The sequence below is a fragment of the Gobio gobio genome (assembly GCF_949357685.1).
Source record: "Gobio gobio genome assembly, chromosome: 4".
Lineage (NCBI taxonomy): Eukaryota > Metazoa > Chordata > Actinopteri > Cypriniformes > Gobionidae > Gobio > Gobio gobio.
Window position 1 is genome coordinate 15,033,586 of NC_137100.1, and position 69,883 is coordinate 15,103,468.

The 69,883-nt window shown below is 37.7% G+C and overlaps 5 protein-coding genes across 7 annotated transcripts; 2 read left to right on the top strand and 3 right to left on the bottom strand.

The window, feature by feature from the left end:
• Nucleotides 1-5,322: 5,322 nt before the first annotated feature.
• On the top strand, nucleotides 5,323-11,280 carry rnf224 (ring finger protein 224). The gene is made up of 3 exons (XM_079814646.1): nucleotides 5,323-5,746; nucleotides 6,542-6,752; nucleotides 10,095-11,280. The coding sequence occupies exons 1-3, from the start codon at nucleotides 5,667-5,669 to the stop codon at nucleotides 10,374-10,376; spliced, it is 573 nt and encodes a 190-aa protein (XP_079670772.1). The 5' UTR covers nucleotides 5,323-5,666; the 3' UTR covers nucleotides 10,377-11,280.
• On the bottom strand, nucleotides 10,451-21,165 carry prpf4 (pre-mRNA splicing tri-snRNP complex factor PRPF4). 2 transcript variants are annotated; one of them, XM_079814644.1, is made up of 14 exons: nucleotides 21,008-21,165; nucleotides 20,399-20,594; nucleotides 18,702-18,888; nucleotides 17,007-17,094; nucleotides 16,838-16,917; nucleotides 16,631-16,724; nucleotides 16,431-16,525; nucleotides 14,951-15,009; nucleotides 14,718-14,841; nucleotides 14,543-14,632; nucleotides 14,274-14,396; nucleotides 11,493-11,600; nucleotides 11,290-11,408; nucleotides 10,451-11,050 (listed from the first exon to the last, which is right to left on the bottom strand). In XM_079814644.1, the coding sequence occupies exons 2-14, from the start codon at nucleotides 20,553-20,555 to the stop codon at nucleotides 10,857-10,859; spliced, it is 1,518 nt and encodes a 505-aa protein (XP_079670770.1). In that variant the 5' UTR covers nucleotides 20,556-20,594; nucleotides 21,008-21,165; the 3' UTR covers nucleotides 10,451-10,856. The 2 variants fall into 2 exon arrangements, with proteins under 2 accessions (XP_079670770.1, XP_079670771.1); XM_079814645.1 differs by having other exon boundaries at nucleotides 20,399-20,571; nucleotides 21,008-21,140.
• Nucleotides 21,166-21,583: 418 nt separating this feature from the next.
• On the top strand, nucleotides 21,584-26,703 carry cdc26 (cell division cycle 26 homolog). Its single transcript, XM_079814573.1, has 3 exons — nucleotides 21,584-21,623; nucleotides 22,038-22,143; nucleotides 26,335-26,703. Exons 2-3 carry the CDS (start codon nucleotides 22,063-22,065, stop codon nucleotides 26,518-26,520), a joined length of 267 nt encoding a protein of 88 aa, XP_079670699.1. The 5' UTR covers nucleotides 21,584-21,623; nucleotides 22,038-22,062; the 3' UTR covers nucleotides 26,521-26,703.
• Nucleotides 26,704-26,753: 50 nt separating this feature from the next.
• On the bottom strand, nucleotides 26,754-58,397 carry slc31a1 (solute carrier family 31 member 1). Of its 2 annotated transcripts, none has more exons than XM_079814562.1 (5): nucleotides 58,219-58,397; nucleotides 39,529-39,668; nucleotides 39,231-39,303; nucleotides 32,412-32,580; nucleotides 26,754-28,974 (listed from the first exon to the last, which is right to left on the bottom strand). In XM_079814562.1, exons 2-5 carry the CDS (start codon nucleotides 39,643-39,645, stop codon nucleotides 28,773-28,775), a joined length of 561 nt encoding a protein of 186 aa, XP_079670688.1. In that variant the 5' UTR covers nucleotides 39,646-39,668; nucleotides 58,219-58,397; the 3' UTR covers nucleotides 26,754-28,772. The 2 variants fall into 2 exon arrangements, with proteins under 2 accessions (XP_079670688.1, XP_079670687.1); XM_079814561.1 differs by lacking the exon at nucleotides 58,219-58,397 and adding an exon at nucleotides 42,123-42,326.
• A 1,247-nt stretch (nucleotides 58,398-59,644) lies between these two features.
• atp6v1g1 (ATPase H+ transporting V1 subunit G1) lies at nucleotides 59,645-63,027 on the bottom strand. The gene is made up of 3 exons (XM_079815026.1): nucleotides 62,815-63,027; nucleotides 62,009-62,109; nucleotides 59,645-60,389 (listed from the first exon to the last, which is right to left on the bottom strand). The coding sequence occupies exons 1-3, from the start codon at nucleotides 62,894-62,896 to the stop codon at nucleotides 60,216-60,218; spliced, it is 357 nt and encodes a 118-aa protein (XP_079671152.1). The 5' UTR covers nucleotides 62,897-63,027; the 3' UTR covers nucleotides 59,645-60,215.
• Nucleotides 63,028-69,883: the final 6,856 nt, after the last annotated feature.

Consider the following 69,883-nt stretch of genomic DNA (forward strand, 5'->3'; position numbering starts at 1 on the left):
GTCTTTTTTCTTGACCCCCTGCTTGCTGGACTCCTGAAAATACTGGAAATGGAATTAATTAACTGGTCACTCAGCGCAATTGACAAGATTTTCTCACTAAGGAAGGGTGCACCGGGAGAACCAACCTGCCCGGACGGGACCTTCGCTGCGGGCTACATGCGGGATGCCTGGAACAGCTGTCAAGCCCTGTCCGTGGAGGATGTGGAAGACTTATTCATATTTGGCATTTTGATAGCGGGGTTCCTATTTCTCGGCCCTGGGGATTGCCCTGACTTATCCGAACATTTGTAAGACAGCATGTCAGCAAATTCACCCAGCCGCTGTCTGTGGAAATTAAAGAGTGCTTCGGGGATGTGTGTGACCGACTGAAGGTATTAGATCAGAGAGTGACACTGATCGAGGAACTGTACCGTAACATCTCAGCCCGGACTGTGGAGACGCAGGGAAGAGTGGGCAACATCGGGGGTCAGACTAGTGAACTGTTACGCAGCATGACTGGTCTGGCCATGAAGCTGGATGAAATGTCACTCCATGAACCGGACGTGCGCCACTGACGCTGAGGATCAGAACGGATTGATTGATTATGATCCGGACAAATTACCGAAGATCAACTAAATGGATTAAGATATTGACCCCCTCCTTCCCCCACCTCACCGTCCCTATCTCTCTCGGTTGGGAGGTCAGCTTGACAGCTGGGCCTTGCTATCATTCCCTGTGCACTGCCATATCTCCCTTCAAGGACAAGCCACAGAACTGAACTCGAAAACATCTTAAGTTATGGCTAACATTCTCAAACAACAGGAGCTCAGACTCTTACTCGCATCATACAGACCTCACCCCCATCCCAGCCCCCGTCCATCTGTCTGCCCCTCCCTTTCCTCCTTTCCTATCTCCCTTACTCGGCCCAAACAAAAAATTCCATCACGTGACCGCGTGTACTGTGTTATGTTATGTTGTGTTTTTGCATGTATGTATGCTTTGCAAAACTGCATTTTTTTCTGGAGAGCGCGTGGTGGCGCTTTAAATAGCTGCGGCTCGGAGGCTTGCTCCAAATAAATCTCGTTGCATTGTACTTGTGCATGTATAAGGACAATTTCAGGGTTTTTTAAGTATTGCTCCCATCCTACCTGTTGTTTGTTGTGTATATTAGTACAGCTGGAATGCCGAATTGGCCAATCCAATGGTTTAGAATAGATAGTTATCTTAACACCTGCTGGTATGCCATAACTATACCATTCTGCTGCCAAAAATATTTTTTCTTTACTAGTAAACATTCAAAAGTAGCCATGTATTGCTGACGACCTAGTATTTTTGCAAGCAACATACTCTAAACTTCAAAAATGTGGGCTCTGTAAGATTTTTTTATATTTTTGAAAGAAGTCTCTTATGCACTTATTACTTATTACTCTTCAGTGTCAGATGATCCTTCAGAAATTATTCTTATATGCTGATTTGGTGCGCAAGAAACGTTTCTCATAATTATCAATGTTGAAAATGGTTGTGCTGCTTAATATTTTTGTAGAAAACGTGATGCATGTTTTCAGGGTTCTTTGATGAATAAAAAGTTTAAAAGAACAGTATTTATTTGAAAATATTTTGTATAACAATGTGAAAATCTTTAGTTACTGATTCATTTGATTAATTAGTTAAATGATTTGATTAATTTAATGCATCCTTGCTGAACAAGAGTTTTAATTTCTTTCATAAAAAAATCTTACTGACCCCAAAGATTTTGCTAATATTATTGCTAATATTTTATTATAACACAGAGGTTTTTTGTTGTTGTTGCCAGTAACCAATTTTGTTGTTAAATTTACTGTCATATTTTTCCCCTGTCTGATGCCTTTCGGACTGTGTGTGTTCTTATGGTGCCATCAGCTAATTAGCTATGTTACCGTACCAAAGTTAAAGGCTAAAGGATGAAGGAGGCGGGAACCGGCAAACAATCAACGAAACTTCAATAATAAAATAAAGAACAAAATACCTCATAATAAGCGCAATAAAACAACAACATAAAGTCCCAGGCCTGGTCCGCTCTCATCCTTCACTGTGGTCACTCCTCCTGGAGCTCCTCTGTGGGACTCGAGACCGGTGTGATTAACACTCACGCCACCAGCCTCACTTTCTGCCCCACCCTGCTTGCCACATACCCCCATCGCCTTTGCAGGCCGGGGGGCACCCTCAAGACTGCACTCTACTACCTCCACCGGGAGGTGGAGTCCCCAACCAGCTGAGAGGCCCTCACTAGTTGTGCCATGTGATTGTACTGGCTGCTCCTCTGTGGACAGCTTTCTATTCCTCCGCCCCCTGGTGGACGACAACGGCTCCTCCAGCTACTGGCACCCAGCAGCGAGCTCCCCGTTCCCTCGCACTGCCTGTTCCTCCCCATCATGGCGGACGGCAGCAGGTCTGGTCTGCGGTGAACGGTGGCGACGACTCCGTCCCCTCACGGACAGCAGCACTCCTTCGTGCTGCCCAATCTCCTCAGCACCATGATCCCCTCTCAGCAGCGAGGGCTCTTCAACAGCATTCCCCTCCTTCCTTCGTTTCAGCACCAATGTAACAATCTTTAAAGGATTAGTTCACTTCCAAATGAATATTTCATGATATTTTACTCACCCCCATCTCATCCAAGATGTTCATGTCTTTCTTTCTTCAGTCGAAAAGAAATTTAAGTTTTCTTGAGGAAAACATTCCAGGATTTTTCTCCCCATCATAGACTTCCATGGCAACCAAAATGTTGAAGGTCCAAATCAATATAGTTTCAAAGGGCTTCAGAAGCTCTGCGCGATCCCAGACGAGAAATAGGGTCTTATCTAGCGGAACGATCGGTCATTTAAAAAAAATTAAATAAAATGTACATACTTTTTAACTTAAATTGCTCGTCTTGCGCTGCTCTGCGGCTCGCCACGGATTGCGTAATCACGTCGAAAAGGTCACGCTAGACGTAGGCGGAAGTACCGCCCTTAGAGAACTTGCGGGGACTAATACAAACGCCCTTTACTAAAACACACTCCATCTTCAACTTCAAAATCGTCCGACATCGTTGTTTTACCTTTTTTTTTTTTGCTAAAGGAACTTTGTTAAAGGAACTTTCCGATGTGATTACGCAATCCTTGGCACGTCGCAGTGCAGCGCAAGATGAGCAATTTAGTATATTAATTTTTTATTTTTTTGGGAAAAGACAGATGGTTTCGCTAGATAAGGGTCTATTCCTCGTTGCCATGGAAGTCTATGATGTGGAGAAAAATCCTGGAATGTTTTTCTTGAAAAACGTATTTTCTTTATGAATGAAGAAAGAAAGCCAGGAACATAATGCTGCGTTCACACCAAACGCGAATAGAGCGTCAAAATCGCGTCTACCTCGTCTAGTTTCACGCGCGAACCTTTTGAATGCATTCGCGCGTCCACGGCGAATTGGACGCGCGTAGAAATCGAGCGCTGGAAGCGAAATTGACGCGCCTTCAAGGCACTCCAGGAGAAATATGTCATAAAACACCTCTGCCTCTTTTAATTTTCATAAAAAATATATATTAAGCATTAATTGCCACACAAATGTGGTCCAGGCAACTCCTACATTATTTTCACTGCATGAATATTTAAATATCCTTAAAATATAAAGTTATGAAACTTCTCTTTGCCCTCAGTCAAAACGATTTGGCAGACAACAAATTATAGATTCATGAGAGCAAGCTCGACACAAAGATCCACACAAGACGAACTACTACAGGACATCAGAGCCAGCGGCAGACGGCAGAAGGACTAGCCGAGGAAAGGCTGCCCTCGCTGGGGTTATGAGCGGTGATTGCCCGGTGATCGCCTGGATCTCACAACTCCAAAAACACAAGATTATTTTTTTAAATAGGCGCTCTCTTTATAAATAAACCACAGATTTGAGCTTTAAACAACTACATTCTCACCTGAAAAAGTCTTAAAACTACATTTTGTGACACAATATTTTTAAATTATGCAGGGTTTCTCATGACGTCACTTTACCACGTGACCGCAGCGAGCAGGCTCCTGATTGATTAACGCGGCGCGAATTGACGCCAAAGTTCACATTTTTCAACTCGGCGTCAGACGCGAATTCGCTTCAAACGCGTGAATGCACAAAAGCACCATTCGCGTGTAACGCGCGTATAGCGCAAGACGCTCAATTCGCGTGAACTGGACGCGCGAATGAGGCGGATTTGCGTCCTTCGCGGCGCGCGTAACGCGCCTTCTGTGCCGCGGGACCTCCAGACGCGCGTCAACTCGCCTTTCCATTGACTTAACATTGAAATCACTCGCGCCAGACGCTCTATTCGCGTTTGGTGTGAACGCAGCATAAGGCTCAGGAACGGCGAACATTAAACTTAATTTTTAGTCACAAAATAAACATAAAGAACAAAACTAAAGTAAAGGGGCAGCCCCTCATGGACGACTGCCGCATATAAACATTAAACATTAAAACATAAATGTCTCAGGCCTGGTCCTCTCTCGTCTTACACTCGTCGTCACTCCTTCTTTTATCCTTCCGGAGCTACTCCGTGGGACTCGAGACTAGTGTGACACGCAGGTGAGGCTCATTAACACTCGCGCCACCGGCCTCGCTCCGTTCCCACAGCTCTCGGCAACGCCCTGCTCGCCACAGTTATTGTATTATTTTCCTGGGGCTCCAGATTGATTCATCACTCATGTTCTGCTCAAACCCCCCTAAAGACCCTCAACATCTCAGGGAGCTCAGGTCATCAGATCTCAATTACTCATTAAATCTAATGCGTCGCTTAACTCTATTTTAGCTGCACCCCCTTCTACCTCACTTTCTCCTGGTCAATAATAATAGTTATCTGCCAAAAGGAAAATACCGTACCTGCGGTGTGGGGGTGATGAAGGTCTCAGAACTAATTTGGCAGGCACACACTGATGACAGACTGTCTGTGGGTGACTAGGCTCGAATTTCAGGCCTGTTTTGTGACTGTAAAGCAATACTCCCTCCTCCCATTCTACTTTCTTGCACCCTAAACGTGTCTGATGTATTTAATTTCATGTTTTTCCACAGAACTAAACCCAAATCTTTTCATAGGCCACTGTATGTACGGCATGTTCCTGTGCTCTTAGATCATTGATTAACTTGTTCCTTATCATATTCAAGACAGAATGGAAACATTAAATGTAATGTTTCCATAATTTAATGGAAACATTAAATTAGTAAGAGAGAAAAACATTATAATACCTAGAAGAGAATGTACATAATGCAACTCCAGACTAATTAATAAAATACCTGCCTAACAACATGCAACCCTCCTCCCACAATCACTGAGGGTTTTTCTTTTTTTCATAAGGGTGAACGTGCAATTGTGTGTGCGTGTGTGTGTAAAGGCACAGGTTCACAGCGTCAGGCGGTACTTAAATATTAAAGGCTCTAGGGAAGCACACCATTGTTTGCCCTCCATTTCAGAGAGGCAGTTGTTGTTGGTTGGTTGGTTGGTTGAGAGAGAGAGAGCGAGAGAGAGAGCAAACGGCAACAGTGCAAGTGCTGCTGGGAACTGTGAGGACAACATCAGGGAAAGCAACAGAAGGTGCACTCAAGTGTTAAACCATCTGACAAAGGATGTGAAGCATGAAGAAACCAAGAGAGTCGGATGTAAAATGTTAACAGAAGTTGGACTTTTGGTACATTAAACATGGATGGAACTGCGAGCGGAACGACAGAACCTCAAGAGACCAACGGCGTACAGAATAAACCTGAGAAAGAAGAGGAAAGGTAGACCTGCATGGACATTTTTCACAGGAAATTGCTTTGAATTAAAATAAGACATATTTGAATTTCTGCTTAGTTAAAATAAAATGAGAAATGGGGAGGGTCATTTATTTACTTGTTTTGTTGTTGTCATTTCTTTTCCAGATTATGCATGTTTCTTATATTAAAGTTGAATATATTTTAATCATATTATACATACAATGAGGGTTTCCATGAAATAAACATACCTTATGGGTCATGCTCTGAGTCTAAACAATGAAATCACTTTGACAAGTCATGCATATAAACATTTTTTTCCAATAAGTATTTCTCATAAGGTGATTGAGCATGTTGTATAATCGTGGTTATGTTTTGTATTTGTTGGGACAGCTGGTTGGGAATAAAAAGAACATTTGTACGAGGACAAAAACCTACGATATACAGAGATTTTACCATAACCTCATATGTATACAAATTTCATTGCTACCGGCCACTAATAGTAAACAGATACATGCAGCTCAGCTTACACACTCTTTACCAGCTGACATTGTGTATCTGAAAGAGTAAAATATTGTGCGGGAAAAATGTAGTGGCGTCAAAAGGAATCTTTGTGGCATTTATACATTTATTTGAATCATCTGGAGGCATTTTAGTACATGTATGAAGTTGCTTTTACATTTTAGGGAACATTTTAACTGAAATATTGTCCAATACATTTTGGGGACTGTACCTAAAATACAATACAACCATTACAAAGTCAGCACTAAACATCTCAGGCAAACAGAGAGATGTTTGTATCATATTGAGCTCATTCTGTAGGATCTCGGATAAGGATGGGCCTGTGTCCGAGGCTCCTGTCGAGGGTGATGTGGAGACTGGGGCGCAGAACTCCAGGGACAGCCGCAAACTGGACTGCATCATCTGCTACAGTGCGTATAACCTGGGAGAGAGACTCCCCCGGAAACTCTACTGCGGTCACACGTTCTGCCAGGCCTGTCTGAAGCGGCTGGACACCCTCATCAATGAGCAGGTAGGACTACCTGAAAGCTTCATTTCATTAATATTTGCTTGGCATATTTCAAAGTGCAAATATGGTGATTCTTATATCGGATAACATGAGGGATGTTGTGTTATCTGGGTAATTCATGTGGATACTGGTCTGGTAAAAATGTTTTATTTTTCTTTCACCCATTTTTAGCAATATATGGTATTCATCCAAGTATATGCTTGTAAAGAACCTGTAAAATTAATGAAACCGTTTAAATTAAAGTAGTTTTGTAAGAAAAATACCCACGTTTAAAACTTTATAACGTGAAATACAGACAGACCGCCTTCCGTAATCAACTTACACACCTCTTGCAGTTCAAAACGCTTACGCTATACGGCCGACATCGGAAGGCCTTTATTAACATGTGGTTTCCACACGTAGGCCTACCAGATCTGGGCTGACACCATGTTTTTGTCTGTGGCATTACAAGTAACGCAAGTTAAGTAATCTGATTACTTTTCAAGTTACTAGTAAAGTAACACATTACTTTTAAATTTACAACAAAATATCTGAGTTACTTTTTCAAACAACGCAAGTTACGGTCTTCCCATTTATCGACTGACATCTCTGCTTTCCCCATGTTGAGAGAAATCGACATAGTGCGCTGTGTAAACATGATGGTTATTGTAATTCTAGCATGCATTTACGTCCCACTTGCACAAAAATAGATTCAGTATTACTCAAAATGAAAGCAATTAAATGTTAAATAACAAATATACTTTATGCGCTTAATCTCACTTTATTAACTAATGTCTTTGCTTGTAATTACCGTAGTCTCGAGATGAGAGCTATTCAGAGCTGTTCACATCTTCGGACTGGGAATTATGCATTTCTATGACAACACTATCGACGCCTAAATGAATCTGCAGCAGTCAGGAGGTGCAGCGGTCACGTAGCCTAGAAATCTAGACGCACCCTAGCGGCAGAAAATGTATTTTGCAGCGAGTGTAGTCTAGCAACTCTCGGTAGACCGGAGAGCTGGAAAAACCAAACTCTGGTCAGGCCAATCACAGCGTGTGTAGAGTTGGTGGGCTGGCTTAACAATGACAGCACGTCATGGCAGAGTTGCGGAGGTTCCGTGTGCTACTCGTAAACAAAGCTGACGAACAGCGGTCTTTTGAATTGGCTTTGGCCGCGACTCTGGAAGACTTGGAGTTTAGCTTTTCTTTGAGAAAAGAACGGCACTGAATTCATTCTTAAGAAAAGATGATATTTTCGAAGTTTTGCCTACGGCGAAAGTCTATCAACTAACTTTAGCTCGGCTTCACCACCTTCTTGCTCTGGTTGGTTGTGGCGCTATCCAATTGCATGCAGAGGGAATTTGAAAGACAGCCGTTTATCCCGCCCCTCGGATTGAGCCCTGTCAATGGTGAGTTTCCAGACCCAACATCTAGATGTGGGTCTGGCTTGTCGGGCTAGCGGTCACGTGGTACAGGTTGTAAACGAGCTCTACGAGGACGTGAATACATTTTACAAGTTGAAATCTCGTAATTACGGTAATTGCAACATGGTACCTTTTGTTTCAATGTTGTGTAGGCAAATAGCACTATGATTGACAAGACCAATGAAATCTTTAGAATCAGATGTGGGTCGGGGTTTGCACAAAACCGACTAGAAACTTTTTGTGCCGCCACATGAGCTGAAAATGCCCAAGTGGTGCTCACTGAAGAGCCAAATGACATCATGGGTGGAGTTTGACCTAGTCCAGGTCCACCTCTGGATCTAATGGGTGGATATGGTTATGGACAGGGTGTGGTCGGACCTTCTAGCTCCTCCCATTAGGCTCAGATTATCATCTGGAAATGCCACTTGAGTTTGTAATTAAAGTTTTGTGAATTGTATTAAGGCATGACAATTAGGCATGTGCCGGTATCAAATTTTCATGTTGCGATTAATTGCTGAAGCTTTTATCACGGTATACGGTATTATCACGATATTGAAATAAGTTGCAAAAAAAGTGTTGTCATATTATAACAGGTTAAATCACTTTCTTATAACAAAAGAACCAAACATTTAAATACAATAAAGCAATACACAAAAATGTATAAAGTAAACAAATATTTAAAACAGATTAAAGTGCAAAAGAATTATAAAGAACAATAGGTATGCTGAAATGTACATTTAACTAAGATTAATACATGCTTTAGAAGTATTTTTCATTGTCAGCTTGTTAATGAATGAACTAATGTTAAATAATGGAGCCTTGTAAAGTGTGTGATTGAACAACAGTCAAAACATATTCAAACAATATCTAGGGCATGTAATTTAGTCCAGATTAAAATAAAAAATGCAAGTTTGAAAATGAATAGCCTTAAGTCTTTAAGTATTATGTATTAGGTTATGTGATTACTGGGGAAACGGCTGCATTTCTGCTGTTCCGTCAGCGCCCTCTGCTGTCAAAGAATGAATGTGCACTTCAGCGCATCTCCTCATTCCGCCATGTGCTCGGCTCATGCACGGCCTATTTACATCAGTGCGCCTTCCTCTTTGACATTTTTTCATTTTAAACGGTTGATGGGTAAAGTATTCTTAAAATTAATTCTAAAAATCTGAATAATTCGTAATAAATAATTATTCACTGTATTTTAAAGTGCCCACGATAACAATATTGTGCATGTTCATTATTGCGGTATATCGTATTACCGTTTACCGGCACATGTCTAATGACAATACTAAACCCACTTTTTTATTTTTTTATCAGGAACATAAATGGTTATTCTATTTTAATACACTTTTAAGTGTTCATTACAATACGTATCTAGGCCATTTTTCTCAAAGTGAAACATAAATCTCCACTTCCGTAACAGTTTTCAGTTTTATATTATAAAGGTTTTAACATGTGTTTATTAATATAGCATTGGCATTCTATATTAAAGCTGCAGTCCGTAACTTTGTGCGCTCTAGCGGTTAATAAAGCATTTTTTGCAGAAGAACATTGCAGCCGGAGCTACTTCTCTCTGTTTACATCTATGGCGAGTCACGCAGGGACTGTGCTCCTCCGCAGCGGTTCCTACCACACCGGCCTGAAATAGTCCCAATATAAACAATTATAAGTGTACCACAATGATTAAGGGCAAGACAAAAATACGGTTTGGAAAAAGGATTCATGTTGTACATTCCTATTATATATTTTTTGTAAATCTTGAACACAAAAAAAGTTACGGACAGCAGCTGTAAGATTTTCATTTACATTAAAAAATTGCAATATTGGCAAAACTACTTGTGAATGATTTTCATTCATTCAGTAATTTTGACCTTTCCTAATGTGTTGATGTACTGCTTCACACCTTACTTGTGTGTGTCGCTTGTGTCTCTTCCCCATAGATGTGGATTCCCTGTCCACAGTGCAGGCAGAACACTCCTCTACCTCGGGGGGGCGCCACTGGACTAGATCTAGACCTGGCGGCGTTTCTCGGTGTTAAAGCTGAAGTGGAAAACCAGCGAACCTACAGCCAGAAAGTTCCACTGGAGACCAAAACCTCCTTTATAAAGCAGCCAATCACGGATCAACCCCCTTCAGCCTGGGCCAATGTGGCACTGGCAGAGCATCGTTTCCGCAGAAGCCCTTGCTGCAAGCACTGCCTGCTCTGCTGCTGGTGGTGCTAGATTCACATTCGCACTCCTATGAAGCTCTTTCTGCTGTGGATGGTGCATAGACTGAACTCCTTGACCATGAGATTACAAAACGTCTTTGAGAATTTTATTTTTTACAATGGGTATCCCACTGTCCAAAACTTACAATAACATTTGGGTGCCCAAATGGATCAGTAATATAACAAATTCTGCAACTGGACTTGTGTTCAAAATGGAACAGGATGTATGGACATGAGATGCTTTTAATATAATAAAGATGGAAGAATGGACAGACTGGATTTGAGATCTTAGACAATCCAATAGAATCACAGATGATTGTTACAACACAACTCAAACTATAGGAAACATTTGATTGTATTCATGATTTGATGGAACCAAACAGTCAATCGGCTTCCAGTTTAAAGATATCCTGTGTTGTTTTCCAGCTCTTTAAAAACTACACTTAAAAAATAAAAGCCAGTATAACAAATTAAAATATCAAAAGGAACAATCTCATTCTGCCATCCAGAGTTTGAAGGTTCGGTCATAAGAGCAGGTTGCAATGAGCTGTCCGTCAGGTGAAAGGTCAAGCCCCATGACCTTCCCCTCATGCCCCGCCAGAGTCTTCAGAGGTGACCAGCCGGGATGGGTCCACACTTTTGCTGTGTTGTCATATGCACCAGTCAGCAAATAATGGCCATCGTTAGCTGAAAAGAGAGAGACCCTGTTAATGTTAACTCCAAAAATGTCAAATTCAAATGGAGGTGAATTAAGACTCATTCACTACAGAGAAGGTAGACCTATAGGGGAAGATCAAAGCCTGTAAACCTTGTGAAACCCATTTTGGGTTGCAGACAAGAGGGGTGTGCAAACAAAGACAATTCTTATTTTTGAGTGAATCATCTCTAAATGACTGAAAATAAACTCTTTTGAATTGAACACTTACGTTGGAACTTGACTGAGGACACGAGGTTCTGATGGGCAGGGATTGTGTATATACACCGTCTCTGACGAAGGTCCCACACTTTACAGGTGTTATCGCCACTTCCTGTTGCCACATGGAAGCTACACAAGGACGATTTCAGGGTAAATGATCAAATTAAGACCTAATAACAGTAAACGGCTTTAGTAAATTTTTATTTTTCTCACCCATTTGGTGAGAAATTGAGGCTGTAAATCTCTTTGAGGTGGCCCTCCAGGAACATGATGCAACGACCAGTCCGCAGGTCCCAGACACGGGCAAATGAATCCAAACCACTGTAGCAATAACAAATGAAAAAAATAATACAACAATGAGCTCCACGGCCAAATATAAAACATATCATATTCAACCAATCAAAAGCAGGTTTAATAAACAATATATTTATGAGACGCACTCCAGTTCACGTGCAATGCAAGTGACCGCGCCGGCGCCTCCGTGTCATGATTATATTGTCTGCTATATTTGCTTCTTATTTATTAAATACAAGCAATTGGTTGATGAAAACAATCTACTTTCTACAAAACAAAACTTAATCAAGTGGTTAACATTTCTACAGTACAGAGAAATTTCATGTCAGAGCGGGATTTGAGCGAACGTAGTTTTATCGGTGAGCGTGAACAGTTCATGACTGGAGCGTTTGCTTGGGCTGTGAGCGATTGAGTGGAGAATGCTGGCATAGAGCGGAGCATCAAAGTAGCTGTTAGTGTTGTCACGATACTGGAATTTCTAACTTCGATACGATACCTAAAAAAGTATCGATATTCGATACCAGCGGGAAAAACGCTGCATATACTTTCAAATAGATATTTTTATTTTTTTGTCCGTCTATTGAAAGTCTAGGCAATTCATTTCTTCTGAAGATATCATGTTATATGATGAAGCTTTTAAGCTTTTTCTCATATATAAATGTTGATCAATTACCATTACAATTATCTCAAATATTTCCTAACTAATTGTGTTGCAATAGCTTACATACAGCACAAGGAAGCTAGATTTCAAATTGAATTTAAAAAGACGAGTAAAAAGTAATAAAATAAGAACAAATAAACAAATTCCAAATGATAGCACAAATAAATACAATAGAATAAAAATTAAAAAGACTGATATTTTTTTTTTAGGTAGGTCCAACAGTATTCAGGTAAGAAACTGAATATTTTTAAAAAAACTAAGTAATCAAATTTAAAATAACATTGGATAATCTTCATTGTAAAAAAATTAAATACAAATGAATCCATTAAAGTTACAAAAGTTAATCAGTCAAGAGCAGTAAGGGATCCCAAACACTCCCGCTACTTCCTGAACTGGTTACGACTGTGTTTACGTTAATACTCACCAAGATGGGCATTGAGAAATTTGAGTGTATTTGACCATTAATACGCTGGAAAAAGGAGCTAATTTTTTTGCACTTGTATGTCAGAGGCGGCATTATCATGGTAGGCCTATTTGTGTGCGCTTCAGATGCGAGCGCATAATCTGCGGGTATTGGTAGAATTAACGTTATGTGCAATCCCGCGCGAAATTCAGACTACCACACCAAAACGAACACGCTGTCATGAAGAAAAATCCAGCAGAACACGCGTTCACCGTGTTTAGAGGGTTCACCGGACTGAATGAGAGGAGGCAGGTGCGTGTCAACTAGCCGTCGGTCGGACAGGAGAGTGCAGCTGGTAACGATACTGTAGAGCAGTGGTTCCCAACCTGTGGGCCGCAGTGACCCTCCGGGTATGCCAGGAGATAACTTAAAATTAATTTGAATATATTAATATAATTCATAAATTTTATTATTGATACGTTAAATAATAAAAGATAAATTAAAAATATAAATTACAACAAAGTACCACCTCTCTCGTACGTATTCTGTGATTGTTTTGGATTCGGAGCAGCGCAAGGCGTTCCTAATCACGCTGTGTGAAATACAGACTGAACGGCGGCTCAAAACACTCAACCGCTTCATGAAAACACGATACGCAAACTACACATTTCAGTTGGATAAAGCAAACCAGTTTTGCTAAAAAGTTTTGATGGATGATGGTTGTATTGAAAGTAAAGACGATTGTAGTGACATACATTAGGCACACGCGTGTCCGTTATAATTGATGCGCAAACCGTGTATGTACGCTCTCGGATCACTGAATAAAGTTTTGTTTGGGTGACGATTGTAATGAAGGTAAAGACGATTACAGTGACATGCAGGAGTCATACATTAGTCACGCGCATAAAAATGTGCGCTCTCGGCTCACTGATCGATTTAACATCGTATTTCTGCATGAATGCATTTCAATATATTCACATAGTTGTCAAAATGAATGGACTTTGAGTGTTTTATAACGGATGCTCGCCGAAGAAGTGTGCTTTGGAGAAGTTTGTGAGTATCAGTGGTGTTACACGGGCATCAGCTCCATATTGTTTGTTCTGACAGAGGAACTGTTCACTGATGAAGTTTCCACACATTCAGAATAATTGTATTTTTTATTTGTATTTTAGTGTGTTTATTAATTATGAATGGATCCGTATAGTATTTCTTTGAGGTCATTTGGCATCTCCCTGTGGTCTAGTTTGGTATGGCAGGTTGACTTTTGTTTATTTGTACTTATTTTACTGTATAACTGAGCAGAGGAAGTACTTCTAAGTTGTAAAGAATGTCTGCAAAGTATGTTTGCAAAAAAGAACACTGAATGTTAATATATAGTGAATTTGTATTTTTTTTTTTTTTAAATAACATTGGCGGGGGTCGGTGGGCCTTGCAGTATTTATTTGGCCTTCGAGTAAAAAAGGTAGGGAACCACTGCTGTAGAAAAGGAGTATCGTATCGTTTCATTTATTTCGGTATCGATACATATCGAAATATCAATATTTTTGACAACACTAGTAGCTGTATAGATAGAGGGTTGTGCCTGTTCCTTCACAAAAACAGTGGAGTGCCTCAAGGTTCAGTGTCAGGCCCTTACCCAGTTCCTGCCAGAGAGCCATCTGGGTGGAAGTCCAGGTCATGGACGCCTTTACTGTGACCCTCCTGATGCAGAATTTCTTCTTGGACCTCAAGATCCCAAAGTCGCCATGAGTTATCATAGCTTTAAGAAAAACAAAATATGGAGATTCTGTTAAATATATGACATAAAAGTTGTAGCCAAACACCAATATTCACACCTCTGGTTTGCTTTTACCTAATGAAAAAATGTTTTATATTAAAACTGAAGAAATACATAAATAATCATACCAAGTTGTACCCAAAAACCGTCCAGAGGGATGCCAGGCCACCCGAGCCACCCTCATAGAGTGCCCCTCAATGTCTGCCACTGGCTCGTCACTACAGATATATGTACAGGTGAATGTTAGAAAGTTTTACTTCGGAAACTGAGACAGAAAATGTAAGTAATACTGATAATACATACCTGTCTAAACTCCACAGCTTAACAGATCCATCCACAGCACAGGAGGCCATATTGACATCCGAATCCTCGAGTGTGAGTGTGGCTTGAGGGTGAAAGCTAATCGCTCCCACGTTGGTATTGTGACCTGAGAAAGAAGAGTTCACCATCAATTGTTACAATGAAAGAGGGTAATGAAAAAGTATGACAACGACAGATATTACTTCAACACTACAGCGAATATGTGTTATATTTACCTCTTAATGTGCGTATTAGCGTACAATCTGGGACTTTCCACAATTTACACAAGCCACTCCTGCAACAGACAAAGACAGACTTGATACAAAAATCTTTTAAACAGTATATGCTCCAAGAAAAAAAACATTTAACATTTTGTAAAAGGGATAGTTCACCCAGAAATGAAAATAAAGCCAACTTTTACTCACCCAGCTGTTGTTCCAATGCCCTATGTCCTTCTATCTTTTTCGGACCTCAAAAGCAGAAATTAAAAAAAAGTCCCAAATGTGCTCCTTCATATAATGGCAGTGAATAGAGACCAGGCTAAAACATTACAAAAAATATACAAAAGTATCATGCAATGATACAGTGAGATGCACGCCATATATGAAAAGTGTTCAGGAGGCATACTATAAGGTTTCGTGAGAAAGAAACTATTCAGTCAAAATACAGAGCTCGGCCGTTACTCTGTGTGAGTTCCTGTGATTGCGTGCGTCCGAGCCATCAGCAGCCACTCACGCAATGTTGTCATGACAACTGGTACACAACATTCACTTCAGGAGGTTTACCTTATTATAAGTATTATTTATTATCATATACCTTATAGAAAAGACGAGAGTCGCATTTGTTTCTATTGAGCCTGATTTCTCAAAATGGTGCGTGTGTGTGCTTATCCTATATCCTTATACCACTCACAGGACACAAAGTAACAAGCACAGAGTAACAGCCGAGCTCAGTATTTTGACTGAATAATAAGGTTTCCTTCTCGCAAAACCTTATAGTATGCCTCCTGAACACTTTCCATCCATGGCACGCGTCTCCCTGCATCATTGCGTGATACTTTTGTATAATTTTTGTTATGTTTTAGCCTGGTCACTATTCACTGCCATTATATGGAGGAGCACGTGCAGGAATATTTTTTTAAATTTCTGTTTTGAGGACATAGGGCATTGGAACAACAGCAGGAAGAGTCAAAGATGGCTTTATTTTCATTTCAGGGTGAACTATCCCTTTAACTAATCCTACAACAGATGGTATGTCTCACAACCTGCCTGCATAATAAATTAAACTGTGTGCAAAGTGTTCAAAGAATAATTGTTTTTGTTTTAAAAGGAAAAAAACATTACATCAAATATTTATTTGATTCAGTTAATAGAACTATTCATGGATTTTTTTTGTGGAAAATATCAAAAATACAGGAAGTGCCTAAACTTAGATTAAGTGAGGTAAAGGTAGGTTGTTTAAGCATCAGACGTTGCCACAGTTCTTCTTTGCATTTTGCAGTTTCCATGTGATTTAAGACGGACTCTATGATAGTGATTTGGGTATGGGGGCCATTCCTTCCTGTTGTAGGTTTGATTATTTACAATATACGCAAATTCTAGACGTTTGAAAATGGATGATTCTTACTGGCACACAAAGCATCTATATAACATTTAAAAATGTGAAGAATGCATACAAAAATAAAATAAATAAGTTTTTTTTAAAGAAAATGCATACCATGACGCCGTCACAAGCAGCTTAGAGTTGGGGCTAAACTGGCAGTGAGATATTGGACGGTCATCACCAATTTGGCTGCAGAAGTTATTCACATTCTAAATAAAACAAGACCATTTGAATCATTACACACAGCATTAAAACAGACAGAAAATTACAACGTATCAGAAAGCCTGTGTCTTTTTCTTGTCATGCTGTTTTACCCGGAGGTTCTTGTGAAGCTCTTGCTGTTTAACTGTTCTTGTAGACTCTGGAATCTCTTTATGGGCCCTTGCGGCATCTAACCTTTCCACTGCTCTGGAAAACCGAACAAAATCAATTTAAAACTTTTAAAATACACAATTATTGACAGTTGGGTGCATTTTATATTGTTAGATGTTAGTGTAAGATATCATCTATCCAGAGCTTACTTGGGCAATGAATACTTGGCTAACCAAAGACGTGCCTCCTTCAGAGTGGAAGGTCCTTCATGGTACCATGTCTGCTGATACTGCGCACATGCATAGATAATCACCTTCCATTAGACATTTAAATCTATTATAGTCTGCGATAACTTTTTTGAAAATGGAATGTTCCTACCTCATCTTGAGAGCGTTTTGCTTTTTCATCGTCTTTCTTCGATTTCTTCAGGGCATCAGGACCAACTACTGAAAGAATGTTCCTCAATCTGTGGAAAATAAACAGTGGAAATGAAAAAAGAAAAAGAAAAACATGAACTTATTTTCAGAGATGCCTGTCAGAACGCATGTTTAAGTGAGTTCAAGTAGTCATTTGGGACAGTGTATATGGAATGTCAAAAAAAATGCACAGTAGTAGCGAACTATTGTTCAAAAGTTTAAGGTCAGTACAATTTTTTTTTAAAGAAATTAATACTTTTATCCAGCAAGGATAAATTCAATTGATCAAAAGGTGACAGTAAAGACATTTATAATGTTACAAAAAAAAGTAGCATGGTTTCCACAAAAATATAATAACTGATTAAAAAAAAGTCTCTTAAATACCAAATCAACATATTAGAATTATTTCTGAGGGATCATGTGACACTGAAGAGTAATCATGAAATTACATCTCAAAATATATTAAAATATCATTTATATTAAATTGTAATAATATTTTACAATATTATTGCTTTTACTGTATTTTGATCAAATAAATGAATTTTTTTTAAACAATGCTGCGATCACACCAAACGCGAATAGAGCGTCAAAAGCGTGTCTACCGCGTCTAGTTGGACGCTTGAACATTTTGAATCCATTTGCGCGTCCACAACGAAATGGATGCACGTATAAATCGAGCGTTAAGCTAAATAGATGCACGTTCAAGGTGCTCCAGGTGAAATGTCATAAAACATTGACTTTCCATTGACTTAACATTGAAATCACTCGCTCCTGACGCTCTAATCGATGAGAGACTATGTATCTAATTGTTCAAGATCATTAAAGATTACTTCACCCAAAAATGAATCACATATCGTTTACGATTGCTTTATATGATGAACAGATTTAATGTGGGCTTTTATTCACATTTAAACATTGATCAGTGAACATAAACAGACGCTCAACCAAACCTGCTTGACGTGCGAGAACAAACATGCTGTGTTACACTAGAATGAACGTCAATGGTTCTCGCACTTCAAGCGAACATACTCAAGCTTCCGTTTAGCTCAACTGATGCGAGTTGATGAATATTTATGCGAGTAAAAAGCTAAATTAAATCTGTTCATTGTATAAAGGGATCGAGTCTATTCAGAAAATTTTGACTAAATGGCTCAATTCATATAGATTAGTTTTACGACCTCTTTATGAACTTTTTGAAGCATCAAATGGGTAGTTACATAGCTGTCTCTGGAGGGACAGAAAGCTCTCAGATTTCATCAAAAATATCTTGATTTGTGTTTCGAAGATGTCTTACGGAACAACATGAGGCTGAGTAAATAATGACAGAATTTTCTTTTTTGAGTAAACTATCCCTTTCATTTCTCCAAATAGTGAACATTCCCCATTAAGCTGCATTCATACTAGACTTTAAGCATGCGGAATTTCTTCGGACATATGATATGAAACAACGTTCGTTGCACTTAAAGGGCAGTGTGACCGCCCCTGTATATTGTTGTAGTATCATTAACTTCAAATTTAGCCGCTATTAAACGATATGCAAAATGGCTTATCACCATTTCTTTTGTTTGTCTGTCAGATGATCTAATGTCTGGTCTTCGTGTCTAAGTGGGAAGTTCTTGGCCAGAATAAGCAGCAAAGCTTTATACATGTCACCCACCTCTCTCGTCTGTCCGCAGGCCCCTCCCCGAACAGCGTGATTGGCTCGCCAAGAGCTCTAAGGCAGGCCTTGACCTCCACGTCATCAGTGGAGACTGTGATTTGTCTGGCTCTTTTTCTGCGCTCAAACTCTGCCAGCACTTCAGCCTGTCGCTCACTCACGCGCTCCTCCATCTCCATGGACTCACCTGAGGACAGAAAAAAGAAGAAACAAATCACACTAGTAAAGAGCGAACAAGCTTCACTCCCTGTCCCAAACAGCTGCATAAAACACTGTAAAGCTTGACATAAAATAAAAGTCAGAAGGAAGAGTTTATTGAACCGTCATACAAAACAAAAGAAAACCTAAAAAAAAAAACTGCATTTTAAACATGATACATAAGGCTTTTATGGCTCATATACTAGGATATAATGAGAATATAGAGCTCCACTCGAGAAGGAAAAAACAAATAAAACATTCATTTACAGGGCCAAACTGAGGAAAACTATGCAATTTGGTGCAGTTGTTGATATTAATATAATGGCCAAAAAGCAAGATGAAATTCTGATAGCTTGTATTGTAAATCAAAGAGATCTTTATAGTACAGCAGACTACTTAGATAAATTGCATATAAATATCCGCTGTCACACTTTACCTCACAATCTTGTCTTAGTAAGATGAAATATAAGTGTTTTGTTTTAAGATCAAAACTTGTTTTAATTGTGTTTTAAACATATGCAACGCAATACAATGTTGATTGCGAGATTTATTATTAAACATACCTCAAATCACTCCGTGATTTACTCACGCCATCCTAGGTGTATATGAGATTCTTCTTTCAGACGAATAAAATCAGAGTTATATTACAAAAGTCCTATAATGGCAGTGAATTGTTTAATTTTTGAAGTTCACAAAAGTGCATCTGTCCATCATATAACTGCTCCACACAGCCCCGGGGGTAATAATGGCCGATGCGTTTGTGTAAGAAAAATATCCATATTTAAAACTTTATAAAGTAAAATATCTAGCTTCCGCCAGATCTGAAAAAACGTAACTGGTGTGCAATGTCATCAGATGTAGCATAAGCATTTTGAACTGAGAGGCGCACTACACTTTTTCCGTAAGTTGAATACGGAAGGTGATCTGGTGGAAGCTAGACAATTTACTCTAAAGTTTTAAATATGATATTTTTCTTACACAAACACATCACTACGCTTCAGAAGGCCTTTATTAACTCCCCGGAGCCGTGTGGAGCAGTTATTTGATGGATATATGCACTTTTATGGACTTAAAAAACGAAACAATTCACTGCCATTATAACGCTTGGAAGAGACAGGACATTAACTATAATTTTATTCGTCTGAAAGAAGAATGTCATATACACCTAGGATGACTTGAGGGTGAGTAAATAATGGACTAATTTTCATTTTTGGGTGAACTAACCCTTTAACATCCTAAAAAAGTATGAACTACCAATCAGACAGCATAAGACATCTAGTAGAAGGTGTACAAAGGGTTTTTTTTAAGCAAAGTTGATCATGTTGATTCATTAGAGGCCTTTGAAATGAATGCATCAAATATGATACAGTAGGCTTTACAGGGTTAAACACTTGGACAAACTTATATTTAAAGAATTTAGTGTTTTGAGGGTTGGGTCCGTTGTCCTGACACTAACATTCACTATCAAGACCATAGCTGATTTGAAATATCAATCTTACCACTGGAGATATTAATATGTCCAGACGCAATGCCAGCTCTAACAGCATCTTTGGTAGATGTTCCTTCCCGACTAAGACGTTCCTTCTCCTTTTCTTCAAGGCTTCCATAGAAGATTCTGGCCCTTTTCACAACTGGAGCTTCGTCTTCATCCGACATGGTTTCAACTGTTTGTCTGGCAATCACAGAATATATGATCTGAAATAGAGGCATAATTATTGAGACACCATAATCATGCGTTACAAATCAGATATGGACAGTACTACATCACACCAACCAACCCAACCTTTACTTTGGTTGCTGATATATTCAATATCAAATATTACAATCAAAATAAGTTACTGATGTAATACACAAACTTAACAAAAGATGGGACACATTAGGTATCATTTAAAGGCTGAATAACGTATTCTCCTAAACTAGCAGAAAAAAACACTGTGGTATTACCTTGAATTACCATTTTATATGAACAAGACAGTCATTCAACGTAAACCATATGATGCATCACAGCACCACAGAACTTTTAGCAGGGTGTTCAGAGAGAATTAAACACATTTTACCTAAACCGTGAGAAGTTAATGAAAAATAAACACATCCAGCTCTTCACTCACCTTTTATTATTTCAAAAACGCACAAACAGTGTCCTTTAAAACCCGTTTGTTTATATGAAATATGAAGTGTACAAGTCTACAAACACGACCACACGACGCGGGCTATCCGGGCGCACAATATTTCGTCACATCCGCCTGTTTTACTCTTTACCATGAATAAATAGTGACATCTAGCGACCAATATATGTGTCGGTCCCAGTCCGGAGTGAGTGGAAACCATGGTGGAAACACTAGTTTGACATTACGTTTATGTGTTTTTACTCCAGTGAATATTTCTCATGGTGGGTTTATTATTGAAAGTCAGTTTCATTTCTTTAAAGTCTTGACGAGCAAAAAGCTTTTAAACATTTCCACTGTTACTGTCCATGAGCAAATACGTAACGTTAGTAACGTTACCATGAACAATGGTATACGTTTTCATAGAACCTACCATTAGATAACTTATTATGGACTTTTCAACTACATTTAAACAGTAAAAGAATTATAAAACACTAAATAAATCAAATAAGTAAATCCCCGTTCCACTGATTTCTGTCTTTTCTTTTCTATGCGCTTTAACTACATTTCCCATGATTCCCTTCTGAACATCCTACAAAATCAAGCGAGTGTGATTGTGGTAAGCGGTGTGATGTGAAAAGTCAAAACTTTCAGGTTGAATTGTTTGTCATTAATCTGTCATGTTCAGTACAGTTAACAACAGTCTTCATGTTTCATTATCCTGCTGTTTGAGACTGTTTAAGACCCAGAGTTCAAAGCTATTGTTCTAATTAGCATGTAGCTGCTAAACAAGAACGATATGTGTCTGCTGCGGAATCGATTCACTGAATTGACAGTATGCAATATTTTACTAAGTTAAACGTTAAAAAATTATATTTATTTAAGTATGTGTTATGTATGCACATGTCAGTCTTGCAATCATCGGTTTAGTGATAGTCATTTCCTCAAAACATGCCAACAAGAGTTGAGCATAGCTAAACTAAAACGTTATATATGTATATTACAATAACTGAATATCAACGTATGTTTCCAGGCAACGACAAACCGGTGATGTGAAGATGCTGCGCAGGAAACCCACGCGCCTTGAGCTCAAGCTGGATGACACAGAGGAGTTTGAAAGTGTGAAGAAAGAGCTGGAGGTAAAATCTATCTGACAATCCAGTACTTTTGAGTTAGGACTTGACTGGATCCATATGCTTTCTATTTAATTAGTTTACTGTATACAAAAGTACATTGAAACATCCCAGAGTTAAGAGTTTTACATCAAAGTCAAGCCACATTTATTTATATAGAGCTTTATTCAACACGGACTGTTTCGGAAGTGCTTCACAGTAATAAACAGGAAAATAACAGTATTTATCAAATTCATGAAGCTTTAAAGCAGCTCTACAGAACACAATAGTGTAATCATTCAGCTCAATTTAGTTCAGCGTTGTTTCAATTGTGAAACAAATTCAATTCCAGCTGTAAAGCAGCTTTACAGAAGACAATAGTGTTATTATTCAGCAGAAGTCAGTTCAGTATTGATTAAATTAAGTAAAAAAATGGTGTAGATGTTGCGAAGTTAGCCTCATTATTTGGCTCAATTCAGTACAAATTTTCTTCTCATCCGATGTCAGTAGTACAATCAGAAGTATTAGAGAAATTTGGCCTGGTTTCACAGACGAGGCTTAGATTTATCCAGGATTAGGCCTTAGTTTAATTAGGACATTAATTCACCCTTCGCCGCAAGTTTGATTGACAGCGATCTGACCAATCACATCGCCGAATCTGCCGTTTTGTTCGACAAATCAGTCAGGAGAGTTAGTAGATTAACGTCAGTGTACTTGAACTTGGAAAAACAGTGTGTGCTGACGTCTTTCCACGGTTGAAACAACATTTATTTTAGTGTTCATTCATGTTTATTTCATGCTTATCAATGATAATCGGTTCACGAGCAGCTTTAACTGAGGCGCTACAGCAATCACATCACATTAAAGAGCCAGAAAACGGTATTTATTGTTTAAATTTCTTTAAAAAAAATGACAATTTCAAAGTTGACACTTTGTTTCATATCAAAAGTAACTTGCTCTGTCCTGTCTGTCGGTGTGTTATCAGTGTCCTCTTTGCTCCGTGACGTGTGTGGTGTGAGAGTGCCATGGCTTGTCGGACATAGCAACAGTAACTAAAGGGGGGCGGGTCTTTGCGAACGGTCGATTGGGACTTGTCTGTGAAACCAGGGGATTGTCGTTTAAACTTCAAATGACCAAGCCAAAGGCGGCAGTGGCGGAAAAAAGGAGAAACCAGGCTCAGTCAGGGAGCTAGTTTCCCTCTGGCCTAAGTTAACAAACTAAAGAACTGAATACTATAGCCGCGTTTCCACCGCATGAACTCTCCCCAGGAACTAGGAACTTTGGGGTGGTACTCTGTGTGTTTCGACTACAGGAACCAGGGTCTAAATGAAGTTCCGGGTAAATATTTCCCCCTCCGAACGGCCCTGCTCCCGAGGTAGTACTTTTTCAAAGTTCAGGAACTTTCGGGGGTGGGACTTGGGCGCTGAACATGCTGATTGGTTGAACTCAAGCAGCATTTTTAAAAGTCTTTTGCGAGGTTTGTTCTGCATTCAGTAAATATCAGTCTTGCTCTTTCTGTCCGATGGCGCGCGTTCGTCTCAGCAATCTCACGGTCAGTGTCCATAATAGCTGATAATAACATGCGTTGTCTTATTTTAAATCTAGCTTTACGAGCTTTCAGAATACGCTTTAGTATCAGTGCTCGTCTCTTTTCCGCCGTTTTGTTAATTACCTCTTTAGTAAACCAATACATAACCAGCAAAAGCAGCGCTGCTTGCATCTCCTCCATACTTGTTATTGTTCCAGACAGTGTCGCAAAAATGATTACTGTCCATCGCTGACTGGGAGGAACAGTCGCGCGCAGTCCTACATCACCGGACCAATTTGCCTAGTCTTCCCGGTACTTCAGACCGCAGTGGAAGCGCAGACAGTAGCAGGTCTGGGGGAAAAAAAGTTCCTGGTACAAATTGTTCCGGGTAATTTCGGTGGAAACGGGGCTCAATTTTGACACATTTTTTAAATCATGTACAAGAAAAGGCTGGTTTATTCTACAAAGCATTCAAATGCTGTTTATTACCTTGCAATCACCCAAAAACTACTCAATAACCCTTTTATCAAAACAAAAAAAGCCTTTAGCTCAGATTAAATTTATCATGGGTAACAAAAATGCCTGTCAGTTTCTACAATGGCATCCAGTATCCAAAAAGTTTAAGGGTATGTTTACACAACAGCATTTTCAACCGAAAACTACTCATTTTGAGCGTTTTGGGGGGCCTGAAAATGCAAGGTTTTTGAAAACGATGCTTTTACTGTCTCCATGTAAACAACCAAAACATGAATTTGTGAAAACGGTGACGTCATGCGCACACGTATTATGTTCATGCATGGGACTACTGACCTGGCATGCATAATACAGCCTTTTTAGTCATTTTCGCAGATCCGTGTGAACAGGGATTGTTTTGGCAATGTTGTCGTCTGCTTTTGGTACATTGTTGTTGTGTAAACATATCACAAGACCACGTCATACTGGCCATCATATTAAAAGCTATTAAAGTAAAAAAAGAAAACATTTGTATCAACTCATCAGATTCTTTATCGTATCCCAATCATCCTTGCTGGAATGGTTTCAATGGTTACAAGGGCGCTAAAGACCACAGCTTCTAGTGTCAGTTGCTAGAGCGCCTCTTGAGATCAGGGGAGTGAGGTTTACATGCACAGCTCTTACTGGCCTACGTCCTTTACACTCACCCCCTAAACCTCTCTCCCATCCGGGTCACGGCACCAAATGTAACCGGTCCTACTCGACACGCTCCACGCGGTCTCCAGTACTTAGTCGCTAACGTACCTCTTAAAGGGTTAGTTCACCCAAAAATGAAAATAATGTAATTTATTACTCACCCTCATGCCGTTCCACACCCGTAAGACCTCCATTCATCTTCGGAACACAAATTAAGATATTTTTGTTTAAATTCTATGGCTCAGTGAGGCCTGCATAGCCAGCAATGCCATTTCCTCTCTCAAGATTCATTAATGTACTAAAAACATATTTAAATCAATTCTTGTGAGTACAGTGGTTCAATATTAATACTATAAAGCGACAAGAATATTTTTGGTGCACCAAAAAAACGAAATAACGACTTATATAGTGATGGCCGATTTCAAAACACTGTTTCATGAAGCTTCGGCGTGTTATGGATTAGCGAGTTGAATCATGATTTGGATGGTGTCAAACTGCTGAAATCACGTAACTTTGGCGCTCCGAACCACTGATTCGATACAGTGAGCCATCGGATTTCAACAAAAATATCTTAATTTGTGTTCCGAAGATTAACAAAGGTCTTACGGGTGTGGAATGGCATGAGGGTAAGTGATAAATGACATTTTCATTTTTGGGTGAACTAACCCTTTAAAGCCAGGGGAGTGAGGTTCACAAGCACAGCTTTTACTGGCCTGTAAGATATGTAATAGAAGTAAAGATTAATCTTGTTTTAAAGGTGTCATGAACTGGCTTTTTTATTTTTTTATACTGTTGTCTGAGGTGACGTTTGTGTGGTTTTTACATTCAAAAACATCATCATGAATAAGTAATAGGCTATTTTCTACCCTGGTTTTGAGCCTCTCTGAAAAACACTCGGATTTGATGGGCGTGCCGCACTGAACACTTGGAAGTAAACGCCCACGGCTAGGACTGGATAAGATTTGCATATTTAATGAGCTTCAGCACACACACACACACAAACACACTCACTCACTCGCTCGGACACACACACACTCACTCGCGGAGACACACACACTTGCGCCTGGCCCATAAGGTAACAAGTCCGATCACGAGTGAACCAATTCAATAACACCTTCTCCACCATGTGACAGCGTGCTAAGGTATGTAATAAATAGATTTCAAACGATCTGTAATGTTATGCAAAACTAACGCATATAAAAAAACATGTTTTAGCCTAATCACATAAGTGTGTTTTCAGAAGGAAGCTTATGCTGGGACGATCCTTAGCTCACGAGTCGGTGGGCAGGGCTACAGAAGCATATTTATCTGTAATAGGTCCTATTGCGTAAGAGATCCGCATATTCTGAGAGCTCTCGTTTTCTGGGCCTGGTGTCAATAAAAGCTTCTCTTTGACTAACAAGGAAGTTTTCACCTCTGAAACTTACAGGATATTCTTATATTACCACGACCTTTTAAATATCAAAAGCTCAAGGGAAAGTTGATTCCTCAGTTCATCACCCCTTTAATGATCTCCACATTACTTTCCCATGTCTGTCCAGAGCCGAAAGAAACAGAGGGATGAGGTGGATGTAGTTGGTGTAGCCACATCCAGTGAGATGAGCGGAGCATCAGGTGGCGGCACGGACGGGAAGACCAGGGAGCAGATGATCCACGAGCGAATCGGATACAAACCCCACCCAAAGCCTAACACATTACCATCGCTTTTTGGAAACCTTCAGTTTTGACAATTTGCAAACCTGAAAAATGGACTATATTGTCTTTAGAATCTGCAACACACACATTGTTTTGATTTTGCCTGGCCTGAAATGGACTGAAAGCACATGCATTATGGGTTTGGTTAACTGTGACAACTGATTTCAAAGGACTATTTTTCTACTGAGTAAATAAAGTCTGCTAGTCGAAATCGGTATCTTTCCACATCTTTTCTTATCATAAAAAGACAAGGACAAACACAAGTGAGCTGAACGTAAAAACACGTTGGTTTATAAATGAAGTGGTCACAACAATTATCTTTTGAAATCATATCATATTTATTCATCATTTACTTCATGATTACAGTACTGTTTTTATTTCAAACTCTACAGACGTGACTGAACTGTAAACAGCCAAAGGAATTTTAACACTGCCACAGCACTGGAAATGATGTCAAGTCCTTCTACCCAGCGGCTTGTAGTTTTTCACCATATAAGACGATGCAAACGTATTTTGTTATTAAAATATATATTTGCAATAGCACTACGGCCGGATCGTCAAATCCAAATATACAGAGTGGCACCAGCTGCAAAAACCTAATGTGAATATTTTCTTTGAAATTAAACACATTTTTAACTAAAAAACAAAAACATTATAAAAAAAAAATTAAACAGACTTTCTTCTCAAAACCACATGCTTACTGGTTTAAAATATATGTGGCTTTGTGATTTTGTCAAAAAGAAAGCTTTCAGTTCCAACCTTTTGTTTTCACAAGCAATTCAGACACTCCTTGGGCACTTTTAACTGGGTCCCATATGTAAAGGCACACCCCTTTCAGTCAAGGAGCATAACTTTGACATAAAATTCACATTCTGGGACCCAGTAACTATCAAGAGCGATGACCTTAATATGTTAAACAGCTCATGATTTGCTCAACATCACAAATGCGCCACAATTTTTCATTTAAAAGACGTCCACGTAAAAGGTTCTACATAAAGATTGCTAGAAAACATTGTCAAGTACACTGTCATAGTTGAGTGTTACGAATATAAATTATAAAACGAAATCGGTGACACTGGCATCAGATATAATTTATTTTTCACCAATCTCCCCATATTTACTTAAAAGCACTCCAAAGGGAGCAAAGTTCGACTTCAAACTCTGCAAACTCAGAGTCCCAAAACCTCTCTTTCTTGTGCAAACATCGTTCAGTCCAGTGTTTATGTCTAAACAATGGTCACTGATTATTAACGGTAGTTTCATTGATGTGAAACACTTGGCCATAACAACCTCAGAGAAAAGAGAAAAAAAAAAAACCTCCCACCACTAGTGCTTGTATATTGGGTCCAGATCCAGTTTGGATTTTAGAGTCTACGGTCACCCTCTTGGGTGTGTGTGTTCCCTCGTTTAAGGCAAAGGGGTTAGTAAGGCTCTATCGCACCCAGAAGCACCTTCATAAACAAAAACAAAAATTGTGAGATGTGGATAACAGATGTGATTATAACGAATAAGGTCACCCGTGAATCTCAGTACTATTTGGAGGTAGACTGTTAAGGTGTGGTCACATTTAAGGCACAGTCTCATTAGTAAAATTTCACCGGCAAAAAAGTCTACGTGTCAATAGTGATGCATGACGCACAACTTGCACAGAAGTCTTCCAAACCAATTGGCTTTCTGTTGGTCAACATGGTGAAAATCTTGGAACCCATTGCGAAATCTGTAGGGAAATCTTTCGCCCCCCAAATCATGAGGATTCCCATTAAAATGACAAAATTGACCATTGTTCACAGAATTTTTGCATTTGAAATCAAGCCATTTCAATCGGAATCCACATGATTGGAAAATTGCACGAGGGCAACAGATTTCGCAAGGGGTTCACATTGGATTTTCCGCGTTGCCCATTAAAAAGCTGCTTGGTTTGAAAGTGACTTCTGTGTGAGCTGTGCTTCTTACATCTCTACACTATTGACAATAGACAACGGACAATTTTGCCCTTTATGTTTATGGATGCGACTGCAACCTTTAGGCTGTGCACACATATCTCAACATTACAGAGGAAATTACTGGGATTGGTAGTGATAAGCAGTTGGGACATGAAATATGGGGCTGAATTGTATAAAAAGAATCAAAATCAAATCAAAATAGAGCTTTAAAATGAACAGAGCTACTTGGCCAATATTTACCAAGAACTATTCAATCACACACTTCTCTACGCATATAGAGTTGCTGTGATGCATGTTGAGATTGTAGGGTGGGTGTTTTTTTAGGTTTTATACAAGCGAGGTTAATGACAGTGTTCTGTGATGTCCACCACTACTGCCTTCTTCCAGCTGAACAGGAAGTAGCCGAAGCCGGCGCCCAGCGCCACTGCTATGCACAGGTAACCGTTGTACGTCATGAACACCAGCATGAGGAAGTAACTGATCACCACTTGGATGATGTGAAGCAACGTCTGGAGGAAGTGTGCGAGGCTCATCATTCTCTGGCTGGAGAGGAGAAAAGAACCAGGTGTTTACCTTATTACGGGATTACAAATGTCAGGTCATCAGTGTGAAGAAAACCAAGGAAATGCATGTTTACCTCTTAGAGGCCACTCGTGCAGCAATGACTACACACACGGGATGACTAAATCAGTGTAAACAGGCTTAAGGCCGACTCATGTTTGCCTGTTATTTACTGACCTCATTCAAACAGCAGTGATGAAAGGAAAATACTACTAAAAACAACACTGTGTTCACTCTAGAGGTCTGCAGACCAGGGGTTTTCAAACTGTGGCGCAAGGAGGCGCTTGCCTGTCCTCAGAAACTACTAATAAATTTGAAATGGCTAATAAACATGAAATCGCATTCATTATGTCACATGTAGTTAAAGTGAAACATTGATCAGGGATTGTTTAGAATGTGCAAAGTGGCCATTCCATATCATAATATGACTTAAAGCGCACATCTGATAACTGCTGAAAGGGAAAGTTCTTCCAAATTTATGAAGGATTATAAAGATATACATTATCGTGCACTGATGAATCATTCAGAATAAGACCAGATAGGTTCAGTAAGATAGCTGGCTACGTTCAGACTGCAGGTAAATGTGGCCCAAATATGATTTTATTGCTCACATGTGACTCATGACAGTGTGAACACCACATGGAATCTGATCTTTTCAATTCCGATTTGTGCCTCTTCCGTCCATATGTGGTACTAAATCCGATACAGGTCAGACGTTCTGCAATGCGACCTCAGTCTGAACGGTCATATCGGAATCCATGCGACTTTTACGTCACTTTAAATCAACATTCGTCACAATTCTGCGCTCATGATGTGAGTCACTTCAAAGTAAAGTGACGTTATCAAGACAGTTGCGAAACAATCAAATTCCACTTCAAATGAATTTTTTTCCAATGATGGTTTCAGTCAGTTTGATTTAAGTTCAAGTGTTCGTTATTTAAATAAGTTTGGTTTTAGTTAGTTATTTGACGCTATGAAAACGGAGGTGTGACGTCATGATTGACAGCTTCTCTGAGCAAAGTAGTCACTAGGTGCGTTTACATGGAGCACTGTAATCGGTTTAAAAGTCCAATCTGAATGAAAATGCTCCATATAAACACCTCAATCGGAATAAAAATGGCCAAACCGAATGAAATTGTAATCGGTTTGAGAGAGGTGGGATAAACCTTTTCATGAACCGATCAAACGAAAAATTCCACCATGTAAACGACCTGATCCGATTACTTTGAGCGCACGTCTTTCTGTGACGTGATATACAGCGCACGCGCCTCCACAACTGAAGAGCGCGCGCCGCGCTCACACCAGGCTAATGTTGACAAGAGAGGTAAGTTCATTTTTCTGAGGTATTAAACTTTTTATGTTATGAACATGATGTTGGCAGCGTTTGTCCTAGGCTTCAACTGCGCCTGACAGAAAAAAAATATTTTTCTGAGGTGATTCTTACACGTACGACAAATAATGAATAGCTTTTATAAAACTGTATAAGTCCTGGTGGCAGTTGAGAGTTGCCATTTCAACGGTGAACATTCAAGCTGCTGGAGAGGACGTGTCGACATTTCTCTGTTTCTCTTTCTCGTAAGTTAGATATAAAAAAAAAAGTTCAACAACTGCTTCAAATTGGTTAAGTAACATTACCCACAGTCTACTTTAATTACTTTTGTTAATATTTATACCTTTGTGATTATGGTATCTCTCCTTAATCATCTGAAATATCTATGTTTAGTACTAGTAATGATGCTGAACACGTCTTGAATGCTTTCATTCATGTTTCACCGTACATCCTAAGTTTTTATTAATAATTTGAGTGCATTTTATTTTTAATTTTGTGTTTTTCAAAATAAATGAATTGAATTCATTTTGATTCCCCATTCATCATTCACAGATGTTGAAATAGCCATTGTATAGGACATAAATTAGGTTAAACTACTGCATGTCCGGCCACAGAAAAATAAATAAAATTAAAAATTACCAACACAGAACTATTGATCCACGATACTAACGTTACGAATCTGAGGCGGCAGACAAACTGTGTGCGCAAGTCACAAAATGATCCCGACTGAAAGTCAGCACATGTAAACACCAGATCGCATTAGATAACGTCTCATTTAAACAGTCCAACGAATCTTTCAATCTGAATGATTTTAATCGGAATGACAAAAAAGTGCGCAAGTAAACGTGGCTACTGAAGCACCAACAGACTTTTTTCGGGATCTTCGGGAGGAGATTGGAGCTTCAACTTTGATTTCTACATTTCAGTAACTGTTTATTTCACACCGACATCATGAGCTGTTCTGCAGTAAACTGCAGTGTGGGTGGGGCCTTGATACCACTGCTCCATTCCAAGCTCACTACAGCGCAGACTCGGTAATCAGCGCAACATGGGACATATTGGTACATTGGCGGTGTAGTGACAAATTGGGCCCCCCACTCCGAAATCAGGTCTCCTTTAGGACCCCAAGCGATCCCATTGGTTCAAATTGCTTTTAATAGGTACTCTCTTTAGCGCCTGATTACAATTCCTACAAAATCAAGTTATGATAAATGCTGTTTCAGCTATGTTATAATGAGCATTTATGTCTGTATTAGTTAACTTACATACTAGTATAGCTTACAGATAAGCGATTAGCTGATAGCTTAGTTTATACACACATTTGCACTTACCCTACATATATTCTCAATCGTCTTCAATGTAATTTTGTGTTCATTTAAATGTTAAATGTCCAAATATTTCAGTTATCAGGAAAACAAATGAATGATGTTCAATTATTCACTTAATAGGCTGATTATTATTTATTAATTAACAGTTAAGAAATTACGTTCAATTGGTTTTATTATGCACTAATTTGTTTTCATACGCATTATATAGTAAGCTATGCGTATTTTAAATTAATATAATCCATATATATACTTAGAATAATCATTAACAGAGTTTGGGGAGATACGATTTCAAGGGAGGACCTGATTTGTCATGACAGCGCCTTCTCTTTTCTGCAATGGAAGAGAGTGATTGTGTGTCGTCCATCATTTTTTTACAGTCTATGGTCAGAGCTCATAAGCATTACAGTGTTAGCAATATATACACAAGCAAAACATGAGGGCTCTTATCATAAATGTGCTCTGCTCTTTTGTTTTTTTATATTGCCTGTGCATAAATTCACACGCGCAATGGCTTACTTTAAATGTTAATGACATCTTTTTGTCATTCTTTTGCACGTGGCTCAGCCCAGGACCATGATCGCGCTGGAATATGATATTGGCCACTTTTAAAACTACGTGAACAGCTATACAAAAAAAATCAGATCCGAGCAATAAATCAGATTTGAGCACTAAGGCTTGCAGTGTGAACGTAGCCTCTGATTACACATTGACTTTGACACCCGCGCAGACCTCCTGTAAACATGAGTACTACTTTCACTGACCCGACTGTTTTGTGGGTCTCCATGAGAATGGTGCCATCAGCTCCTGGGACAGGCATGGAGTTGTAACGCACGTTCACCTGATTCCTTCTCAACAGGAACTCACGGCCGATCTTCAGACCCTCGTAGAGCACAGCCAGCAAGAACACGCCAATGCAAGCGCCTACCATCTCTAAAGACGAGGATGAAGAAAGGGAAAATGGATCAGGAATTGAGAAATCACATTTTCCTTGATCTTGACATATAAGAGGTCATTGTACTATAAAAAATATCCTGTACGTTTCAGAACTCAAAACCTCCTTGTTAGTCCAAAAACTGTTTTTTTTAAACCAAGCTCAGAAAATGACACGTTTAGGATCCTGTTACATTATTACATCAGTGTGACGAAAGACCAAGGCTGTAACCATGTCTTGAACATTGGGGGGGACCACTTTTTCTTTCTTTTTATAAAGCATAAAGAAACAGAACAGTGAACGAAATTCTAGGTCTGATTCTGGTTGGGAAATAATCCTTTTGGGTCTATTTGCAAACAATATTTGCATTCATTTGCGTCAAATATATTATTATTCCCGAGATTCTTCGCATTAGTGAATGAATACATAGATCTGCTGTTGACATTTGAATTCCCTAGTGGTCTGATGGTAGACTTTTTGTAAACCGTGTCAAAGGTTCCGGCTTCTAATCCGCTCTCATATAGTTTTTTTTTTCTTCATTAAAATCAAAGATGTTCATCGATGATTGTATATTAAGAGAAGGGACACGTTTGTGTGACTTTTGTTTTGTGATTTAACCGGAAAGAATAGTCTCTCTCCTCAACGGCATTAAGCGATAGATCGACACGCTCGTCTGTGTGTGAAAACTGTGCCTACTTTCATTTGATTGGCCATCTCAGTCATTTTGACATTGACGAGCGCTGTTAGACCACTGAGGCAAACCAGACTAAAATGTACCTTTTAAACCTTTTGTCATCCTAACAACAACATACAGAGCTCTGCATAATGAAGTGCAGCAGAGCAGTGCAAGAATTTCAAATATTGAGGGGGACAATTTGGCCATTTCTAATTATTGGGGGGGGGACTTGTCCCCCTCAATGTCTATGGTGGTTACGGCCCTGCGAAAGACCGCCTCTGCAGAAGAAGATCAACGTCTACGTCTAATTCATTGTCCCTTTAGCCCCTTTGTCAACTATAACTGGTAACTCAAAGTACTCAAACTTTTTTTGCCACAACTAAGACGTAAAAAGCATATGTAATATGCATAAATGTTTCATATTATTGGCAAATGTTTTAACTATGTAACAGGATACTTTTCAACATTGTACATTCTTAAAACAATTCCACACATGGCAGAAATGTTGAAAATTATTTTAATATGTTACCCTATCTGGGCGGCACGCCCATAAAAACGGAGTGTTCGAAAGAGAGGTTCGAAAACAGGATAGAAAATAGCTTATTCCTTCTAAATTAGGATGTTTTCTGATGTAAAATTCTTGATAACATTATAAGTGGACCTCAGAGAACATTATTAAATCATTTTTAAAAAAATGCAGTTTGTGACCCCTTTAAAACATAAAACTCAAAAAATGTTTGTTACTTCATCTTAATATCCCAGAGTAATCTGGACTTCCTGGTTACAAAATATTCTGCTTTGATCTCATAATTCAGATGCATCAGCTTGATAAAACTAGTACAATCTATTAAAACCTGCACAACCAGTACACTTGCATTTAACAGTAAGAGGGGATCTTATGACATTCACAAGTAGTCTGAAGGAACAACAAGTGACAGGTTTTGTTTCAATATCTAATTTCAGATCACATGTACAGTAAAAGTGGTTCATTGGTCACTGTACTGTTGATTTAAACTCTCACTGGCAAATGGTGCAAGTCAATGCTCATTTGCATGAAATATTGCCACAAAAGTGCAAATTTAACTGGATAACATTGTCATTATGAACAGCCCTGAAAAGGCTGTTATATAAAATCATTTACTCACCCTTATGTCACTCCGATCCTGTATGGCTTTTGAGAAGAAAAAAATGTGACCAAAAAAAATTGGAATCCATTGACTTCCATTGTATGGGGAAAAATAAAAATTAAAGCTGACACATTTCTCAGAATATTTGTTTATGTTCCACAGAAGGTCATACAGGTTTGGAAGAACATGAGGGTGAGTGACAGAATTTTCATTTTTGGAGAACTATTCCTTTAATAGCTGCTCCTGTTTGTAGGGCCCTGTGATTTCTGTAATGCGGAAAATGTGGACAGAATCTGTATAACACTTAATGTCATGTTAATAGGCACAATTTGGATGAATAAACAAAAAAGTAGGGATGTACACTTGCTCAGATTGTGTCTGCGAATATTAATGCACAAAAAGACTGCTATATTTATATTAAATATGAAGTCTACCTGTTCCACGTCTTTTTACGCAGTTTTGTCTACTATACTTAAGCATATGTAATGCTTGTGGTGTTTTCATCTCAATATATAAGGATACAACACATGAACTTCATATCCAGAGCTCATTTCACCATTTAATTAGATTTGTATTATTATTATTGTTATTGTCAGATACACAGAATCTCAAAAGGTCTTCATTACAACCCACAAAACAGATAATTCAGTTTAACTTGAAGAAATAACTGAAATATATTACTTTTGCACAGTACAATGTAATAACAACAATAATAATAGTACAGTTTGTTAAAACTAGCCTGACGTCGTCATACTCAATTCTAGTCAGAATATGAGTCTGATACTGCTCCGTTGGGTTGTGATTATGGGGCGTGTTTCAACCGAACCAGGAAAGACCTCAATTGGATAGACCTACAACCAATCAGAGCAACGGAGCGACCGAGCGACGCATAACGTTAGTTGTCAAATGTCAACAGAACTCAACTGCACTGTGTTGCCAAGTCCGCGGGTTGAAGCAACCCCAATTATGTGATATACAGACCCAGGAATGCGAATTTTAGCAGGCAGTCCTTCCAAAATAACACATATTTTACCCCCCAAATGCCTTTTTTTCCCGGAGAACCCCCCCTGGAAAGCTTTTGGGCTTGTTTTTGGCTAGTTTTGAGGAACGTTAGCAATTGGGCGGGTTGTTGTAGTAAAAACTTGGCAACACTGTCTGCACGCACGCTGGAATAAGTAGCCTAACGTTAGAAGAAAAAGATGAGTGTAAATGAACTTTGCCGGTGTTGTAAAAAAAAGAATTTAAGGATACACAGAGTACTTACCAACACGATCATCATTTCTGAGAGAAATAGTAAAGGTGAATGCATATATGAAGTTCTCCGTTTAGGATTAGAACAAACTCAACCCAAGCGCCTTTGATGACGTGGATGATTACGTTAATGTTGATCATCTGTCCATCATCGTCTAAAGCCCGCCCTGACAATTTCATTGGTCCGAACAGCTTCTGTTCGGGCATAATTACTCCTCTACGGAGCAAGTCCAGACCGAACTGCCCGAGTAAAAATGTTGTGGGCGGGGCTAAGTTCGGCTGGCATCAAGGCTATGTTAAAACATAATTTGTTAAGGAATAATCACAATTTTTCATCCATTTAACTTAACTTAAACTGTTAACCTCTGTTGTGCTTTGTTTGCAAAAAAAAGAAAGGAATTGTTCAAATTTCATTTGATTGCATTTTAAAAGATTCTTTCATTCCAAACCCGTAAGACCTTCGGAACACAAATCCCGCTTCATCATCACACGCATGCGTCGTGGTGCTCACAGGAACAGCATCGGCTGCCGTAGCGAAACTCGAAAGAGCTGCACTATTTACAATGTAAACGGCGTAGGAGACTGACACAGGCTAGAACAAAATTGTTGAATAAAGTCGTTATTTTTGCGCATCATATTCTCGTTGCATCATAAAATTAAGGTTGAACCACTGGAGTCACATGGACACATTTTACTACCTTTCTGGACATTGAAAGTGTTAAAGGGGTCCTGAATTGAGAAAACAACTTTCCCTTGAGCTTTTGATATAAAAACGGTCATCGTGATATAAGAATATCGTATAAGTTTCAGAGCTGAAAACTTCCTTGTTAGTCAAAGAAAAGCTTTTATAGACACCAGGCCCAGCAAACGATCGATCTCAGAATGTGCCACACCTTGACGTCATCGTGTGGTGAAACACCGCCTCAACAGAAGAAGAACAACGCCTGATTCTGTAGCCCCGCCCACCGACTCGTGCCACTAACATCACATAGTCCTTCTTAGAGCTAAACCGGATCGAACTTCTAAGCAATAAACATATCACATGTCGGATTCCAATATTATGAATGCATGGATGAACTTTATTTTTAATGAATATCCAGCTCACGTGGGGAAGACATTGCGTGTTTGTTCCTTCATTTCACCACGGATTCATTTGTAAACAAGAGATTGGATTTGCAGACAGGATGAGATTACGTGAATGAATGAAGCAACACACTAATGTGAGCAAAACATTTTTTTTATATGTGATAGTGTTGCATTGTTACAGATCGTTTGATATCTATTGATTATGTGTACGTGTCTAACTGAACATTGCTTGGCACGCTGTCAAAGGCTGAAGAATCCTTTATTTGTGGTGTTGTTGGTTCATTGCGATTCGTGATCAGACTCAGACATGTATGGGCCAGGCCTTGCAAAGCCCAACATCCCGGGGCTATGTGCTTTCCATATGGGCTACCAAAATGTAAGTCCCGCCTGTCGACAGGCTCTCTTGAAATAACATTGCTTTCGTGATGTGCGTTGTTCACTCTCTTGACTTGATATTTGAAGGAAAAATACAATCGCGGAAGTTTTGAAGATGCTGATTTGTCTGACTCTCTGACTGCAGTGGGGCTTGTGCACGCAAACGCGTGTGTGTGTGTGTGTGTGTGTATAGTCTGCGGTTAAATCCACCGATCGGACGGGCCAAGTAATAAAACAATAACATTCCAATCAATCGCGGGTGGATGAGAGATAAATCATTGTGTTTGTTTGATAAACACATTTTGCGAGCCCTGTGGGCGAATCATCATTCCGGTTGCCGTTTACCCACACACTTTCAAAACAATTCCCACATGTACCGACAGGGGAGCTGAAGCTCTTTAAATATGCAAATCTTATCCAATCCTAGCAGTGGGCGTTTACCAAGTCTTCAGTGAGGCACGCTCATAAAAACCGAGCGTTCAAGGAGAGAGCCTCAAAACCAAGGCAGAAAATTGCCTATTACTTATTCATTATGATATTTTTGAATGTAAAAACCACGCAAACGTCATTAGTTGATTAGTTGAATATTGAATTTTTTTTTTTTAAAGCCAGTTCATGACACCTTTAATTATATAGGTGTCTATGGAGGGGTCAGAGAGCTCTCGGATTTCATCAAAAATATCTTCATTTATGTTCCGAAGATGAACAAAGGTCTTACGGGTTTGGAAAGACATGAGGGTGAGTAATTAATGACAGAAATTTCATTTTTGGGTGAACTATCCCTTTAAAGTTATGCATTTATTTGATCACCACCCTTTTTTCATAATACATTTTTTATTAAACCATAAAACAGAATCCAGAAAAAAATGTAACATTTCATAGGGCATTATTATTGTTAAAAAATAATTTGACTGTTAAAAGTTTTACTGATTAGACAATTTTTTGATAATTAAAGCTGCAGTCCATAACTTTTTGTGCTCTAGCGGTTAATAAACAAAACTGCATGCGTCTTGCGGAAGAACATTGTTTATGTCTATGGCGAGTCACGCAGGGACTGTGCTCCACCGCAGCGTTTCCTACCACACCGGCCTAAAATAGTCCCAATATAAACACTTATTATAAGTGTACCACAATGATTAAGGGCAAGACAAAAACACGGTTTGGAAAATGGATTCATGTTGTACAAAGTTACGGACAGCAGCTTTAATTTAGTTAAACCATTACAACGCAGATGGAAATTCCTATTGAAATATCGGAACGCAGTCTTGAACTTGTCCACAGGTGTTCCACTAATGCAAGACATTGTCTTATTCTGTTCAAAGTGTAAATTGAACAATATTCCCAGAAGTGTCTCCATCATGTGACAAATGTCATTTTTTAGATGCCAGCCTGTCTCATTCCTTTTTTTTCATTTTTCGGGTTTTTTCAGATACACTGGGGCATACATTTTGAACCAGATCCTATATTAATTATATTTGGAGTCTCTGCAGAATTTGAGAGACACGGACACAACAACATTTTGTTTTGTATGTTTTCGTAAGTTCCAACTCTTAAAATATGGCTGACAGAGTTGACTGGTTCACTACATTTAGAAAGAATTGGGTATGCCCTAAAATACAAGATTTTGTTATTTGAAAACGTTTGGTCAGCTTATTTCTTTTCTGCAAACTTGTGATTAATGTTTATCATGCCTCCATTACCTGCTTTTACCACTGGATAGCACTTTTGGGTTGAGGTTGTGGGTGGGGTTGGATGGGTTTTCTGTCTGTATTTTTTCTTTTACCTAATTAATATACCTACTTACAGTTTCTGTTAATTATTATTACCTTACGTCTTTTTTTCAAGCATATCTGTTAGGATGTAAATCTTACTTGTTTGCATTTTTTTTTTTTTTAAGTGTACTTACAAATTATCTTCTGCTGAAATACCAAATAAAAACATTTAAACACAAACCATTACAACTCAAACACTGAATTTGGGAAAAATAAAAATGGAAATTGGGAAACAAATGTATAGGGCCAATTCGTATGTACATTCATTCCGATTGATATTCTTAAGAAGGTAACAATCATATGTCAGTTTAATAACAGCTCTTTCAAAATTTAAAAGAAACACAAAGCACAGAGCGTCTTACCTCCTGGTGTGTTGATGACCAGCCCGGCGAATAGCAGCTCCACATTTTTGTAGCCAAAGTAGAAGGTCATTTGCTATAAATAAAGTATAATTGAATCAACAAATTAGTTTTTAACCTATCTTTTCCCATAGTGAATTAAAGCAATTCTAATAATACATTCATGTAGAACCCGAACAACAGCTTTAATGGATGATAACATTACATCTATGTTTAATGCCAAGATGGATTTTATCAAGTGAAGTGTCTGTTCAGATACTGACACTCAATGTGTCAATGAATGAATTCCAGGTTGTCTCACCATCATCATCATGTGTTGCCCATGATCGGATTCAGGAGTCATATGGCTGTCATGAGAGTGTGTCATGTCAGGTGCCATGGTTGGGTCCTCATGGTGATGCATGTGTGGATGTGACATATTTATCTCACTGCACAGAGGTGCTGGGGAGAGATCAGAGTACAAACAATTCTTACAGATCCAAGTTATGCGTTTGACAGCTCTCAAGTATAATAACAAAATAAAACTCCTTCAATGTATGAAATGACTAATCTGCTAAATGAAAAAGCATGGAGCAGAACATACTATAGCTGAGTTAAACTTAAACATGCCAAGTGTCCCTGGATCATGAAAGAAGCTTTTCCGCTGCTACGATTAGGGATATATGGGAGTTTGAAACGATGAACTCAGTCGTGGCACCATGCTGGTGCCGTACAAGGATAATCTATAGGATCCTGATCAACAGGTTAAATTAAGCAGCCAAACAGCCTACAGTAGCAGAAAGTATTCAGACACTTGTAAATATCATGTAGATGATGTCACTGCATTATATAGAAAATATCAAACCAAGCTGAATCTGCAAAAAATACTAACTTTTAAATAACTAGTGTGTCAGTGATTTTTAGTCGATATATTAAAGGGTTAGTTCACACGTCACAGCGTCTTACGTCAGCAGCGTCACATGTGGCGTCGTGAACACGGATTCAAACAAAGCCGGAAGAGAAGACAATGCTTAATAAAGTCTTAGTTTTTGTTATTTTTGGACCAAAATGTATTGTCGACGCTTCAAAAGAGTCTAACTAACCAAATGATGTCACATATGGACTACTTTGATGATCTTTTCATTACCTTTCTGGACGTGGACAGCAAAGTGTGCATACACTTACATTCAAAGGACTGAAAGCCCTCGGACTAAATCTAAAATATCTTAAACTGTGTTCCGAGGATGAACGGAGGTCTTACGGGTGTGGAACAACATTGGGGTGAGTCATTAATGGAAGAAATTTCATTTTTGAGTGAACTAACCCTTTAAAGAGTTGGTTCACCCAAAAAATGGAAATTCTGTCACCATTTACTCACCCTCATGACATTCAAACACATAAGACTTTCGTTCATCTTTGAAACACAAATCAAGACGTTTTAATGAAACCTGATAGATTTCTGTCCCTCCACTGAAAGTCCATTCCACGAAAACTTTTATGCTTCAAAATGAATAAAGACATCATAAAAGTAATCCATATGAATCGAGTGGTTTTCTGAGTGGACACAATCGTATTATACGAGGGACATTAAAAAATGTCAATCAAGTTTCATTAAAAATACTTTCATTTGTGTTTTCAAAAGATAAACAAAAGTTGATGAAGCAAAAACAAATGACAATTTTCATTTCTGGTTGAACTAAGCCTTTAAAAGTCAGTTCTCTAACAGTGTGACCACAGGTGTACTTCATCACATTAACTATGAACATGATCCACTGACGTCTGACACAGAAAGTGGTTATTTGCAGGAAAGTCAACCACATATGAATTTATATACAGACAGTATATAGTAGGCTATAATATTTATATATTGTATCTAATGTGATGACATTCATACATTTTTAGTGTGGCTTAAGTACCAAGATACGTTTCAGGGTCACTGTGTATGAAGTAAAGCCCCTGGTTATTTTCAATTCTTGAAAAGTGATCAAATCCTGAGAAGGGAATAACAGATACAAGAGACCTTCACTAATCGAGTGTCCCGACAACCCCAGGCTATTCACTTAGACAACATCATCCAGATAATCTAATACATACCTCTATAAAACAATTACTTTTCCCATTTGAGCAGCAAACATGGTTTCCTAAAGGTTCGGGACAGCCTCAGGGACATCAAAGATGGCTGTGCAAGACGCACATCAGGCTAATGAATATGATTATCTACACTATCTGCACTATCCACTAGTCAGAATTGTTCTTGTTTGCCTAACAGACACTTGGCTACTCGTTTACAACTCTGGAATGGCATTTTCCCTCAGATTCAGCTTAGATTCAAAGACCAAACAAGGTCAACAGAGGAGCAATGAAAGAGTGGGGAAAAAACAAGTCACAAAGTACACTCTGAAAATAAATGTCTGCTTGTATTGTCTTCATAAATCACATAGCTGAGAGAGTCCAGACAATGTGCACTGTTGTCAAGAAGTAAAGCACATCATGTGACTGCTCTTATAGCCTACACAAAGTCTACAAACGTTTTTTTTTTTTAAAGTATGCCATTTGAAAAAAATGAAGTACTAAAAAGAATAAAATTTTCAGATGATATTCAGATTTTTAAAAATTACCTTAGTTTTTAGAAACCTTTACCTGGCTAGTACTACGTTTTATATTCTTTAAATTATGGAATAAATAGCATGGAATATTATACAGTAATTATTGAGTACTACAGTATCGGTATATAACAAAGTATCAATGTATTACCATTTGAGATACCATGGATAGCTTGTAAACAACTAAATATTTGCTAAATATTGCATTAATTTGTTTCTGCCATTAAACAATTTGGTACAAATAATCTGACTGACAAAACCTATATAAAAAAAACAAAAGTCCAATGGTGAATTTTCCACAGAAATAACTCACCCAAGCAAAAATGTGTCAACTCTCTCAGTTGGCTTCCTTCTTTCCTTATGAAAGAATCTTTCTGTTTGCCAACCACAGAAATGTGCGAGTAATTCCTGTCAGTCCTGACACAGGTGCAGTGAGCGTGTAAAGTGCAGCCAGATAGTGCTAGTGTTCAGGAACAGCAGTAAGAATATTGCGTGCGCATGGTCGTGCTCATCATGTGACCTCTCATCTGCCTTTCATTTCCTTCTTCTTCCATTAATCCAATCACAAGGTTTTATCCACACCCACAAAGCCTGTTGCCTGAAAAAAACTTGTCTTTCTCCACTCTTGCTCACTATATAGTGCCAGTAAAAAGTTTGCACAACCTGCTCATTCTGTATTATGACTATTTTCCACATTTTTGAACAACAATCGTTCAAACTAATATTTTAATAACACAAATAGAACACTAAAAATAATGTGTTGACTCAAAAAACAATTAACGCAAAGTTTGCATCAATCGTTTTGAGTTATGACAACTGAATAAAATGATGTTCGACCAACAAACTACAGTAAGTTAGAGAAACTTAATCATTTGTAGCATTAAAACAAATGCTTAAGTTTAGTAAAAATTAAGTTGCTCCAACTACTCGTTCTTTCCCTTCACTAAAGTACAAATAACATTACACTTAATTTCAACCTTTATTCTCCTCCAGTCCTATGCAAAGCATGCTGGGAACTACAAATCCACCGCCAAATTTCCAAAGCTATCAAGACAATTTCATTAGGTTACCACAACTTAAAACAAAATAACGTGGAAATTTAAGTTTACATTACATATCAAGATAATGTAATGATCAACACTACTATGTCAACAGAACTCAAAAGTTTTAATTCAATCAAATAGATTAAATAAATAGATTTTTTTTTAACTTGCAATGATGCAATTATTTAAGTTGTGGTAACAGGTCCTCTGAATTACTTTTTAGAATGAATTATGTAGTGACCAAAAGTGTCTAAAATCTAAACTATATTGGAGTTTTGCAACAAAAAAAGGTTAAATGCATCGAAATATATGATATAGCTGATGGAAATGCTACTTACTGACACAGTTTTGCATGCGTAGACAAAGAATTGATGTTCAACATTAAAACAATGTCGATACTTTAAATTAGGAAAAACTACTTTGGAAAAACCTTGTTGAAAAAAATAATTTTGGAAATATTCCTATTTGGAAACGTAACAGGAATTTATGGTAATTTATAGGAATTCATTGGGAATATGGGGAAATGTATAAACTTTGGGGGGGGGGGGGGGGCGTCATAAGTGGACATGTTAGTTAATTTTGTTTTTACATATTGATTTATTTTCCGATTAATCACTTGTATTTTAATAAATATGTAAAATAAATATATATTTTTATTGCAGCAATTGTTATGTGTTATTTATTTCATTGTCACATGATCCTTCAGAAATCATTCTAACATGCTGATTTGATAACATTTATATTTTAAATAAATGCTGTTCTTTAACTTTCCTGATATAAAGCACAACTTTCCAACATTGATAATAAATCAGCATATTAGAATGATTTCTTAAGGATCATGTGACACTGAAGACTGGACTCTGGAGTAATGGCTGATGAGGAAAATTCAGCTTTGCATCACAGAAATATATTTTAAATTACAGTTATAAGTTATAGGCTAACCTGCAATTTTGTCAATTCACAGTTTGTTCCCATTAATTCCTGATAATTACAGTTAATTCCCATATATTCCCGTGGAAAGTTTCCAGCCTTGCAAATTACCAGAATTGTCCAAAACCTAGTGCACGTTATTTCCATATGGTATTGTTTATATTTGCATTAAATCTATTAGGATTTCATACATGATTAAACAAAACATAATCTAGATTCTGAACTTTTTTCACTGTATCAGTATTTATTTTGGGAGGGGGGGTTCACCAATTAGTTTCTTTGTTCGACAATTCAGGGTTTTTTTTAGGATGTAATTACCGCATTTTACTGGTAAAAAGGCAATTGAATGAAAATTTCGCCCACTTTTTTGTGAACATTTTATCTTGATAACAGAACAGCGGGAAAAAATAAAGAAGATTTGTCTAATGTTACAATGCAAAAGTCCTCATTAATAGGGTTGCAAAGTTTGAACTTTCCAGGATTTTTGGGAAATTTTCAGAAAATTTACCGGAAATGTTCAGCCCCTTTGCAACCCTACACAACACTCATAATGAGAACTCAATGCAAACCTGTGATTGAGTTCTGGACAGTACGTGAGTGTTTTAACTTTATTGATGTTCAAAGAACAGCCTTTACCAATGTTCAACTGTACAAGGTCTTCAATTAAGTGCTGCGTCCTTGATCCCATAAAGATAAACAACAGACAAATTAGGAAAACAAAAAAGGGAGGGGGAAAATGAGAAAACTGCCTGAGTGTTACATATTTGCACAGCTATTTCAATGGTAATTATACTAACTTGTTTATGTCTTAATCATTGTGATTAAGTGATTATATCATTGACCTTTTCAACAATGAGTGAATGAATAAAGGACGAAGATTTGGTCAATCATTACTGATCATTATGATGTTCAGATCACATAACCCTCTCATTGGCAGGTCATGGGGGCAACATGGCAACTAGTGTTAACAGTGTTCAACAGCTTTAGTGGTATAATCTTCCAACTTCAGTGCAGAGGTAAAGATGAGGTACAAAGAGCAGTTGACTCATATTGTGCATTTCAAAATTTCACAACAGCAAACAAGTCTAATGTTGAATGTTGGTTTTGTTTGGTTTACCTGAAGTTGTGAATTACACAGTTGACCAAACAAATCACATCAACTGCAAAAAAGGAGAAAACCCTTAAAACAATTATTTAAAATCCAATTTAGTCCCATGAAAGATCTAAATCAAGTAGGAAAGACCTGACAATGTGGGAACTGGTGGAGAACAATTCTGCTCCACGCTCACACTGCGTCAAGAGAATACACTCTCAGAAAACATTCATGTCCAATTTTTTAACTAGAAAACTACGATAATTTCGATAGCACATGAAGGAAGCATTAGTTCTATCCACCAGTTGTAAATTGGATTGAGGCAGATCTGAAGTCGATTGTAAGAAAGAGACAGAGTTTATGCCAGGGCTCAAAGTGTGACCATTTCAGTAGCATCTGACAAAAAAACAATGCATACATTTTAGAAATAATTGCTCTTATAAAAAGGTTAAAAAAAATGCCCCAGGAAATCAATTTAAAGGGCATATTGCAGGTTAAATTTTTTAGATAAATATATCACCTTGTATGAAAATAACATATGAAAAGGTAATGCAGGATTTAAAATGTTTTAAAAAGACATAAGGGCACATAAAGTGGCCGTTTCGTTGGCCGCTTGTAAAAAGAACTTTTTTTTTCAACATCGCGTCATATTACATCACGAGAGGGAGTCGTTCGCCGAGCTCTGCGTTGGCTCAGTGCAGAATCGTTTGGTATTCAGTACGATTCTGTGTATTTTCTGTAGTTTTTCTATTCCAATTTATCATTGTCATGGTAAATTATTGTGTCCAGCCTGTCAGGACATCGAGTCCACAGGTTTCCTAAAAAAAAAAAAAGTTAGGAATTCTGCATGGTGGCGTTTTGTGTAGGTGAAGAGACGGGACTTCTCTTCTGCATCTGCCTCGAAACGCGGTGGTGTGTATAGTGCTTTAGATCGGAGGATTATCATCCCGGCGATATGATTGAGTCAAACATTATACTCATGTAAGGCCGGCTACATACTGGCTGCATGGCGTGAGCGTGGCATTTTCTATGTCTTTACACATCAGAAGTGTGTCTGACGCGGCGCTGCTGCTGCTAGGTGCACAGGGAGGGCTATACTTCATGTTAAACTACTGATACAGCATAGACCACGGGTGCGTCTCAATCAGATCCCTAGTTCAGTAGTCAGGGCACTGATAAGGACATAAGTCAATGGGCTGACTCCCTGATCAGTGCCCTGACTACTGAACTATAGGGAGCTGATTGAGACGCACCCAATGTTGGCAGTATGGACGGCAAAATAGGCTACCGAATATTTTGTTGATGAATCGGCACAAAATAAACCCATAATACAGAATTAATGAATAAAGGATAAACACAATAACACTATCAGTGTCTGTGGTTCAGCCGCCGGCGGGAGATGTGACGGTCACGGATCCGTCAGAGATGCAGCTCGGAGAAAACGTGAACTGTGCACCGTGACGTGAGTCTTGTTTTTTTAAACATTTGCTAATTACCAAATCAGTCGTGATGAGAAACCGCTACCGTTATATCACATAACGTTTATTGTGGACGGATTTTAACGAGTGTGACTTTTCCTGATGGTCAAAGCCTATTAGTTTCTGTTATTGGTAAGAATCAATACTAGATGTAGGGCTGTGCAATTAATCGAATTTCGATTTCGATTTCGATTTTGCCTCCCAACGATCACCAAAATAGTACAATCGAGAAAAAACGATTATTTTGTCTTGCGTTATGAATGAAACGCGCACGCGCACATCCGCCCCTCCCGAAGCCACAAACTCTCTCAGATCGGGAGTCTCGTGTGCATATCATCCGCTGGAATTTAAAAACTCGGCGCGAGTAAAGATGGCAGAAGGAGGGCAGTTACAGCAGCGTTTGGTGAGCAAAAAAGGCAAAACCAACTCCGTTGTCTGGGAACAGTTTGGCTTCGAGGAATCAGACGACGAGCAGAAACATGCTACGTGCAAGATTTGCTACATGGTAGTGGCTGCAACGCAAGGAAACACCACGAATTTGTTTAACCACTTGAAAATTAAACAGAGTGACCTATGACAATCTAATAAAGAAACAAAAATTGACGAGAGCAGGGGTGCCGTGTAAACGTCCTTTTTTCCCCTCATATTTTTCAAATAATTCTCTCTTTGTAAACTTTGTTCAATGCATGCGAGTGCTGCCGTATGTTTGAATATGACCAGTCGTTTTCACCGTCATCACCCGGGTTTAGTGCCAGAAGACGCGAATGAGAAGCCGCGCGCGCTGTGAGAAAATGTGTCTCTGTGTACTCATCCGAGAGCGCACACGTCTCTCAGCGCGCAAATACTGAGTTCTCTTTCAAGTCTTGCTCTTGAACGGACAAACTCACACAAAACGTATGTCAACATGTCCATCTTGATGAGTATCCTAGCAGACGTAGTCTGTATATGCCTTAAGTGAACTTTATACAGTCGATAAAGACGACGCATATCCGATCCGGATTGAATAGCTTTTGTAAGTTTAATAGGATTCATCTTTAATTTATGCACTCAAATATGCAATGTTATTTTACATTTGAGACATTTCTGTACCTGAAAACTAATGTTAGATGTACCTGAAAAGCATATCTAGCCGAACCATATTGTTGATCTTATTTATTTGTGGTTATCATTTTTACGTGAATACTTTTATACTTTGATTTGAATATGTTATATTATTTATTTTAATACTTCAAAAAGTACAACAAATGTTACAATTTCAATTGAATTGTTGAAAGGTGTATTTTTAATAAATACAACACATTCCCAAAGTCATGTGAAATAATCGTGTTACATAATCGTGATTTCAATATTGACCAAAATAATCGTGATTATGATTTTTTCCATAATCGAGCAGCCCTAACTAGATGACAATAACGTTACCAGCTTTGCTACTGCCTGATACATGATAATAATCAGTACAGTATTGTAATCTGAGCACAGTGTTCATATCGTTAGCTAGCGTAACGTTATATATCCATAAGCTAACACTTCTTTTACAGTATTTATACGTAATTTTAGCATTTTTACTTCAAATCTTTTTTATTGATTTTCAGTGACAGTACAGAACAGTAAATCATAAAAACAGTAAACAGTAAGATGTTGTCTATTATTAATCCCTTACATGATCCCCCCTCCCCAAAAACCAATAACTCAATGTGCCAGAAATAAATGAATAAACAGATTTTATTATTTATTTATTTATTTAAAAAGGAAAATTATTTCTTAATGTTCCTTCTAAAATCATTTTAGTGATAGTGAATTTGATTTATGATTTTAATTTAAATATAAATAAATGTATTTAAATATAAATAAATTAAATATCAAGATATTTTTCATATTACTGTAATGAAAAAGAAGTGCAAATATCCGTTAAAGGAACACTCCACTTTTTTTGAAAATAGGCTCATTTTACAAGTCCCCTAGCGTTAAATAGTTGAGTTTTACCGTTTTTGAATCCATTCAGCCGATCTTTGTATCTGGCGGTAGCACTTTTAGCATAGCTTAGCATACATCATTGATTCTGATCAGTCCATTAGCATCTCATTCAAAAAATGACCAAAGACACTTTCAATATTTTTCCTATTTAAAACTTGACTCTTCTACAGTTTCATCGTGTGCTAAGACCAACTGAAAATGAAAAGTTGCGATTTTCTACACCTATATGGCTAGGAACTACTTTCTCATTCCAGCGGTGCAGCCATGGTACGACTAATCCAGACATGAGACTTCCTAATCCCCCTAATTACATTTCTGTATATGTCTAACAGGGAAGGCCACAGGTAAAAATAACATTTATTATAATGGGTTTAGGTAAAGATTGTTTTAAGTTCACTTCAATTAAAAGTTGTTTTTTTACAAGCCTAATAAATGTTGAAATTGGGAGCTTTCAGTTATACTGTAATGTAACGTCATTAATGTTTTATAGAGACATTAGTATCAGTGATACTGGCCTTCATTCATAAAAAAGATGCCATTACAACACATATTTAAAATATACTGTCTTTAAATAGTTTCTACATTAATTTGGAGAGTAACTGAAATTATTACAAAATCAAAATATTAACTTGCGATTAATCGCGATTAATTACAGAAAATGTTTGATTAATTAGTTAATTTTTTTAATCGATTCCCAGCACTATTAAACATTTTAAATAGCATTTAAGAATAAATATAACAGTATAATAATAATAATAATATTTATATTTTACAGAAAACTTATTTTACAAAAAAAAAGATGGGTTACGTTAGTATGCAGACAGCCTATGCCTAAAAATCATTAGAAAGGTCTAAGGATTTATTGTTAAAAAAATAAAAAACGATATTATTATAAAAGTCTGTGCTTTTTATCTGTGAAATCAATTTCTTAAAGTCTAGTCTTTAATATGAAATATGAGCCTCTTATGCATCCACTGTGGGAATTAAAACTCCTGTACATTGAAGAAAAACGTATGGATTTTCATATAGCCTACATTTATTTAGAAGTATTATTTTTCTTCTTTTCTACCCAAAAGTTTAATTCATACTGAAGCCAGAGGGCACCCTCAAACAGAAACACCATTTTCCTCAGGGAAGTAATCGTTTTCAGAAAATCCCTCATGTGAAGCTCACGCGGTAGGCTCAGCTGAATAAAACGAAGATAGAAACGCTTTGACTGATTAAACATGAAGATAATACTTCTGCGACAAGTTGGGCATTTATTTGTTTCATTAAAATCGCAGCCTTTGCGCTTTCATAATCGACATAACCCAAATCGCGATTGCGGATCGATTTCGATTAATCGTGCAGCCCTAGTAGCTAGACTAAGTCAAGAGTAATTCTAAAGTAAAAGATCAAGTAATCTCTACAGTTCTTTTTTAGTTACTAGAACTCTTGTGTAAGTGAACTATACTAACTAAACATTTGTTAACACAACATACTATTCCTATTTCACTTTACTTGGTTTTTTTAAGGCAATCGGTTTGCATGCTTTTTTCAAGTAAGTCTAACTAATCAGATTTTACAGTGAGGATCCAGATTCCAGACCTGACTAAATGGTAACAAAATGCGTCAAGAGAGAAAACTGGTTTGACCTTTAAATGCCGGAGATCAAAATAAAAAAAATGAAACGAAACTTTGATGGCACACATTCATTTGAGAATAACCAAGCTGTCAGTGAAACTAACACATTTCAGTATTCAGTTTTATACAAAATGCAGTCTTGCAAAAAAGCCAGTCTCTGATTTAAGAAACCACCATGGATAACAGTATGATGAAATACACAAACCATATTGCAATATGGCTAGTTCATCTGTAAACCAAACCATAGTTTGAGCTTGAATGTTTAATAGGCCTGGCTGATAAGCATCATAATCACACAAGAGTTTAATCATTCATAAGTTTGTTTAAATATCAAGCTCTGGGTGTTTTTGAAGACCAGAAGCTTATATACTGTATCCAATTATCAACGTTAGCCAGATGATTATAAAGTCACACAGTAGGTGTATTTATCAGTAACTTTACATAGGGGGATCCAATTTGTGACATACAGACAGTCTAAAGAGATCAATTTTAGATGCTTTTCTCTGAAAGCGTCTAACACTTTGTTAGACAGTCACACTCATGCAACCGAGAGACAACGCGGTAGTGTCAGCCTGACCTGCTAGTGCACTTTCATACAGATCCAAATCAAAGCACTTTACACCCGTTTACACAATAATTCCAGAGAGACGTAAAACCGAAGACATTTTGCCCAATAGTTGTGTGGCATTTACTAAAGCTTAGAAAGACATACTACTTCGTGTACGTCCTAATGCTGAGGAAATATGACCTCTTCCAACCAAGGTGGGGGTTACAATACCTGGTTTTCTGGTTCAGTAAAACAATCAACCTATAAATAAGCACACACATTGAATCCAGTCGCCTTCCTTCTTTGAAGTTCCTTCCCCCACTTTTGATACTAACTTCCTCTTAAAAGAAAAAAAAAATTGTTTCCAGGAACAAAAGCAAGTCCTGCAAAAGTAAGTTGATATTTCCCCACAGTAGTCTAATATACTGTAGAGAATTTTTTCACCATTACTCAGCCATTAATGTCATTCTATAGGACAGACTGAATATCTAACATTGGTGTCAAAGGTCCCTCCAGTGAAAACAAGAGACGTTTAGAAGAATGTGCAAGCTGCTTCCTGGATGTCAAGATTAAATTTCGCTCTGTTTCACACAAAGCTATCGAAAAGCGTTATATATTATGCGTATATGTCATATGAAATACTTTTACGGTACTTTTATGTATTTTGGAAGTTCAGAGCTTCAGTCCCCATCCACTTTCAATGAATGCATTTACATCAGTGGTTCTCAACTCAGCAAGAGGTGGATTTAAATAATTTAAAATAAAGAGAAAACAAGCATTAGAATAAGCTAAAACAAAATCTCTCAACAACTGTTTTTTCTTTTAAGAATCAGGGTCCCCACGGTCTTGAAAAAAACCTGTATATGAGATCTATTTCTAGACCTGAAAAGGTCATGTAAATTAATAAAATATTATAACCCCGGGAATTTTATGGAAGCTTGTTTCCAACACGGAATAAATGTGTTTTAAAAGATAATTGCGACTTTTTATCTCACAATTCTGACTTTTTTTCTTACTATTGCGACATATAATGTCAGAATTGAGTGATATAAAGTCACAATTGTAACTTATATTATAAATGTCCGAATTTAATATCAGAATCTTTCAACTCGGACTTTATTACTTGCAATTGCAACTTTTGTTTTGTGTGTGGAAAAGTCAGAAAAAAAATATCAGAATTGTGAGATAAAAAGTTGCAATCACATTTACATTTTTTATTCACTGGCATAAACATGCTTCCACAGCATTTTAATAAAACAAATTATAGCAATGTCAAGCTAAAATATTTTATCGGGGATTATTGTGAGTAGAACTGCATGATTAATCATTAAAAGATCGCAATCACGATTCAAACACCCTTACGAATGTATTCCTCAATGACAACAATTCAGCTGTGTATTAAAGGGTTAGTTCATCCAAAAATGAGAATTCTGTCATTAATTACTCACCCTCATGTCGTTCGACACCCGTAAGACCTCCGTTCATCTTCGGAACACAAATGAAGATATTTGTGTTGAAAGCTGATGGCTGAGAAAGGCTTCAGATAGGCCTCCATTGGCATTCAGTACATTTACACTCCCAAGACCCATAAAAGGCACTTAAAACGTTGTTACAAAGTCCATCTCACCTAGGGTTGGGTATCGTTTGGGTTTTTTCCGATACCGGTGCCAAACCGATACTTTTAAAACGGTACCGGTGCCTAAACGGTGCCTGAACCGATACTTTAAAAAAAGAGCCACAAAACGAGGTGGATGAGATTAAAGAATGGCTTTTTATTGATTTTTTTTATTATTATTTAAATTGAACAATTTATTACAAGTTTAAAGTATACTTAAATATGTAAATATAAATAAATACAAAACACGATTTACATAACAAATTCACAGTAAAACTAAAGCCACCTAACCCAACTACAATAGGCCTAATTTAACTCTAAATACAGTAATAACAGCAGTAGTCTGTATTCTTGGTATGCTACAAACCAGCTTCAAGCTTTAGCTTTATTTTGCAGAAATATGACCATATTCTCTGGCTAAATATTTTAGAGCGCATCACCTTATTGTTTCCATGGAGACGCGTCATGCTTCTCACATGACACACAGCTGCTACAATAGCGCTGTATGACAGCTCACTCAGCTGTATCGGGTTTATTTCGCTTTTTCTTTTTTAATCAAAATATTCACAAACTTTCTAACTATGTCATCATGAACTATCTGATATTCTGATTTTCAAATATCTGTGTGAGTAAATGTGTGTTAGTTGATCTATACTGCGCGATGGGCGGCGCCACGTTAGTTTGCGCCTCAGAGAATCGGATCTGTCGGATTTACATCACATACATGTATCTTCATCTCACGAAATACATGAAAGTAAGTGACGTGCTGAACTGGGAGAAGAATAGAGTAAACTGTATAGTCACTATATAATGTGTATCTGATGTGAATAAAACACTTAGTCAAGTTATCTTAACTGTCTGAAAGGATTGTTTTTGCCGCTTCCATAGACATCATTGTGTATTTTTTGCTAGTACTTATGGGCATTTAAATGTCTGAAACCTAAAATAAACATGATGTGGATGAAAACACTGAATAGTTGTGATATGTGACGAGCGCTGAGCGTGTCTGTCTCTGGCTTAGCGCCGGCCAAAGCGCGAAAGCACGTTTGATTTTAAGTGGCACCGAAATGAGGCACCGAAATCTGCGTTCTGATTCGGTCTGGTACATACCGGTCATAAAGGTACCGGTGCCATATTGGCACCGGGTTTCGGTACCCAACCCTAATCTCACCACAGTGACTCTACAATAATTTTACGATGCGACGACAATAGTTTTTGTGCGCAAAAAAAAAAAAATTACACCTTTATCCAACTTGTTCTTGTCTTCCGTGTGTGCCTCCACGACGCATGCGCGAGAATATGACGCAGATCCGGCGTTCAGACAAGCGATTTGTTTACAAGCAGAGGAAGACGCGCGTATCTAAGCTGTTGAATTCTACATTGATCGTGCGTAGTTCTCCAAATGGGGTTAAAGTGTGCATTTCATGGATTCCCGAACCCCGGTGCTACGTCATATTCTCGCGCATGCGTTGTGGAGGCACACACGGAAGACAAGAAGAGGTTGAATAAAGTCGTTATTTTGATATTTTTTTTGCGCACAAAAACTATTGTCGTCGCATCGTAAAATTATTGTAGAGTCACTGTAGTGAGATGGACTTTGTAACAACGTTTTAAGTGCCTTTTATGGGTCTTGGGAATGTAAATGTACTGAATGCCAATGGAGGCCTATCTGAAGCCTTTCTCAGCCATCAGCTTTCAACACAAATATCTTCATTTGTGTTCCGAAGATGAACTGAGGTCTAACGGGTGTCGAACGACATGAGGGTGAGTAATTAATGACAGAATTTTCATTTTTGGGTGAACTAACCCTTTAACCCTTTGACAAGTACGATCACAGGCTGTTATTCACAACTATTGAGATCTGCTGGCGCTGCTGCTGAGCCAGAAAGCAACTGTCATATATGAAACAGTCTTTTCCAACACACATTATCCTTATTTTTGTGTTACAATAATTCAAATTATTGACCGGTCTTGGTCTTGTCTCAGTCTCGACCAGAGATGTATAGTTACGAAGTAGAACTACTTCACTACTGTACTTAAGCACCACACTTAAGTAGATGTACTAAAGTATTCAACATTTTTTGTACTTAAGTATTGCAAGTAGTTTATTTTAAAATGTACTACTCAAGTACTGAAAGTAAAAGTACAAGTATTGTGTTATGTAGTTATTAAAGAAAGTAGTCAAAAGTTTGAACATCATATTGTTTTTATTATTTCAAATGATTAAGCTAAAGGACAATCACAATGTTGGTAGGTAATTTTTCTACATATTGTCATATAAATAACCTGAAAATACTGTAGTTCATTAAGATTAAATCTTACTATAACCACTCTTACTAAAAAAAAATGGGGTAAGCACACTTATATTCTCATTTCAAGAGGTGTTCTGAGGAAATTATTTGTTTGTAACACTTTACAATATGGTTTGATTTGTTAACAATACATTAGTTAATGTATTAGACTAATAACTAACATGAACTAACCATGATCAATACATTTGTTACTGTATTTATTAATCTTTGTTAATCTTAATTAATAAAAATACAACTGTTCATTGTTTGTATATGTTACTTCACAGTGCACATTAACTATGTAAACAAATAGAGAGCAATTTGAGCGCAAGACCCTCGTGTTGTTTTAAAGACAGTGAATGCGCGCTCGCGGGGCTCTCTCGCGCTCTCTCTCTCTCGCGCTCTGTCTCTCTCTCGCACTCTCGCGCGCGCTCTCTCTCTCTCATGCGCGGTAATGTGGGTTTGGAATGGAATGATTCATAACATTTTTATAATTGTAACGAGTAACGATGCAGCACATAAAAAAAATATCGGAGTAAAAGTATTAAACTCATCGAAAATATGTACTGAAGTAAAAGTGGAAGTAGGAGAAAAAAATAATACTCTAGTAAAGTACAGATACTGCCTTTTAGTACTTAAAGAGCACTTCAACTTCTACTCAAGTCACTTTTTTGATAAGGAACTTGTACTTTTACTCAAGTATGTGTATCTAGTACTTTATACATCTCTGGTCTCGACCACAACTGTACTCGGTCTTGTCTCGGTCAAGACCACAACTGCTGGGATATTACTAAATTGCCAGTTCATTGCTTGATTTATGTATTAACAACATTAATGTGATTGGATGTAAGACTAACTGCTTCAGTAACTTATTTCTAATTTGATTTATTATGCCGAAATTAATTAGGGATTGTGTCAAAAATGTCACTAAAAATTTATACAAATGCTCACAAAATGGATATTGTTGCAAAAAGTTATTGTATGAGATCTGGATTTATAACATGACGTGATATAATTAACCAATATCACAAGAGCAAGAGAGCTGTTTTCACAAATTTGAGCATGTCTGCAAACATGATATTGCTTTAACAAACATTCAATCATTAAAAAAAAAAAAATAATAATATCCTCAACATTATTTATGCATTTGTAATTTACCAATTCAGATGCATCTTCTGTATCGCCTTTGTTGTTAATGATTTAATTTGATTTGTAACAGCTCTATATAGCGTCTTATTCTAATTATATTTATAATAAGTCATTTCACAGGTGGTAATGTGGATCTTTATGAATTTAAGTGCTAGGTCTGGTCTTGGTCTTGACTTGGTCTAGGATTAGGTGGTCTTGACTACAATACAAGTGACTGTTAAAAAATGTATTTGTCATTGAATCATTCATTCAAGAGATTTGTTCAAAAACGTTGATTCATCCCGTAATGAAACAAGAGAAGTCTGCTGTGTTCGAAATCGCCCCTATAATACCCTAATTCACTACTCCCTACATTCCTCCACTAAAATAGTCCACTTGAAGGAGTGAATGAAAATAAGTGAGTGAATTCGGACACTGAGTGCTCCGGAAGGGCTGTCGCGTTTGCATAGTTTGTGCTTGCTGTTTAATTATTTGAAAAGTAGCGAACTGGCAGCTCCAGAAGCAATGAAAAAATCTTGAACTCTGGCTTGGAAACACTTAAAAAGGAATTTATACCTGTATGATATTACGCTGGACAACCTTGTTTTAGAAAATAGATGGATTGATTCAGCTGCGGGCGCCATCTTCTGCGGGCGCCCTATACCCTGTTTAAGGGTATAGGGAGTGATTTCGGACACAGCCTTCATGTGTGTCACTGAATAATGAATTCAAGAGATTTGTAAAAAAAAACACTGATTCTTTGAGCAATGAAACAAGTGAATTTTAATTTTGAACCTCTAATAAATTTGTCAGAACCTCTAATAAAATTACATTATTTTGTTTAGTTGTCTGTTCAGAATCATGGGAGAATCATGATCTCTATTTTAAACCGTAAAAAAGGTGATTCTAATTGTGAGTACAAATATTTTTTTTATAAATCCTTGTCTTTAATCCTCATCCAGTAAATCACAAACAAAAGGAAAACGTCATGGGGCTTTTGAATATTGTTGTGGACAACAGGGGGCCTTGAAGTCAAAAACGGTTGAAGTCACTGGTTTACATGAACACCAGGAAACTTTTTGCACGAAAGCTGCTTAAAGCAAAAAGCAACATTCATGTTTACATGCATTGTGTTAGCAGTGTGCTCTTAAAGGAGTAGTTCACTTTAAAATGAAAATCACCCCATGATTTATTCCCCCTCAAACCATCCTATACGACTTTCTTCTTTCTGATCACGATCAGTTTTATTAATAAATATCCTGATGCTTGCAAGCTTTATAAACGGCAGTGATGGGGTCCATTGAGTTTGAAGCTCAAAAAAGTGCATCCATCCATCATAAATGTACTCCACACGGTTGTAAGAACAATATCCATATTTAAAACTTTATAAAGTAAATTGTCTAGCTTCCGCCAGACCGGCTTCCATATTCAACACACGCAGAAAGTGTAACGCCTCTCACTAGTTAAAAACACTTACTTGGAAGCGTCAGGACATTTATTAATATAACTCTGATTGTGTTAATCAGAAAGAAGAATGTCATATACACCTAGGATGTCTTGAGGGTGAGTAAATCACGGGGTAATTTTCATTTTAAAGCGAACTACTCCTTTAACCTCTACACAATCAGCTCAGTCAGTAACCAGATTTTCCTCCCACCTTTTTGTTAGTTTATTTACATGGTCTTTTCCACACACATGCACACTCTTAAAATTAAGAATGTTGTTTATGCATTTACATGACCATAAGCCGCATTTGGATTTACTGCTTTCTGCAATAACCCTGGAAAAGTGATGTTACTATTAACTACAACTATTTAAAAAGTTTTCACTAAATAAAATAAGGCTAAAATAAATAATATATAAATATTAAATTAAATTATATAAGTTTAAGAACTAAAATGGCTAAAACTGAAATAAAAAATGTAAGCTAAATAGAATAAAAAAACTAAAACAATAAAAAAGCATACAAAATAACTAAAATTAGAATGAAAACTAAATAAATTAATACAAAAATGTGTTCGATTAAATAATAATAATCAATTAAATAAAATGTTGTTTTATATAAATAATATATTAGTATAGGAAAAATTCTGTAATATGTAAAAAGACTTCAAGATTTCTTCTTTTGTGTTCCACAGAAGAAAGAAAGTCATATGGATTTGGAAGAACATGATGGACAGCACATTATGTTTTTAGGTTTTTTTTGGGTGAGGTATTCCTTTAATTTTTAGCTTTAATATATGGTTAATATATGCTTTAATATTTAATATATGGTGTTCAAGGACACTCTAAAACTTCAGGATAGCAGCTTCATGTCAGTTTATTAAAAGTAAAAACACTGAGCATGATAATCACGAATGACCCGCGTGACCACCAGCAAAATGTTGACAATATAACCCAGCTGCCATGATGATGTATTATCTGATGTAGATACTAGAAGATTATGAGACCAGCATTTATAATGCATAACAGACTTTAGAGCTCATTTGGACATGTACTCACTTGGTGCTTATCACAAATTATGAAAATATATACATAATGTTGATAACCATCATAAATAGTCGCTATCTGTCTACAAAGATGAGCAAGAGAGGGAGAGAGCTGAAGTTGTCTTCTCAGAGGTCACAGCAACAGAGATTACAGGAAAAACTACCTCACAGAGCTGCAAAGAGTCACGTAAACCCCACCTTGACAACATGCGACGAATGCGTCCACAGGTTCCTTTAGTGTCTTTGGTATTCACTGCAGAACATCGGTTTTGGGACAAGAGTAAACGAACTAATATTTGCACTGTTTCTTCTGACCAGCGGCGGCGAGATTCCCAGTGAAGTTAAGGAAAGTCAGCTACAAATTACAAAACTGAATCTAATCCACAATAAAAGTCCCTTCGTTTCCGACTGAACAGTTTTTTTTATAAGCATGTTCTTTACTAGTCGGTCAAATATGAATACAAAAATAAAAAAAATATTGTTTTTATTCTTCTTAGTATTTTTAATATTTTTTTAATAAGTGAACAATTAGTTTTATTAGTAACAAAAAAATTACATTCGAAGCTTGTTCTCAGTTTCTACCTGGTAAATAAACGTAATAATACAATAGAATGAAATGAAAAGAATAATAAAGAAAATAACGTTTCCATCCATATTTTTCCAGCTCTGATTGACAAGTGGTCATGGATAGAGGATTCTGTTTAATAATGAAAAATAAAGAGAATTTAAAAACAAGTATTTTGAAAACAATTCAACCGCATTCGATCGAAACATATACTTCCGGTGCCTTTTGTGGCATGTTCACTTCACTACTGTACTTCCGTTGCCACATGGCAAGTTACGTTAAATGCATGATGTTGACGAAAATTGATTTATGAGGGTTTTTATTAATCTTTTGCAGTGTTTAATGTTTTTCGCTTTGTTCGGGTGATTATGCACATATAGCTTCTGCGGTCACTTAATAAAGAATAGACATTTCATAAGTTAAATGTGGCATGGAGACGGAGTCAAAATCATTTAACACCACTGAAAAATTGCTTTTAAGTAAAAAATTAAATATTTGCCAATTTGTGTATATAAAATATATATTTGAAAACAGAAACACCTTTTTATTATAGCTTTTAATATAATGGATATATAGTTTAGTGAAGAAATCTAAACTATTAATTTAGGAACACGTTATTTTATAAATGAAGACTTCAGATGCAAAACCGTCTGACAATTTAATCTTTAAAATTAGTATTTAAATGAACATTTTTATGTTTTAAATGTTACTCTTAACAGTGACATTTTTTTAAATAAGATATTTCAATAACTAATAACCTTTTCATTGCTGTTAAAGTAAAATTCCTGAACCTAAACATATGAGCCTGATAAAATGCTCATTTAAAAATAAAAAAATGTCCAAGAAATGTTTGAAGTGTTCAAACAGTAAATAGATTCTGGAGAATAAATACATTGTGATGAATTAGCGGCATCTGTCGTTGCTGACATCGCTCATCAGATGAAATTATTAAAAACTTTTATCTAAAGAGTAAATCATAGTTAAGCGATATTCACTAACTGTGATCTATCCACATTGTTCTAGAGAAATAAGTAAAATTCACATAAAAAACAGTGTAGATCCATTTACACAGAGACATTTATTACATTTTCACAGCAGGTTCAAATAGAGGAATGCCAACTACATATACAGAACAAGAGCGCAGGGAGGAATTACTATTACTACATTAAGATAATGCGATGAGAATGAACTTTGCCAAAAAAGAGCCATTGGGGAAAACAATAAACAGTGTATACATCAATTAGATAAAACAATAACATCTGATTACTTATAAATTAAGAACATAGCAAGATAGAGACACTCATACAAACATTTAAAGGTACCATTCACAAAGAAGCTCACTCTGATAAACCACACAATACTACAGTTGACCAAGAGAGCAGAGACAAAGACTCGCATTGGATCGTTTCAAATATATATGCAAACAAATGAAAAAGACTGCAGAAATGTGTATGTAAAAGTACAAGACCATTGATTGGTAATGTGTTGGAAAACAGAAAAGAAGTGTTTCATTAAGCAGTGATTATTAATATCATGATTGTAACATGTGATGTGTCCAGTAGCAGTCTTTGTCTCAGTGCTTTGTGGGCCTTTAGGGATTGTAACGGATGTGGTGGTTGGACAGATCGGTTTATCCAGCGACGCGGTAATTGGCGTGGATCTCTGGCTTAATGTCGCACACCATCTTCAGCAGGTTGCCAAGCACCGCCTCCTTGTTCTGCTGAAAACTGCTCTGGATGTGTCTCATCTTATCAATGGTCTCCTTATCCACCTCTACAGCAGAGTTTCCATGGGACCCTAATGCCTGCAGGACCATGTAATGAGACGTTAGCATTATGCGATCATTGTATTCAGAACGGATTCTAATGCACAAGTATGTTTCTTCCAATTACAGTATGGTGTTATTTGGATCTGTTAGGGTTTCCCTTGAAGACGTGCGACCCCTAGGGGTCCATGATGTAACTGCAGAGGATTTGTGAGATTTTCCTAACTATTTATTGAACAATATTTACCATTTTGTAAAAGCAATAACGTAAAGGTGTGCTTCACAATGATTTTACCCGGTGTAAGTTGGCCAAGTAAAGCACAATGAGTAGCTCATTGCTTTATTTTACTCTGATCTTGTATAGGAAAAATGAGAATTGTATAATTTATATTAAGGTTGGAATATTAATTCAAATCTCAGGAGGCATTTCAGTGAATAATTTAGAAGATAGGCTGGTAACTTCTGGGATCCGTAATGCAAAATATACATTTTAAAATAGAAGCTCTGTTTAAAATTGTATTGAAAGACTTTGAGATCTTCTCCTTTAAACCTAATAAAGCGCAACAGTGACTGCCCACATTTTTTCCAAAAGTTTTTCTCCTATTCGTTTTTTCCATAGGGATTTTTTATTTTGTGAAAGAGTTATAAACCATGAACTGAAACCAACCAACCAACCAGCTACGAGATGAATCACAACATTACAAACTTGGATTTGAAGCAAAGAAATTATTGGAAAATCTGAGAAAAAGACAAAGGAACAAGACTGTGTAGTTAATAGTTTAGTAAGGGAAATAACTACAGTCCCATGAAGCATTGCAAATGACATCATAGAATTAAAGGTGCAGTGTGTAGTATTTATGAGGATCTATTGAAAGAAATGCAATATAATATACATAACTATGTTTTCAGTGGTGTATAAACCCCTTATGTTTTTATTATCTTAGAATGAGCCATTTCTATCTACATACACTGACAGTCTCAGACTGTCACAAGATGCCGCTGAAATTTACACAGTGCACCTTTAAAAATGTAATTAATTTAAACATGTTGATTGTGTATATAGAAACAATATTTTATGGTTAGATATATATATACACATACACAAATTGTGTGGATATTGCAAAGTATGCAATTTATATATATATATATATATGTGTGTGTGTGTGTGTGTGTGTGTGTGTGTGTGTGTGTGTCATTCGCAGTGCTTCATGACATGGGTAGACGCTAAAGGGCTTGTTTTTTATTCTTTTATTGGTGTTTTTTTTTTTTTTGTAGAATCATGGGTGATGTTTTACCAGGAATTCCACTTTTTGAAATAATTTGTACAGAAGCACATGCCATCTATTAACAACCTCTTAGCTCATAATAGGTCTATCTTTAAAGGTTTATAAGTTATCGTTAAAAAATAAATTATCTTATGGAGAACACAAATGGGATTTTACTCCTGGAACCCGACTATTGCACTGTATGGATGTTATTAAAAATGGTGGAAGTTTTGAAATTATAACAGCAAGACATTATAACTGCCAATAACCAGACGCTTGAAGCCCAAATAAAAGCATTACTCAAAGCACAGTACTGTAACATCTTTTGACAAGATTTTGCCCAGGTAAATACAGAAATTCTGATAAGAATACAGATGGATCCTTAATTCTCACCGCAGCCTCCTTTGTCTTAAACTCCTTCTCCCTCTGCAGACGGTACTGCTCAATCTCGGCCTGCGCCTCCTCTTTGGCCTGCTTCAGACGCCGATTCTTCCCTGTAGAAAAAACACACACAATGCTCATAATTATACATTAATATCAGTGCTATAACTGTAGACAGCGAACAAAAATGATAATCCAGTCAAATATTGCTCTAACAGGGAAATTCCTCTCTTGTGTATGGGAAATGAGAGCCACCAGCAGAAAATCTCTATAAAAACAGGAACTGAGTGAATGTCCAGTGAGTCAATGTCACTCTTCAGTAAGAGATATTTAGTACACTTTACAGTCATTATTTCCTTCACTATAAAGAACAAACCTGAATATCTCCCACATAACAAAAATGTGCAAAATTCCTCAACAGGGTGATGAGCTTAATCTGATTTCAAAGGCTAAAATCTGGTGATGCAGAGATTTCCGTATTTACTTTTGTGTTTTAAACATTTATAAGAAATGAACCATAAGGAATAATTAAGTTAAATGTCAACACCTGGTGTAATTATAACCCATTATACAGTGTTTTCTACCGCGCAGTTAGCACGTCTGTCCCATGACGAGAATGAGCAGTTGAAGGCAAAACACCTCCATTTTGTCGACAATGGAAATAATACGCTATAATAATAAGAGAAATGTCATTTTATTTCACTCCATCTAATTCATTCATTTACCCCGTTGTTATTTCTATACTAATGATTTGCTGGTCAGTTAGCATGTTAGCTAAGCACCAGTCTGTAACGATGACAAGCAAAACGACAACTTACTTTTACGGGCTTCAGCGACCTTTTCCGCGGCTCGTTTCTCGGCCTGCAGCAGCTGCTGGATGCCCTGAGACTGGCTCGCCATACTTCAGTAAGAGGTATATTTGAAACACTGCGGATGGAGATGTTTGGATGTCTGTCTCTCCCGCAGTGGAAGGTCGATTGAACGTCAGCTGACGAGCGTCACACTGGACGGCTGATGACAATCACGTGACTGCACGAGACTAGCAGTGTGTCACAATCTCACGCCACCATCAGGGGGCGCGGGTGATGCAGTCCACATCATATCTCTTGATTTATTAAAAACGAGAACAGTGGCTTTTTTTAAGGACTTGGCACTTAATCTGGACTGAAGGAATATGGCGTATTATTGTATTATTTTGGTATGAAAAGGATGAAAATTGTTGTTGAAAAAAAATTGAAAGCTGGATTTTCAGCATCATTACTCCAGTCTTTAGTCACATGATCTTTCAGAAATCATTCTAATGTGCCGATTTGCTGCTCGAGAAACATTTATTATTATTATCAATGTTGAAAACAGTTGCATGTTCTTTCATGCATTAAAAAAAATCTCTTAATTTATTTGATAAAACATTACACTCACTCATATATTAATAATGAAAACATATATATATACATATATATATATATATATATATATATATATATATATATATATATATATATATATATATATATATATATATATATATATATATATATATATATATATATATATATATATATATAGTTTAAATGCTTGGCTAATTACAGTTGTAGGCTAGTCCTTATAGTAGTTAATATAATTAATATATATTAACTTCAATTTTAATCTCCAGATACAGATTCATGTGTATCAAAGGCTAAATCTTGCTTAAGTCAACATAACTTGCTGTAGGCCTATTGATCACAATGAAGTCACCATTCTCACCAGCCCAGTTTACTTGAAGTCCAGCAGTAATTTCAACTCTCAACCAATTCAGACGAGCATTTCATCTCATGGATTTTTCCTTGCAAAAACACTGCATGCCACAATTTTCCCGTCTCCAGACTATAGACATCAAAGCAATGGCTTGACCTGTGCTTGGCTAAATGTAGTGGCGTTTTATGTTCTTACTAGTTATTAGTTACCATGAGCCTGTTAAAAATTATTCTTCAAAATACATTTTATTCCTCTATTTTCAAGTTCGTCACTTCATCCAAGCTCAGCCCCCCTCATCTGTCACCAGAATCATGACTGGATTCTGTTTTACAGGTCAGGTTTGCATTACTTGAACTAAAATTAACATTATCTGAAATAATAATATATATATATATATAAACATATTTTCAACATATTTTATTTCAGCTATTTGCCAAGACAGCATTTCTCACTTTCATTTAGTTTAAATTTAAGAGCTAATAAACTAACAATTAATAACAACACTTAATAACACACAAAAATGGTGCTATATAGCACTAAATGTGGTTCTTGGCTCGTAATCATAGGGGAACCACTTTAAGTGGTGTATCTCACCAAATCTTGGTGCTTCAGTGGTTCTTCAGTGGTTCTTCAGCGGTTCTTTGGGATGACTGAGGCACCGCTACCATATCAGAACCTGTTACGATATGGTGCTATATAGCACCAAAAGTGGTTCCCATATGATTACGAGCCAAGAACCACTTTTAGTGCCATATAGCACCATTTTTTTTAGAGTGAACTATATAGAGATATAAAAAAATAAAAAATATATTTTTTTTTTTACAAAACACTCAACACAATTACTAAACCTTTAACAAAAATGTAATGTGTTACTTGTTTCTTGTCTGGACTTTTATGCTTGATTTCCTGTTTCTGTTTTGTAGTCTTTGTAGTTCTTTTTGTTTCCCTTCAATACTCCCAAAGACACCTACTTGTGTCTGTCTTGTTATCTAGTTAATCCCCCGGCGATTCCCCCATGTATCCATGATCTGCACCTGCACCTGCAATACAGTAAAGACCTCTATTATCCAGTCATTCTCCCCAACCTGCTATATTCCTGTTTACTTACCTGTGTGTTCATATACTAACGCTGTTTTCACAGTATCTGCCTCTGAGTCTGGTAATTTCTTGACAGTTAGGGCCTACTATTTATTGACTTTATTGCGTCAGACATGTGTCACTTTGCTCACAGCTGATTGGTCCAATTTCGGTTTGAGATCTCTTACCTAGAACAACATCATTTGAGCTGTTGCAGGTAAGTTATGGCAATGAACACCACTAAAAGCCAAACCACTTTCATGGTGCCTAAAACCCAGGGTTGGTGCAAACTAAACTGATGCATAGGCCTACCTATAGCCACCTAATCCGGCTTCCCTGGTTTCATGTTTTGTAATTAAAGTTATTGCGCTTAGTTCCTTGTCTGTCTTCCTTGTTCCCTGTGTTAACAAAACAGAAAATATAAAAATAAAATCGAACTCAATATATATATATATATATATATATATATATATATATATAGTATTATTGTGAGATTTTTTTACAATTTGAATATATTTTAAAATGCAATTTATTTTTGTGATTCAAAGCTGAATTTTCAGCATCATTACTCCAGTCTTTAGTCACATGATCCTTCAGAAATCATTCTAATATGCAGATTCGCTGCTCAAGAAACATTTATTATTATCAATGTTGAAAACAGAAAAAAAAAAAAATAGGATGATTTAATGAATAGAAAGTTCAAAAGAACAGCATTTATCTGAAATATAAAGCTTTTGCAACATTATACATGTCTACTGTCACTTGATCAATTTAATGCATCCTTGCTGAATAACTGTATTCATTTCAAGTTCAAGTTCTTTCCCAAAAAAAATTATTATTACCGACCCAAAACCTTTGAACGGTAGTACAATGTTACAAAGCTTTCCATTTCAGATAAATACTGTTCTTTTGAACTTTCTATTCATCAAAGAATAAAAAAAAAAAAGTTTTAACACAACTGCTTTCAACATTGATAATAATCATAAAAAAAAGTTTCTTGAGCAGTAAATCATAATATTAGAATGATTTCTGTCATGTGACACTGAAGACTGGAGTAGTGATGCTCAAAATTCAGCTTTGATATATATATATATATATATATATATATATATATATATATATATATATATATATATATATATATATATATATATATATATATATATATATATATATATATATATATATATATAGGGCCTATATATATACATATAAAAAACAACAAAAAAAACATTTGAAATATGAAAATGTTTTGTTTAAAAAAAACTGTCAGACAAATACATGCATGCACATACATTACATCCATACATCTCATTTTAGGGACCTGAGGTTACTTTTAAGCAACCGTATTCATTACCTTTCAATTCCGGTCACTTCGACATTGCTCGGAATCTGACACTTTGGGGGACTTCCACTGTGACACTCCGATGGATTGCTTAGCGTAAACCAAGCTAATGGCCCATATGATGAGCTTCACAAACAGGAAAACACTGTTTTGTTTTTTCAAGTTGCACAAGCAGGACATTTTTTTTTAAAAATATACGTCCCACTAATACAAAAGACCCATACAGATTGGCCCTGTTGGACCTAGTCGAACATAGCAATGACAGGGGTTCAAAACAGGTGCCTCATATTCAGGGAAACACCATGTTTAGCTGAAATAAGTTGTATGGACAGAACCCATAATCAAGCGATAACAGCCACGCTGAAATAAAGGCTAAGTGTCTTTAAATATGGCCTAAATAGGTGCTTTATAAACAGGAAGACACCACCTTAGGTTAGAAAGAGTCGTTTAGACAGAGCTCATTCAACAATAATTTCAATATCGGTCCTAGTTGAATCACCGCTGTATCAGCGGTTCAAGAATGAGGTCTGTGAGGTGTTGGTATTCTGACCAATAATGTTACCTAAGAGGGGGCGGTGCACACCTGGCCACTATGGGTGTGCTCTTTTAAGTTAAAAGAATGATAGGGAAGCGGCAAAAGCCGGCATTTAAACAGAATACTTTGCTTTTGGACAAGGGAAGCAATGGTAATAGAGTATAAGCACTGTTAGATTCAGCAGATGCTTTAATGGGGCATAGCAACTGCGAAGGGAGCGAATCTCCCGCAGCTGGCTCACTTGGAACAAAAGCAGAAAAAGTTATAACCTGGGCTCTGAACGGATTCGAGAGCACTTTAGGTATAGGGTGAATTCAGGTTGATTGGGACACTTTTTCCAAGTCATCTCAATTACAAAATGTGTCCCAATCATACATAACCCCTTCTTGGTTTTAACACCACTCTATAGTCATTTGGACCAAATTCCATGCAAGACAGACTGACAGAGCGTGCATATCACCCCACTCGTTTGACTGATGCGAGCACGAGCACAAACGCTGTCTTTAGTGCTTTCAATGATGCTAAATGAAGCTGCTCAAATGGGAAACCTGTAAAACATTTTAACACCAAAGCCAGATCTGTGGGGCTGTAGAAGATTAGATTAGATTAGATTCAACTTTATTGTCATTACACAAGTACAAGTACAAGGCAACGAAATGCAGTTTAGGTCTAACCAGAAGTGCAATAGCAGCAAGTGCAGGATATACAATGGTTGCGTAAGTGCAGGACATAAAAATGTTCTGAATATATATAAATATGTATAAGTAGAGAGATGGTTATTACTATAAGTAGAACTGAATTTACAGATGAATATATACAGTGAATAAATATACAGATGGCTATTACTATAAACAGAATTTACAGGTGAATATGTACTAGAATATAATATACAGATGGCTATTACTATAAACAGAATTTACAGGTGAATATGTACTATGAATAAATATACAGACGGTTATTACTTGAACAGAATTTTACAGTTAGAGGTATACAATAATATGTTAGGCTAATATGAGGAATATAGCAGTGGATTAAGTTAGTACAATAAATTATGGACAGAGCTATCCGAAAGAAAGTGTAAAAGTGCAGTGAAAAGTGGTTGCATATTCCAGTTAGAAGTACGGTGCAAAATGCAAATGTAAACATTGTTACTGTAAATACAGTCGGCAGTGCAGATGAGCATAATCCAGTTACGGTATGGTGGTGCAGAATGCATAAGTAAACAGTTGTTACTGTAATAAACAGTCGGTAGTGCAAATAACAAAGTGAAGGCAGATGTGAGGTAGGAGAGTTATCAGTTTATGAGGGAAGTGGATCAACGGGGGTTTGAGTTCAATAAAGAGACAGCTCTGGGGAAAAAACTGTTCTTAAGTCTGCTGGTCCTGGTCCGGTGGATCCTGAAACGCCTGCCGGAGGGCAGGAGAGAAAACAGTCTGTGGGCTGGGTGAGAGGAGTCCTTGAGGATGCTGCGAGCTCGATGCAGGCAGCGTTTCCTCTGGATGTGTTCGATGGCAGGCAGTGGAGTTCCTGTGATGCGCTGGGCAGTTTTCACCACCCGCTGCAGTGCCTTGCGCTCCGCAACAGAGCAGCTCCCATACCACACTGCCACACAGTTGGTCAGGATGCTTTCTATTGCGCAGCGGTAGAAGTTCACCAGGATAGCCGAGGAGAGCTGATTCTTCCTCAGTGTCCTCAGGAAGAAGAGGCGCTGGTGAGCCTTCTTGACCAGGCTGGAGGTGTTGGTCGTCCACGACATGTCCGCCGAGATGTGGGTCCCCAGGAACTTGAAACTGGAGACACGCTCAACAGCCATTCCATTGATGTGGATGGTGTCGTGTGTGCCTCTTGACTCCTTCCTGAAGTCCACGATGAGCTCCTTCGTTTTGGTGGTGTTGAGGAGCAGGTTATTATCAGCGCACCATGTGGCCAGGTGCTGGATCTCCTCCCTGTAGGCAGTCTCATCGTTGTTGCTGATGAGACCAATCACCGTAGTGTCGTCCGCAAACTTGACGATGGAATTAGTTCCATACACAGGCTTGCAGTCGGAGGTGAAGAGGGAGTAGAGAAACGGACTTAGCACACAGCCCTGTGGTACACCAGTGTTAAGAGTGATGGATGTGGAGCAGGTGGATCCTGATCGAACATTCTGGGGTCTGTCAGTTAGGAAGTCCAAAATCCAGTTACACATTGAAGTGTTGATGCCCAGGTCTCCAAGTTTGGCAATTAACTTGGATGGGATGACAGTGTTGAATGCTGAGCTGAAGTCAACAAACAGCATGCGTGCATAAGTGTTTTTACTGTCCAGATGGGTGAGCACAGAGTGCAGTGCCATGGAAACGGCATCCTCTGTGCTCCTATTGCTGCGGTAGGCAAACTGGTGTGAGTCCAATGTGGATGGTATAGAGTCTTTTAGGTGTTCCAGGACCAGCCGCTCAAAGCACTTCATAATGATGGGTGTGAGTGCTACAGGGCGGTAGTCATTAGGGCACCTCGGGCTGGAGTGTTTCGGCACTGGCACAATGGAAGTGCGTTTAAAGCATGATGGTACAGCTGCTTGGGCGAGAGACAGGTTGAAAATGTCTGTAAAAACCCCAGCGAGCTGCTCCGCACATGCCCTGAGCACACGTCCAGGGATGTTGTCTGGTCCAGCAGCCTTGTGCGCGCTGATCCGGCTCAGTGCCTTGCAGACATCTGTGGAGGAGAGTGTGATTGGTGGGTGGTCAGCTGAGGGTTTGAGCTTGGTGGCAGTTTCTCTGTTGTCTCTTTCAAAACGAGCATAAAAGTAATTTAGCTCATTCAGGAAGTTGACATCAGTGGCTGCGGGGGTGGAGTGGGGGGGTTTGTAGTCACTGATGGCCTGGATGCCCTGCCACATGCGTCGAGGGTCAGAGTTGGAAAAGTGACCCTCAATCTTAAGCTTGTAGCAGTGCTTGGCCTTTTTGATGCCCCTCTTCAGGTTTGCCCTGGATGCGCTGTAGGCTTGTGCATCTCCTGATCTGAAGGCAGTGTTGCGTGACTTCAACAGGAGTCGTACTTCCCTGTTCATCCAAGGCTTCTGATTTGGGTATGTGGTGATCTGTTTCTGGGTTGTAACACTGTCGATGGTGGTATTGATATGATCCAATACTGAGGAGGTGTAGGAGTCAATGTCCGTGTGAGCGCCACTGGTGGCTTGAGAAGCAAACATACTCCA

Coding starts and splice junctions, on each gene's coding strand:
- slc31a1 (XM_079814562.1), bottom strand. CDS start 39,645: ATGTCACATCCACACATGCATCACCATGAGGACCCAACCATGGCACCT. Junction 39,304..39,528: donor GGCAACACATGATGATGATG/GTGAGACAACCT, acceptor CTTTATTTATAG/CAAATGACCTTCTACTTTGG. Junction 32,581..39,230: donor GGTCATCAACACACCAGGAG/GTAAGACGCTCT, acceptor CCTCGTCTTTAG/AGATGGTAGGCGCTTGCATT.
- prpf4 (XM_079814644.1), bottom strand. CDS start 20,555: ATGTCGGATGAAGACGAAGCTCCAGTTGTGAAAAGGGCCAGAATCTTC. Junction 18,889..20,398: donor ACATATTAATATCTCCAGTG/GTAAGATTGATA, acceptor TTCTGTCCTCAG/GTGAGTCCATGGAGATGGAG. Junction 16,526..16,630: donor AGCTTCACAAGAACCTCCGG/GTAAAACAGCAT, acceptor TGTTTTATTTAG/AATGTGAATAACTTCTGCAG.
- atp6v1g1 (XM_079815026.1), bottom strand. CDS start 62,896: ATGGCGAGCCAGTCTCAGGGCATCCAGCAGCTGCTGCAGGCCGAGAAA. Junction 62,110..62,814: donor GGTCGCTGAAGCCCGTAAAA/GTAAGTTGTCGT, acceptor TTTTTTCTACAG/GGAAGAATCGGCGTCTGAAG. Junction 60,390..62,008: donor TTAAGACAAAGGAGGCTGCG/GTGAGAATTAAG, acceptor ATGGTCCTGCAG/GCATTAGGGTCCCATGGAAA.
- rnf224 (XM_079814646.1), top strand. CDS start 5,667: ATGGATGGAACTGCGAGCGGAACGACAGAACCTCAAGAGACCAACGGC. Junction 5,747..6,541: donor CCTGAGAAAGAAGAGGAAAG/GTAGACCTGCAT, acceptor CTCATTCTGTAG/GATCTCGGATAAGGATGGGC. Junction 6,753..10,094: donor ACACCCTCATCAATGAGCAG/GTAGGACTACCT, acceptor TCTTCCCCATAG/ATGTGGATTCCCTGTCCACA.
- cdc26 (XM_079814573.1), top strand. CDS start 22,063: ATGCTGCGCAGGAAACCCACGCGCCTTGAGCTCAAGCTGGATGACACA. Junction 22,144..26,334: donor GTGTGAAGAAAGAGCTGGAG/GTAAAATCTATC, acceptor ATGTCTGTCCAG/AGCCGAAAGAAACAGAGGGA.